The 72,089-nt window shown below is 40.3% G+C and overlaps 1 pseudogene; it reads right to left on the reverse strand.

The window, feature by feature from the left end:
• Positions 1-44,164: 44,164 nt before the first annotated feature.
• LOC137768295 (la-related protein 1B pseudogene) lies at positions 44,165-59,611 on the reverse strand (annotated as a pseudogene).
• Positions 59,612-72,089: the final 12,478 nt, after the last annotated feature.

The following is a 72,089-nucleotide window of genomic DNA, read 5'->3' on the forward strand; positions in this document are numbered from 1 at the left end:
ATGAAGCCCTCTAAGCAGCGGTCCCCAACCTCTTTGGCACCAGGGACCGGTTTCATGGAAGACAGTTTTTTCATGGACTGGGGAGGGGGGTGGGGATGGGATTGGTTCAGGCGGCAATGCAAGCGTTGTGGGGGGATGGTTCAGGCGGCAGTGCAAGCGATGCGGGGGGATGGTTCAGGCGGCAGTGCAAGCGATGGGGGTTGGTTCAGGCGGCGATGCGAGCGATGAAGGGGATGGTTCAGGCAGCAATGCAAGCGATGCGGGGGATGGTTCAGGCGGTAATGCAAGTGATGGGAGGGATGGTTCAGGCGGCAGTGCAAGCGATGGGGAGCGGCAGATGAAGCTTTGTTCGCTCGACTGCTGCTCACCTCCTGCTGTGCAGCCCGGTTCCTAACAGACCGCAGACCGGTACCAGTCCACAGCCCGGGGGTTGGAGACCCCTGCCTTTAAGCATCTTTTTCCCTAAGCCATCCAATCCAAATTTGAGCAACCAGACCGAGATGCACAGAGCTGTAGGTGCATTTGCCAATTTTGATCACTGGATGCTGTGATAGGAGTTGTTCCAAGCAGAGTCCCTAGAAAGATCTAAAGAGGAAATAAGGACCAGAGAGGAGGGATGTCAACTGCTGCATGGTGGTGGCAGATGTGCTTAGGGAGGGAACACCAGAAGCATTCTAAGCAAACAAATCACTCACCAAGGGGAAACAAGTCCAGAGAAAGATAAGTGCACCCCATTTGTGGCAAAATTAGGACAAGATGTCTGTCTCTGATGCTCGCTCTACTATGCTCTGCCGCTCGCTAGCAAAACCAAAACACAAAACAAGGCAACCCTTTATTTCCTCTCCACACATTTACTCTCATCATTACTGCTGGCCCATCTTGCCCTCCGTGTTTCTCCCTACCATCGGAATCCCCTCTGCCCACCAAGGACAGGGCCCGGCAAGCCTTTGCCCTTTGGTATTCTAGGCAGAGGAGAAACTTTACTAAATAGAACCCACTTGTTTGCTGACTCAGTGTCCCCACCAGCACCAACAGAGTAGGTCCTGGCCTCCCTCTTGAAGATCCCATCTACTCTAGTATATTCGAAGAGCATTCTCTCATGACAGCGACCTCATTCATCTTCAACCACAGTTGTGCCCCTAACGTTCACTCCATCTGTATCTTTATCCGCTGTCCCTCCACAGACCCCGTTCACTTTACTGCCAGTTCCTCTTGGACCTATAACATGAACTAGTGTTGTCATCATCCGGGCCTTTAACCCCTAACAGCACGGCTAGCCCCAAGCTTTAATGAGTAATAAGACTTTAATAAACATTCAGAAATAACAGACAGGAATTGCAACTCTGAGAGTTTGAAGTGGAAATGAGGAATCGTAACTTCACAGGTCAAAGCTCTCCGTGTACACCCTCTACTGGTCACCACCGGGCCCAGCTGCCGCCTGCTCCATCAGTCCTAGACTCTTTGCATTTCCTTCCATCAGAGACAGAGGGGAAAATAGGCCTCTGGTTCTTCTCTCCATGGAGTCTTTTCCTCATAATCCCAGTTTCAATGTTCCCCAAATCTTCCCTTATTTTCTATCCCCTTCCGCCTCTCCCAGCATGATTATTGAAATGTCCTCACCATTCAGGGAGGATTGGTCTTGCCTGAGGGTCCCTAACAAAACAGTGAACCAGAAAACAATAAATTAAACATCATCCTTTTCCAAAGTCTGAGTTAAATGGTCTAGAATGTTGCACAGAGGATGGCTTCAAACAAGCCAGTCAGATGGGCCTTGAGCTGGTGACCCCTCCATCAGCCAGAGTGAGGATAGGTTTCCAATGCCCCCGCTGCACCCAGCTTCCAGCCTCCGTGCCAGTAAGGACGTCCACACATTTTCCAAGAGAGGGGAACAATTTTCAGAGACTCTGAACATGAAATCTTCTTTAAAGATGAAACATTTTCCTATAGAAAACAATTGAGAGCTGCAGTTCCACACATGATGAAAACAGTTCCTTAGGTTATTGTGATGACACTGGAGCCACTTGGAAAGGTGGGGTCTGACTTTCTGCATTCTAGAATACTTGCTTTTCCTTTCAATAACCAAATATCCATCGTAGCGTCTTCCCAGAACAAAGGAATATTGACCCCAGAGGGGAATATTTGTCCCCCCCCCCCATTTTATAATACATCAAACAAGGAAAGCTTTGAAAGTACCGGTATATTTTTTTCCCCAAGATTTGAAAGATCCCAAAACAAATTCTTTGTTAGGGCTCAAGATCAAAGAGTTATGTTCCTTTCCCCTGGGAGTCTCTGCAAGAAGGATGTTTTTCCCAAGCCTATAGCCTAAGGTGAGGAGCCTGCATCAGATTCTGATAGTTGGATTGCAGAGATCGGTGGTGGGAAAGGCATGGTGAGCTCCAGGCAAAGTCTCAAATATGGGCATCCCTGCACCAGGTGCAATGACCATGGGACAGGGCCCCGACTCCAGTGCCACCTCCCCCAAGGGCTCTGGGAAGCGATCACCCCGAATCCCACCCCTTTTGCAGTCGTTGCCTATAGACATTCCCTCCAGAGCTCTGGGGGGATGGGGGGACCTCTCTGTATATCTGTGTCCACGTTCTCACTCTTCGGCTACAAAATCAGATATGGCAGGAACCACATTCCTGTCACCCCCTCTCTGTGCTGAGAATGTCACCTGCAGAGCCCTAGGATATTAAACTAGAAGGGGACATTAGAGTTCCTCAAATCCAACCTTGTGGTCCATTCAGATAAATGAATTGAGGTTCCGGAAGTAAACTTACATTGCCAAGGTTGCGTTGCTGATTTATCCCAGAGCTGGGACATAACCGCGAGGGTCCTGCCTTCTTGTCAGAGGTTCTTCTCCTACAGCCAGGTTTTTTGATGATGGCGATAGGATAAAAGATCAGGGGGAAATCCTACGGATTTTATCATTCGGAAAGAAGCCCCCTAAGCGTCTCCTGTGTTGTTGTACTAGGTGTGGGGAAGACAAATATCAGTAACATATGATTCTGCTCTTAAAGCGCTCGTGGTCTAGTCCTTGAGGAAGAAGGTGATGATGACTCAAAAAATAAAAGTGCTGTGACAAGACATCCCGGCACCAACGAGAAGCACCTTCCCAAGCTGAAAAGTACACTCCCATTCTGATTTTGACAACATCCAGAGAACTTAGGGCTTCCTGGCACACTTAAGGAATAATTCAGCTTTGGGGAAGTTGAAACACCACCTGCTTTTTTGGGTAACGTGGCAGTGATGGGCTGGGGGTTGGGGGGCGGGTCCCACTGCTCCCACTCCTTCAAGTGCTGAGTTAGTGTTTGTCCCAGCAGCCGTCAAGCGCACCAGGTGTGTTCAAGCCCAGTGACCTACACCCAGGCACTGTGCCAGCCTCGGGATGGACCTGCAGGTCTCCCCTTCTGCAAAGAACCTGTTTGTGCAGCTCCAGGTAGGGCAGCATCTCATAATAGCAGAAGCCAGGTGGTGCTTAGTAAGGTGACACTGCATTTTCGAGGCCCAGCCTCGGCACCAGGACACAGGCAGGTGAGGACTGCCTGAGCGCCTCTCCCGAAGGAGGGCCACAGGGCACTCTTTTTTTTAAATTCAAATATAGTTGATTTACAATATTGTGCCAATCTCTGCTGTACAGAAAGCAACTAGAGATTATCATACTAAGTGAAGTAAATCAGAAAGAGAAGGACAAATACCATATGATATCACAGGGCACTCTTAACCCAGGCTTCCTGGGAGGCATATTCTTGAGCTAAGGCCAGGCCAGTAGAGGAGCAGGAGTCTGGCCAGGGGAGTTCCAGGCCAAACCACAAGCCAGGTGCACCCTGCAGACAGGACTCCACCCACACACTCGGTCAGCCAACCTCAAAGCCGTTTAGCTGCTCAGGGAGCTCTTTTACCCTGAAATCAACTCCCTAAAGAGAGTCCCTGGGTGCCTATGTGTGGCACCCATTGAGACAGGTAATGGGAATGGGGGCCAACTGAGGGGAAAGGATACAAAAAGCACAGCACAGGGATGTTAAGAGCACAACTCCGGGGCCAGATTGCCTGGGTTCAAACCCTGGCTTCAATTCCTGCCCCTGTCAACTTATGTAGGTGGGTCAGTATCTGGGCTGTAGTCTTCTCATCTGTAAAATGGTGATAATAGAGGTAGCTACCTAATGGCATTGTTTTGAGTATTAAATGGATAAATACATGTAAAGTGCCTAGTCCATAATAAGTACTCAATAACATTAGCTATTATTAAAGTTTAAGACATAGTCCTTATTACCAAATTCCTTAAAATCTAATGGGAAAGATGAGAAAACCACCTGTGAAACAACAGCAAAAACATAAGACAGCATGTAATTCAGTTCTAAACTGTGTGGTTCAGACTCTACGATCAGTGAGAATTAGCACAGAATCCATTGTAGATTGTTTCTGGAGGAAGCCCACCTGTGAAAAGGGAGCAAATGGGGAAGCATTACGGCAGAGTGTGGACTTGAGGGACAGATAGCCCTGGGTTTGAAATCTGGTTCCACCAACTACCAGCTGTGAGATCTTGGGAAAGATGCTGTGATGGTTCATTTCTTGGGTCAACTTGACTGGACCACAGGGTGCCCAGATATTTGGTCAAAGATTATCCTGGGTGATTCTGTGAGAGTGTTTTTGGATGAGATTAACATTTAAAGCAGTTGACTGAGAAAAGCAGATTGCTCTCCCTAGTGTGGGTGGGCCTCATCCAATCAGTTGAAGTCCTAAATAGAACAAAAAGTCTGACTCTCCTCTTGGTAAGAGAGGCTTCTTCCACTTGACTGCCTTAGGCCTGGGGCATTAGCTTTTTTCCTGCCTTTAGGGTGAACTGAAACATTGGCTCTTCCTCGGTCTGGAGCCTGCCAGCCTTAGGACTGGAACGATCCCGTTGGCTCTCCCGTAAACCATGGATTTTGAGCGATTATGATTCAGACTCAGACTGGAACTAAACTGTTGGTTTCCTGGGTCTCCAGCTTGCCACCTGCAGATCTTGGGACTTCTCAGACTCCATAATCACATGAGCCAATATCTTTATAACAAATAATAAGCCTTCTCTTTCTCTCTCTCCTCTCTCCCTCTCTCTCTCTTTGGTTCTGTTTCTCTGGAGGACCCTGAACAATAAGATGCTAATTCTAAGCCTCAGTTTTCTCACCTGTAAAATGAGGATGAATAGTACCTACTCATAGAGCTGCTACAAAGATTCAGTGGATTCTTGCATCTGAGCATTGACATGGAGCCTGACACATTAGGGTTAATAAATGTTAAGTATCAATGCTCTCCAGCCAGAGACCACCAGGAACACTCCGATAGCTGAACAAGTTGGGTTCCTTACTCACTGCAGTGAAGGAGAAGACGCCACAGTGGACTGTGGACCACATCAGTAAGAGAGTGTTAGAAAAGGCACAGAAGACTTAAGTTTGTGTTCGATATTTTGGAGAGAGTTAAGAAAGTGAGGCTTTGCCCTGGATTGGATGATCTAGGAAGCTGGAATAATTCTATGGTTAGGGATCTGTAGTGGGTTGAATTGCAGTCCCCCAAAAGGTAAGTCCAATTCCTAATCCCCAGTATCTGTGAATGTTACCTTATTTGGGTAAAGGGTCTTTGCAGATATAATTTAAAAAAGGCTCTAGAGATGAGGTCATCTTGGATTAACCAGGTGGGCCCTAAATCCAGTGACAAGAATCCTTAAAGGAGAAAGGACACAGAGACAAAGAGGAGAAACATGGGGGAGAAGGCAATGTGACCACGGAGGCCGACATTGGAATGATGCGTCTACAAGCCAAAGAGCACCAAGGACTGAAGTATGCAATAGTTTTGTCTCCCCGATGCCAAAAGTGTGTTTCCCCTTTAGTACACACTTAGTCATTTGTTATCTCTTATTCTTAACTAATATTAAGAATAATGACTTGCTATAAGTTGCAAGTAAGAGAAAATTCAACTAAAAGTGACTTGAACAAGGAAATAAAAAATTCTTTCACATGACAAGAAGCACAGAGTTAGCCAAGTTCTAAGGTAGGTTAACTCAGCAGCTCATAATACGATGAACGACACAGATTTTTTTCTCTCTGTGAAAAAACGCCCGTCAGCGCACTGACTTTCCCTTTGGATTGGCTCCCTTCATGGTGGGAAAGATGGTGGCTGCAGGTATCACACCTTCACATAGAATCCGAACAACGGGACAGGAATGGAGAACACGTCTTCCTTGGAGGCCTATCAGAAAGATAGGAAACTTTTCCCAAAGTCCCACATCCGACTGCTGGCCCTCATGCACCAGAATTGTGTCACATACCCACTCTTGAACCAAATACTGACAAAAAGGATGAACTTTGATTCATTCACTTAATCAAGAGTCACCTCCTTGGGCCAAAGAACTGCCTGGTCTCCCAGTGAAGGAGATGATCACTAGCTATTGATAACATTAAAAAAAATCAGAGTCTCTTATCAAAGAAGTAAGGTGGGGAATGACACCTGGGTAGGCTACAAATAGAACCTAGCATACCTAGAGGTTTCCAGAAGAAAGCACAGGTCCAATAGTGCCTGCACACATGTCACAAAGCAATGTGACATAGGGCCCCCCTTGTGGAATTACCTGCTTCCAGCTTAACTCAGAAACAGACAGATTTCACCTGGAAGCTGCTTGCAAACCCAACACAAAGGATGCCAGAGATGAGACAAAACAAAACAACAATCTTCTTTTTTTTTTTTTTTTGTAGTGCAAGCTATAGAATGTGTTTCTGGAAGAAATATAAACTGGGCATTAAATAAACATGGATTATTTGAATTGTGTTTCCTTGAGGATTTAACATACAAGGCTGTAGCATTTTAACTTTCTTGTAGTGCATTATAGTTCATGTGCTTATTGTAGTGATATTTGATTGAAGTCTGATTTTTCCCAGGGTTCAAGGTACATACAATTTTGGAGGGAAATGAAAGAGTCATTGGAGGGAAAAAATGTCTTTGGCTCCTCCATAGCCAGGAAGTAAAAGGATTCCAAGAATTGATTTCATTAGGTATAGGGAGCTGAGAGCTGAAGATAGTGAAGGGGTTTTATTAGTTTTGGTAATGATCCTGGGTCTTCTTTCTCCATGCCAGACTTCTCCTAGTGATGCTAGAGATCACTAGCGTCTGACTGTGAGATCCTTTTCAATCTTGAATAGGTGTAAGTTACCTCTTATTTGAAGACTAGCTTTTGCAAGGGTGCTGAGTATGCCCAGAGCATCTACTCTGGGGTTCTTATCACCCAAAACGTTCTGCACTTACATAAACCACTCAACATGGCTGCAACCAGATTCTTAGAAGCATTACACGTATATGGGTCCTTGCACTTTGTTCCAGTTATCTATGCCACATAACAAACCATCCCCAAATGCAGTTGCTTAAAACATAATTTTATCTCACTCACAGTTGTGTGGGTCAGGAATTCAGGAAGGGCTCAGCGAGGTGCCTAGTCTGTGGTCCACACAGCATCAGCTGGGGCAGATAGGGCTGAAGGATCCACCTTCAATATGGCTTCCTACTCATGAGTCTGGCATCTTGGTGTGTGTGTCTCTTTCTCTCGCTCTCGCTCTCTCTCTCTCTCTCTCTCCCTCCACACAGTACCTCATCCTCTAGGGCCTCTCCATTTGGCTTTGGACTTCTCACAGAATGGCGGTCTGAATGTACTCCTATTTCTTAAATGCTGGCTGGCTTTCAAGAGGCAGGAAGCAGAAGCTGTCAGGCCAGTTAGGCGCTAAGCCCAGAAGTGGCACAGCATCATTTATGCTGTATTCTGTTGGTCAAAAGTAATCACTGGTCCCATCTAGATTCAAGGAAGTCGAGAGATAGAGTCCAAGTCTTGATGGGATTTGACAAGACAACACTGTATGAGAGCATTTAGAAGATATAGTTGTGGCCATCTTTAGAAAGTACAGTCTGCCACCTCCTCTTTGAAAAAAAAAAATTGTGACATTTCTCTCTTCCTTAACTTCATAGGGCTTTCTTGCGGTTAAACCACATGTGTTGCACTTATGAAAATCTCTAAATACACTGTGTCAGGTGTTACAAATAGTGGGTCCTCAGTAAGTCCCAACCAACTCAAAGGCTTGTAATCAAGTGATTAATTGATGAGTCAAAGAAGTTTTAATAATTGACTCTGATCCACACAATATTCTTCAGTCCTTCCCACCCTTGCTGTTAGTATATAGCAAAACTACACTGCAAAGGCCGTCATTCCTTTTAGGACAAGGTAACTGCCAAGATTTGTGGGAGTTCATGTTGAGTACAAAATCTAGTCAGGGGGATGGACATGAAAAGATCAAGGGGAGTGATAAGACAGAAGATAAGGAAGATGAGAGAAAGGAAGAGATAAGAGAGTTTCCAGCTCAATGAATAATATATATATAAAATTTACAAAACAATACCTACTTTTTACATGCAATGGAATCTGGTATTCTCTATTCTCTTCCATTACAAAAAATGAATGCTAATTACAACCCACTAGCTGGATTTCATGCCTGTGAGGCTTTCCCCTCCCTTTTCCCTGAGTTACCAGTGCCTTCATATTGTCTGAATTCTGGGAGTCCTAATGAGTCATAAAGTGGGAACATAAATTAAAGCTTTCTTAATTCACGCCCTTGTCATTTTGCGGACAAGGAAACTGAGGAACAAGAGATGAGGTGATTTGCCTTTGATTCCTTTTATCCCAAGAAGTTGTTTGGTAACAGCCATGCAAAGGCTGTAAAATAAAATCATATTCTCCTCTCCTTAGGCATTTGCCTTTTAAAGAGGTGACTTCTAGAGAAGAACAGCTTAAGCTCAAGAAAGCCTGCCAAAGGGTGGATTTCAGGCACAGCTGCATCTGAGTGAGGGAGCCAGACAAGGGAAAAACCTTGAACAGCATCTTCTCATCCCTCTCAGGCGGCACTGAACTGCCTGTCTGAATATAAGATCACTGCTCTCCCAAAATTGATATGCTGGTTACTTGTGGCCAATTTTTGTTTCCTTCTTGATGCTTGTGCCTAGTGTAAAAGCAGCTCTGTCTTTTGTCTTCTTGTGTTGTCAATAACTAGGAGCTGGAGTGATGCTCCAGAAGACAGGTCTTTTAGTCAGGAAAGGTTGCGTCCAAAAGTCAGGCAAGAGGCCGAATGGGTGAACGGTGACACAAATCCCACCCTTCGCTCTTCCGAAGTATAAGCATTTGAAGTGAGTCTACCCAACCCTTCGCTTCCTGCATGCAGATTCTGCCCACAGGGACCCCTCAAAATATAGTAAGATGTGACAGTGGGCACCAATCAGCAAATGAGATGGCAGGTCATGGGCAGCTTTGTGCAGACTGACCTTCTGATGATCTGATCTATAGCTTTTTCCACTCTTGAAGGCAACTTGGCACCTCAGTGAAATGTGAGAAGTGAACAGCTTTTATCAGAAAAATTTTGTTTGCATGCCTCCTCTGATTGATTGCACTGAAGCAAAACAAAAACAAAAAATAGAAACAAAACACAAAACCTCGACCCTTAAAGGAAGTGTGATTCCACCTCAAAGATACCTAACATACCTACCCTTTGGCAAAATGGTGAATTAAGTTTCTAGTGAAGGTTTGGGTCTGTTCTGAATTAGCTAGACCAGAAGACACCTTCACTCTAGGACAATTTCCTTTCTTTGGAAGAGACGTCACGGTACAACGAAAAGAGTTAGTGCTTTGCAGTAGTAGCAAGTCTGCATCTTCTTAGCCAAAATAAACTCTCAAAACCCAAGTTTCCTCATCTCTGTAATGGAGCAATAATCTCTACCTTTCAGGTTTATTATGAGAATTAGAGATAACGTATGCAAAGTGCCAAGGCCAGTACCTGATAAGAAGTAGTAGCAATCCTCATTATTAAGGTATTTAGAAATATCTTACCTGTTCAATAAGATTCCTTCCACTAAAACTGCAAGAAAAAGCTTCATAAAATGGAGAATTTGTTCTCTTGATATGAGGCTTAAATTCTGTCTCCCTTTTTCAGAGCACTATCAAAAATAGCATTATGCTGATAATTTTCGTAACATAAAAACACTCCAAATTTTAGATCATACAACACAATTGAGGAACCATCCAGTCTCAAAGCCAGTTATGTCTGAGTAAGAGAACTCAGAAAGTAGAGAGATTGTATATTTTATAGAACTGACTAGCTCTTTCCAGCCAGAGCTCGTATGCGATGCAAGTGTCCTATGATTATTCTAGCAGTTCAGAATGAAAATGAATAGAATGTTTAATGCCGAAAGTTTTGGTAAATTTTTAGTTTGTTTTTGCATTAGTCTACAGAGAAAGATATTTATTTTCCAGATGGAAAGCTGATCTTTATCTTTCTTGGCCCTGGGTTCTTTCTTCCTTTAGGAAATTCAGACCTGCTGTGCAACGGGGGTGGGCATGCTACACCCAGCTTCTCTTGGTTCTGGGCATCCGGAAAGGCTCTTGAGGGTAGTTCTAACCTTTATGAGCTGATGTAGAACTGAAGACCCTTCAGGAAACTCCTGGAGATTTGCAAGTTCTGAAGGTCCCATTGGCTCCAGAAAGGCCTAGACCTGAAGCTCCCCCAGGCATGCCCTGATGGAGTTGGAAACACAAGGGATATCTAAGCATTTGCCTTCCACTTGCATTCAACCTCGAATATTCCAGAGTCTCTCGAAGCCAGAGTAGAATTGGCCTCCCACTGCCTTGGCCTGCACACTGCCCTGTGTCCTAAGCGTGGTTCAGACCTGGCTGTCCAAATATCTCCGTACCTTTTTCTAGGCGATGGAGGACATGGCAAAGAGCCAAGCCTGGGTGAGCTGCCAGAGCTCTTGTTATGTAAGAAACCTGTTTGACTGGCTCATGCTAGAGTAGTGGTTTCAAAATGCTGTGTCATTCCCCTGTTATAAGTGACTTGTAATTTAGTGGTTTCTGAAAGTGAAATTAGAGTATGCAGAAGACACAGTCTCAGATCTGCAGAGGTCATTTTCTTGGTTTCTGATCAACATGCTCTGGAACCTTGTCTTACACAAAGTGGCTCCTCTGTCTCACCTTATGAGTGGCTGTAAGTGGCTGTCCTCAGGCTGGTTTACATTTCTCCATGGTGGACAGCGTGACCAGTAAACCCGAACTGCTAAATACAGCTCTTTTTTTTTTTCAGATCAACCTTTTCATAGGGATATAGCGAACTCCCCAAACTCATTGAACTAATTGGAGTGAGCAGTGAATGGATAATAGCTAACAATAGAAACTAACATTTATCGAGCACTGAATAGTGTCAGGCGCCATTCTAAGTGCTTTACATATTTATGCTCATTCAGCCTGGCAACCACTCATTAGACAGATATTATTACTACCCCCGTTTTAAGATGAGGGTGCCGAAGCGTGGAGTGGTTAAGTCAGGCATCCAAGATCATACAGCTGGGAAGTGGTCAGCTAGGAGTTGAACCCAAGAAGACTGTACTCAGAGTCTCTTAACCGTTACACCATACTGCCTATCCTAGAGTTAGGGACCTAGGATCCAGCCCCCAGTTCTTGATATGTTTGTGAGATCAACAACATAGGCAATCACCTAGTCATCCTAGCCAGAAACCTGAGAGTGGGACCAGATTCCACGCTCTCCTTCTCTCCCTCTCACCCTTCACAACCAATAAATCATCAAGCCCTGTTATTCTGGGTTCAAAAGGCACTTCCTATCAGTCCCCATCTAGTCACACATCATTACAATCCATCGTCCAAGCTCTTTTCTAATATTCATAGGGGTCAGGTTACTTCCTGTCTAATTAACTATAGAAGAAATTTGTCATTTTTGACTGAACCCCCTTCTGTGTTGAAGAAACTGCCATTGCTTGAGTCTTGATGAGGGGCCATTTACTTGTTCTCTTGGTTCCCCTGGATGCTAGGGCTTGGGTGCTAGACCTGGATTTGGCTAATCAGCTGCTTCTCCCTGAAACTGAGTTTAAATGGTACAAAGGAGTAGGGAATGTTTAGGATTTGTACGTGTGGTAGAAGTGGCAACCAGCCTCCAGGAGAGGTGGTGGTAGTACTTGTGTTAACATTATAAACAGATTCTGCTTATCTCAGCTGCCCAGCCTCCATTCCTATCCATTTCCTAAACCCAGTTCTCTGGTCTTCTCATGATCTGTAGGAGCTACCAAATATTCAACTAATATAGCATTTTTCCTTTTAAATTAACCAGACTGTGTTTCTGGGTTTTGCAACCAAGAACCCTGATGAAAGAACTTGGTTCCAGGAGTGGGTTGCAACCAACAAACATAGAATGTGAGACTGGTTCTCTGTCTTAGTTGTTGAAGACAACTACAGATCCCATCGCTAACCAGAGATGGTTTAACTGGCAGCCTAGGTCCTGTGGGAGAGGAGCTGCTAACTGAATTAATATCTGTGGTCACCAGGAGTCACGTATCCATTGAAGGCATGGCTTTGGGGAAACCAAATTGCTGCCACCATAAAATGGTTTAAAGGACATGAGAAATTTGAGGATGATGGAATCATTTAAGGACTGAGAAGCTTAAAGAAAGGGAATGACAAATGACTGAACTGTGGGCTCATGCCTTGAACTGAAACTAGGGACTTTCTGTGACTGTGCAAAAAGAAATTTTTATCCCTTGCAACTCTAGAGCAGAGGGAGCTGCAAACTAAAAGCATGATTTGATCCTCTGGATTGCCGAATTACCTTGCCATTTGAATGGCAAGATCTTGCCAGATCTTTTGTGTGAAATTTAGGGCATCAACTCTCATTTCTGTACCTGCAACACTTAGCAAAGAGCCTGGCCCTCACCCAGTAAATCCTTGTGAAATGAATTAATAGATGATCAAATTTTTTTTAAAAGGTACTGATGAACCTAGTGGCAGGGCAGGAATAAAGACGTAGACATACATCTACAAATGGAGTTGAGGACTCGGTGGGGAGGGGGAAGCTGGGGCAAAGTTAGAGTAGCATGGACATATATACACTACCGAATGTAAAATAGCTACCTGGTGGGAAGCAGCAGCATAGCACAGGGAGATCGGCTGGGTGCTTTGCGATGACCTAGAGACGTGGGACAGGGAGGGTGGGGAGGGAGGCTCAAGAAGGAGGAGATATGGGTATATATGTATACATATGACTGATTTACTTTGTTGTACAACAGAAACTAATACAGTATTTCGAAGCAATTATACTCCAATAAAGATCTATTAAAAAAAAAAGTATAAGAGCTTATGTTAACATTCTTCTTGCTTTTAAATTAGCAAAGCAGTAATGATGCAATGACTATTATGATCATGCACCGTATATTTTGCCTTCAGTGGCATTAAAAATTAGTGACTCTTCTGGTCCCATCACAGTTATCTCCAAAACAGAAAAAAAAAAAAAAATAGGGATGTGCCTTTTATTGTAGCCCCAAAGCAGAGCTCCATCCTGCTGCAATTGTCTCCTCGTTGAGAATTGTAAGCGTTTAGTAAACTGTCACAGAATGATTTGGCCATGACTTTTAAGAAATGAACGGTGAGGGCTGCAACATTTCAAAAGACAGTGAGGTCTTCCTGTGGCTACATACAGAGGATGGCTTAGTAATCCCCAGACAGAGGGGTGGTCTAGTCACGAGCTCTCAGAGTGTACGTCCTCCACGATCCAGATGGGCAAACAACAGAGGGAAGGTCAGTCAAAAGGGCAGACCCTCTCTTTCTTTTCATTGATGGAAAAATGAGCCCAGTCTCTTCACTGGAACCTCACTTCCTGGCTCCTGACAGGTGACAAGAGTTTATGTGGCCCCTTTCCAGACTTGGAGTATCTGGGCAGGCACACCTTGGACACGTGTTCTTACTCTGAATGCTGGTGAGGCTCTGACCCCTTGCCCTTACCAGGTTGCCGTAGCGTTACTCCAGACCCCTCACACTGTCAAAGTCCCTGTCCTGTCCTAATCTGCAAGTCTGGGCATCTCATTCAGAACACAGTTAGTAGGTGCTTTCCGTGCCAGGTCTGGATTTAAGTCCTAGACTGCCCATTTCCTAGCATGACCTAGTGTGACCATGGGCAAGTTACTTAGCTTTTCTGTTCCTCTGGTTCCTCAACCATAAAACAGACATAATGATACCTCCTGCTGGAAGTATGGTGAGAGTTCAATATTATAATTTATGGAAAGTATGTAGCACAGTGTCTGGTTCATGGTCAGACCTCACTGTTATGATTTTTGATACTGATAAGGTGGTTTGACTACCTTCCGTCTTTGTTTTCACACCTCCACACTCCTCAGACCTCCCCTGTATGCGGGAAGGCTGTGTGACCCTGAAGTTCTTCCATAGGGTGTGTGCTGTCAAGCTGGTGGATAGCAGAGACCTTCCCCCAGCCTGGGTTCTTTCCAGAAAACTGCAACTATTGTTCCTGAAGGATAGGAAAGGAGTCGGGTCATCTCTCTTTATAACAGGTCGACTCTCACCTGAACTGATTGAGCTCTGCTTCTCTTTGGTGCTTATTCCACTGGTTTTCCCAAAGACAGCTTTTCCTTTGAAGGTCTCTCCTTAAGGGCACATTAAATCCTGTGAATAATTGTTCCTTTCTTTGCTGTGGCTGCTGGAAAGAACAGGACCCTCTCTGACAAACAGAACTTAGGGGCTGTCTGCCTTTTGCTGAAAGATCTTACCCTTACATTGTTTCTGATTGAATGAGCAATTCCACTTCTAAAATTTATCCTACAGAAATATACACAAAACTGTAAAAATATACATGGGTAAGACTGTTTCATTAGAGCACAGAATGAGTTGGGAATTATTTCCTCTTTACTTTTCTGGAAGAGCTTGAGTACAATTGATATTATTTCTTCATTAAATATTTGATAGAATTAACCAGTGAAGACATGGGGTGCTGCAGTTTTCTTCGTTGGAATAGTTTAACTACAAGGTCAATTTCTTTGACGTAGATGGAGGTATTCAAGTTTTTCATTTCTTCTTAAGTGAACTTTGGTAGTTGTGTCTATCAAAGAACTTGTCTGTTTCATTTAAGTTGTCAAATGTATTGAGATAATGGATAATATTCCCTTTTTATCTTTTTGATAACTAGGATCTGTAGTTATGTTTCCACTTTCATCCCTGATGTTGGTGATTTGAATCTTCTCTTTTTCTTCTGATCAGTCTGTCTAGAAGTTTATCAACTTTATTGACCTTCTCTAAGAATATGCTTTTGGTTTCATTGATTATATCATATTATTTTTCTGTTTGCTAAGTCATTGATTAATGCTCTAATCATTTTTATTTCCTTTCTTCTGCTTACTTGAAGCTTAATCTGCTCCTCTTCTAATGTCTTAAGGTTCAAGCTGAAGTCAGTGATTTGATTCCTTTCTTCTTTTCTAAAATGGGTGTCTAGCCCTATAACTTTTACATTAAGTTCTGTTCAGATGCATCCCACAGATTTTGATATGTTGTATTTTCATCTTTATTCAGTTCAAAATACTTTGTAATTTCACTTTTGATCTCTCCTTTGTCCCATGAGTTATGTAGTAGTGTGTTAGTTTTTAATATTTGGGGCTTTTCCACATAGATTTCTAATGATTTCTAATTTAATTCCAGTGTGGTCAGAGTATATATTTAGTATAATTTGGATCATTTTAAACCTATGAAGCCCTTTTTTATGGCCTAGAACTTGTTCTACCTTGATAACTTTTTTGTGTGTGTACTTGAAAAGAATGTGTAATGTGTTGTTGTGGGTGACGGTTTATAAAAAGATCAGTTAGGTCAGTTGGGTGTTAGTGTTCTATCAGTTTTTTCAGGGGATTTTGAAATCTCTTGCTGTATTGTAAATTAGTCTGTTACTCCTTTCAGTTCTATAAGTTTTTGCTTTATGCATTTCTGAAGCTCTGTTTTAGGGTGCATAAGTATTTACAATTGTTATATCCTCTTGATGACCCTTTTATCATTAGGAAATGACCCTCTTTATCCTAGCACTATTCTTTTCTTTTTAAAATCGACTTTGTCTGCTGTTAATATAGCCATTCTAGCTTGAATTAAATTAATGTTAGTATGGTATATCTAATTCCATCCTTATACTTATAACCCATTTTATATTTTTATGCTTAACATGGGTTTCCTCTAGGCAGCATATGGATGGATCTTGCTTTCATATACAATCTGACAATCTCAGCCTTTTAATTAGTGTTTAGATCGTTTACATTTAATTTGGTTATTGATATGATTGGGTTTAAATCTATCATCTTGCTATTTATTTTTGATTTTCCCATCTGTTCTTTATCCCCTTTTCCAATTTTTCTGTATTCTTTTAGACTGAGTATTTTTATGAATCCATTCATCTCTGTTGTTGGTTTACTATCTATAATTACTTGTATTAATTTTTTGTTGTTGTTGTTTAAGGGTTTATAGTATCCATATTTAACTTCCTTCCACAGTCTACCTTCTAGTGATACTGTACCACTTCCCTCACAATATGAGAACCTTATAAGAGTTTCTATTTCTCCTCTCTTGGCTTTCTTGTTCTCGTCATACATTTACTTCTATGTGTTAGAAACCCTATGATCTATTTTTATTATTTTTGCTTTAAGCAGTCAGAATTCTCCCAGACAAATTTAAATAATGAAAAGTCTTTTCTATTTATTCACCTAGTTACCATTTCCAGTGTTCATGATTTATTGGTGTAGATCCAGATTTCTATTTGGCATTCTTGTCTTTCTGCCTGAAGGACTTCCTTTAAAATATCTTCTAGTGAAACACTGCTGGAGATAAATTCTTCCAGCTTTTCTATATCTGAAGCAAAGGCTTTATTTTACCTTTTTCATTTTTGAAAAATAGTTTTGCTGAGTACAGAAGTCTAGCTTGTCAAGGTTTTTCTTTCAGTACTTTAAAGGTACTGCTCTGTTGTCTACTCCCATGCATTATTTCCAAGGCATCTGCTGTCATTTTTTAATTTAATTTTATTTTATTTTATTTTATTTTATTTTATTTATTTATTTATTTATTTATTTATTTATTTATTTATGGCTGTGTTGGGTCTTCGTTTCTGTGCGAGGGCTTTCTCTAGTTGTGGCAAGTGGGGGCCACTCTTCATTGCGGTGCACGGGCCTCTCACTGTCGCGGCCTCTCTTGTTGCGGAGCACAGGCTCCAGACATGCAGGCCTAGCAATTGTGGCTCACGGGCCTAGTTGCTCCGTGGCATGTGAGATATTCCCAGACCAGGGCTCGAACCCGTGTCCCCTGCATTGGCAGGCAGATTCTCAACCACTGCACCACCAGGGAAGCCCGTCTGCTGTCATTTTTAACCTTGCTCCTCTCTCTATATATATATATGTCTTTTGCTCTGGATGGCTTTAAGATTTTCTCTTTATCACGGGATTTAATGATATAAGGTTAAAATGCCTTGGTGTAATTTTCATCATGTTTCTTATACTTGGGATCGTGGAGCTTTTTAGATCCATGAATTTATAGTATTTATCAAATTTTGAAAACGTTTAACAGTATTTCCTCAAATATGGTTTCCTCAGATTTTCTTTTCTGCTCTCCCTCCTAAATCTGGGGACTCCAATTACACTGATGTTAAGTCTACTGAAGTTGTCCCATTTCTCTGTTTATTCTTCTTTTCTTTGCATGTTTTATTTTGGATTGTTTATGAAGATTTGTTTTTTTGTTTTTTTATAAATTTATAATTTTATTTTTGGCTGTGTTGCTGCACGCGGGCTTTCTCTAGTTGCGGCGAGCAGGGGCTACTCTTCATTGCGGTGTGCAGGCTTCTCATTGTGGTGGCTTCTCTTGTTGCAGAGCACAGGCTCTAGGCGCACGGGCTTCAGTAGTTGTGGCTCGCAGGCTCAGTTGCTCCGAGGCATGTGGGATCTTCCCGGACCAGGGCTCAAACCCGTGTCCCCTGCAATGGCAGGCAGATTCTTAACCACTGTGCCAACAGGGAAGCCCTGTGAAGATTTGTTTTTAAACTTACTAGTCTTTTCCTCTGCAATGTCTGATCTGCTGTTAATTCCATCCTGTGCAATTTTAATCTCAATCATTGTAATTTTCATCCTTTGAAGCTACATTTGTATTTTTTTATGTCTTATTTAACGTGTTCAATCATTCCTCTAGATTTTTGAATTTATAGAATATAGCTATAATAGCTGTTTAAATATCCTTCTCTACCAATTCTATCATCTGTATCAATTCTAAGTTGATTTCAGTCCATTGAATTTTCTCATCATTATGGGTCATATTTTTCTGCTTCTTTTCATGCCTAGTGTAGCTGGCACAATTGCAAGATGACTCCAATGACCAACACCATTTTATAATCCCCTTGCCTGATGAAAGAATATCACTCTTGTGATTACATTACATATCGAAAGAGATGAAATTTAAGTCCCAAATCAATTGAATTAACCAAGAGATAAATTGTCTTTTGTGGGCCTGACCTATTTAGGTGTGCCCTTAGAAGGAATCTAGAGGGCACAGACAGAGGAAGTCAGAGAAGTGTGTTTCTGATGGCCTTGAAGAAGTTGAAATCTCCATGAATTCTATAGCTGCAAGGAAATGAATTCTGCCAATAGACAAATGAACATGAAAGAGGACCCTGAGCCCCACATGAGCCCACAGCCCTGGCCAACAAACTACTAATTTGTAAGATGGTGAGCAAAGAAGTCAACTGAGCCCTGCCCAAACTTCTGACCTACATTACTGTGAGGTAATAAATGGGTGTTGTCTTAAGCCAGAAAGTTTGCAGTCATTTGCTGTGCAGCAATAGAAAATTAATACACCTGCCAGGTAATGTTAATTTTAACTTGTTTAATCTGTATTCCTATAAATATTCTTGATCTTTGTTCTTAGACACAGTTTGGTTACTTGACAACAGTTTGATCCTTTCAGGGGTTGCTTTTAAGCTTTCTTAGGTGGAAGCAGAGCAGTGTTTAGTCCAGGACTGTTTTTTTTTCCTCACTTCTGAGGCAGATGTCTCCACTCTCCCAGCTCCAAGTCCTCAACTCAGGGAGCAGCTGGGTTCTTTCTGGCTTCCCTTTCACTGCACCATTGCCTAAAACTCTTTGACAGTTACCCGGGGTAATTGTATAGCTTATTTCATTTGTTTCCCATCTCTTAGAGGTGGGAACTGCCTTTTATTTTTTGATACCCAATATCTTGATGTTACATTATATTTTTTTCTAGCTTTTTACTTTTATTCAGGCATTATAAGTTTAGTAACTGCTCTAGGATTGCAATATACATCCCTAAGTTCTCATAGCCCACTTGCATTAATATGGTACCAGTCAAATAAAATACAGAAACCATGGAGCCATTTGTTCCATATGCCCTCCATGATTTATTATACATAACTATTATACATAATACATCTCCATTTGTTATAAATTACACAAGACACCATTCTATTTTTTTCTTTAGTTAGGTGATTCATATAAACCAATTAATAGGAAAAAAGCAAAGAAAAATTATTCTTTTACATTTACAGTTTTTATGTTATTCATTCTTTTTTTTTTTTTAAACATCTTTATTGGAGTATAATTGCTTTACAATGGTGTGTTAGTTTCTGCTTTATAACAAAGTGAATCAGTTATACATATACATATGTTCCCATATCTCTTCCCTCTTGCATCTCCCTCCCTCCCACCCTCCCTATCCCACCCCTCTAGGTGGTCACAAAGCACCGAGCTGATCTCCCTGTGCTATGCGGCTGCTTCCCACTAGCTATCTATTTTACATTTGGTAGTGTATATATGTCCATGATACTCTCTCACCCTGTCACATCTCACCCCTCCCCCTCCCCATATCCTCAAGTCCATTCTCTAGTAGGTCTGTGTCTTTATTCCCGTCTTGCCACTAGGTTCTTCATGACCTTTTTTTTTTTTTTTTTCCTTAGATGCCATATATATGTGTTAGCATACTGTATTTGTTTTTCTCTTTCTGACTTACTTCACTCTGTATGACAGACTCTAACTCCATCCACCTCATTACAAATACCTCCATTTCATTTCTTTTTATGGCTGAGTAATATTCCATTGTATATATATGCCACATCTTCTTTATCCATTCATCCGATGATGGACACTTAGGTTGCTTCCATGTCCTGGCTATTGTAAATAGAGCTGCAATGAACATTTTGGTACATGACTCTTTTTGAATTATGGTTTTCTCAGGGTATATGCCCAGTAGTGGGATTGCTGGATCATATGGTACTTCTATTTTTAGTTTTTTTAAGGAACCTCCATACTGTTCTCCATAGTGGCTGTATCCATTTACATTCCCACCAACAGTGCAAGAGTGTTCTCTTTTCTCCACACCCTCTCCAGCATTTATTGTTTCTAGATTTTTTGATGATAGCCATTCTGACCAGTGTGAGATGATACCTCACTGTAGTTTTGATTTGCATTTCTCTAATGATTAATGATGTTGAACATTCTTTCATGTGTCTGTTGGCCATCTGTATATCTTCTTTGGAGAAATGTCTATTTAGGTCTTCTGCCCATTTTTGGATTGGGTTGTTTGTTTTTTTGTTATTGAGATGCGTGAGCTGCTTGTAAATCTTGGAGATTAATCCTTTGTCAGTTGCTTCATTTGCAAATATTTTCTCCCATTCTGAGGGTTGTCTTTTCATCTTGTTTATGGTTTCCTTTGCTGTGCAAAAGCTTTTAAGTTTCATTAGGTCCCATTTGTTTATTTTTGTTTTTATTTCCATTTCTCTAGGAGGTGGGTCAAAAAGGATCTTGCTGTGATGTATGTCATAGAGTGTTCTGCCTATGTTTTCCTCTAAGAGTTTGATAGTGTCTGGCCTTACACTTAGGTCTTTAATCCATTTTGAGTTTATTTTTGTGTATGGTGTCAGGGAGTGTTCTAATTTCATACTTTTACATGTACCTGTCCAATTTTCCCAGCACCACTTATTGAAGAGCCTGTCTTTTCTCCACTGTATATGCTTGCCTCCTTTATCGAAGATAAGGTGACCATATGTGCATGGGTTTATCTCTGGGCTTTCTATCCTGTTCCATTGATCTGTATTTCTGTTTTTGTGCCAGTACCAAACTGTCTTGATTACTGTAGCTTTGTAATACAGTCTGAAGTCAGGGAGCCTGATTCTTCCAGCTCCATTTTTCGTTCTCAAGGTTGCTTTGGCTATTCGGGGTCTTTTGTGTCTCCATACAAATTGTGAAATTTTTTGTTCTAGTTCTGTGAAAAATGCCAGTGGTAGTTTGATAGGGATTGCATTGAATCTGTAGATTGCTTTGGGTAGTAGAGTCATTTTCACAATGTTGATTCTTCCAATCCAAGAACATGGTATATTTCTCCATCTATTTGTATCATCTTTAATTTCTTTCATCAGTGTCTTATACTTTTCTGCATACAGGTCTTTTGTCTCCTTAGGTAGGTTTATTCCTAGATATTTTATTCTTTTTGTTGCAATGGTAAACGGGAGTGTTTTCTTAATTTCACTTTCAGATTTTTCGTCATTAGTATATAGGAATGCAAGAGATTTCTGTGCATTAATTTTGTATCCTGCTACTTTACCAAATTCATTGATTAGCTCTAGTAGTTTTCTGGTAGCATCTTTAGGATTCTCTATGTATAGTATCATGTCATCTGCAAAGAGTGACAGCTTTACTTCTTCTTTTCCGATTTGGATTCCTTTTATTTCTTTGTCTTCTCTGATTGCTGTGGCTAACACTTCCAAAACTATGTTGAATAATAGTGGTGAGAGTGGGCAACCTTGTCTTGTTCCTGATCTTAGTGGAAATGGTTTCAGTTTTTCACCACTGAGGACAATGTTGGCTGTGGGTTTGTCATATATGGCCTTTATTATGTTGAGGAAAGTTCCCTCTATGCCTACTTTCTGCAGGGCTTTTATCATAAATGGGTGTTGAATTTTGTTGAAAGCTTTCTCTGCATCTATTGAGATGATCATATGGTTTTTCTCCTTCAATTTGTTAATATGATGTATCACGTTGATTGATTTGCGTATACTGAAGAATCCTTGCATTCCTGGAATAAACCCCACTTGATCATGGTGTATAATCCTTTTAACGTGCTGTTGGATTCTGTTTGCTAGTATTTTGTTGAGGATTTTTGCATCTATGTTCATCAGTGATATTGGCCTGTAGTTTTCTTTCTTTGTGACATCTTTGTCTGCTTTTGGTATCAGGGTGATGGTGGCCTCGTAGAATGAGTTTGGGAGTGTTCCTCCCTCTGCAATATTTTGGAAGAGTTTCAGAAGGATAGGTGTTAGCTCTTCTCTAAATGTTTGCTAGAATTCGCCTGTGAAGCCATCTGGTCCTGGGCTTTTGTTTGTTGGAAGGTTTTTAATCACAGTTTCAATTTCAGTGCTTGTGATTGGTCTGTTCATATTTTCTATTTCTTCCTGGTTCAGTCTCAGCAGGTTGTGCATTTCTAAGAATCTGTCCATTTCTTCCAGATTGTCCATTTTATTGGCATAGAGTTGCTTGTAGTAATCTCTCATGATCGTTTGTATTTCTGCAGTGTCAGTGGTTACTTCTCCTTTTTCATTTCTAATTCTATTGATTTGAGTCTTCTCCCTTTTTCTCTTGATGAGTCTGGCTAATGGTTTATCAATTTTGTTTATCTTCTCGAAAAACCAGCTTTTAGTTTCATTGATTTTTGCTATTGTTTCCTTCATTTCTTTTTCATTTATTTCTGATCTGATATTTATGATTTCTTTCCTTCTGCTAGCTTTGGGGTTTTTTTGCTCTTCTTTCTCTAATTGCTTTAGGTGCAAGGTTAGGTTGTTTATTCGAGATGTTTCCTGTTTCTTGAGGTAGGCTTGTATTGCTGTAAACTTCCCTCTTAGCACTGCTTTTGCTGCATCCCATAGGTTTTGGGTCGTCGTGTCTCCATTGTCATTTGTTTCTAGGTATTTTTTGATTTCCCCTTTGATTTCTTCAGTGATCACTTCGTTATTAAGTAATGTATTGTGTAGCCTCCATGTGTTTGTATTTTTTACAGATCTTTTCCTGTAATTGATATCTAGTCTCATAGCATTGTGGTTGGAAAAGATACTTGATACGATTTCAATTTTCTTAAATTTACCAAGGCTTGATTTGTGACCCAAGATATGATCTATCCTGGAGAATGTTCCATGAGCACTTGAGAAAAATGTGTATTCTGTTGTTTTTGGGTGGAATGTCCTATAAATGTCAATTAAGTCCATCTTGTTTAATGTATCATTTAAAGCTTGTGTTTCCTTATTTATTTTCATTTTGGATGATCTGTCCATTGGTGAAAGTGGGGTGTTAAAGTCCCCTACTATGATTGTGTTGCTGTCGATTTCCCCTTTTATGGCTGTTAGTATTTGCCTTATGTACTGAGGTGCTCCTATGTTGGGTGCATAAATATTTACAATTGTTATACCTTCCTCTTGGATCGATCCCTTGATCATTATATAGTGTCCTTCTTTGTCTCTTGAAATAGTCTTTATTTTAAAGTCTATTTTGTCTGATATGAGAATTGCTACTCCAGCTTTCTTTCGATTTCCATTTGCATGGAATATCTTTTTCCATCCCCTCACTTTCAGTCTGTATGTGTCTCTAGGTCTGAAGTGGGTCTCTTGTAGACAGCATATATATGGGTCTTGTTTTTGTATCCATTCAGCCAGTCTATGTCTTTTGGTGGGAGCATTTAATCCATTTACATTCAAGGTAATTATCGATATGTATGTTCCTATTCCCATTTTCTTAAATATTTTGGGTTTGTTATTGTAGGTCTTTTCCTTCTCTTGTGTTTCTTGCCTAGAGAAGTTCCTTTAGCGTTTGTTGTAAAGCTGGTTTGGTGCTGCTGAACTCTCTCAGCTTTTGCTTGTCTGTAAAGGTTTTAATTTCTCCATCACATCTGAATGAGATCCTTGCTGGGTAGAGTAACCTTGGTTGTAGGTTTTTCTCCTTCATCACTTTAAGTATATCCTGCCACTCCCTTCTGGCTTGCAGAGTTTCTGCTGAAAGATCAGCTGTTAACCTTATGGGGATTCCCTTGTGTGTTATTTGTTGTTTTTCCCTTGCTGCTTTTAATATGTTTTCTTTATATTTAATTTTTGATAGTTTGATTAATATGTGTCTTGGCGTGTTTCTCCTTGGATTCATCCTGTATGGGACTCTCTGTGCTTCCAGGACTTGATTAACTATTTCCTTTCCCATATTAGGGAAGTTTTCAACTATAATCTCTTCAAATATTTTCTCAGTCCCTTTCTTTTTCTCTTCTTCTTCTGGGACCCCTATAATTCGAATGTTGGTGCGTTTAATGTTGTCCCAGAGGTCTCTGAGACTGTCCTCAGTTCTTTTCATTCTTTTTTCTTTATCCTGCTCTGCAGTAGTTATTTCCACTATTTTATCTTCCAGGTCACTTATCCGTTCTTCTGCCTCAGTTATTCTGCTATTGATCCCGTCTAGAGTATTTTTAATTTCATTTATTGTGTTTTTCATCGTTGCTTGGTTCCTCTTTAGTTCTTCTACGTCCTTGTTAAATGTTTCTTGCATTTTGTCTATTCTATTTCCAAGATTCTGGATCATCTTTACTATCATTATTCTGAATTCTTTTTCAGGTAGACTGCCTATTTCCTCTTCATTTGTTAGGTCTGGTGTGTTTTGACCCTGCTCCTTCACCTGCTGTGTGTTTTTTTGTCTTCTCATTTTGCTTATCTTACTGTGTTTGGGGTCTCCTTTTCACAGGCTGCAGGTTCGTAGTTCCCGTTGTTTTTGGTATCTGTCCCCAGTGGCTAAGGTTGGTTCAGTGGGTTGTGAAGGCTTCCTGGTGGAGAGGACTAGTGCCTGAGTTCTGGTGGATGAGGCTGGATCTCGTCTTTCTGGTGGGCACGTCCACATCTGGTGGTGTGTTTTGGGGTGTCTGTGGCCTTATTATGATTTTAGGCAGCCTCTCTGCTAATGGATGTGGCTGTGTTCCTGTCTTGCTAGTTGTTTGGCATAGGGTGTCCAGCACTGTAGCTTGCTGGTCGTTGAATGAAGCTGGGTCTTGATGTTGAGATGGAGATCTCTGAGAGATTTTCGCCGTTTGGTATTACATGGAGCTGGGAGGTCTCTTGTGGGCCAGTGTCCTGAAGTTGGCTCTCCCACCTCAGAGGCACAGCCCTGATGCCTGGCTGGAGCACCAAGAGCCTTTCATCCACATGGCCAAGTACGTTGGGATTTTCTTGCCTTTTGGGAGGTCTGACGTCTTCTGCCAGCGTTCAGTGGGTGTTCTGTAGGAGCAGTTCCACGTGTAGATGTATTTCTACTGTATCTGTGGGAAGGAAGGTGATCTCCGCGTCTTACTCTTCCGCCATCTTGCCTCTTCTCCAAAGATGCTACTCTTATTCACATTACATTCTGTTATTCATTCTTTTGTGACTACCCTCAGCCTGAGGAACTTCCTTTAGCATGTTGAAGTCTGCTGGTGATGATACTTTTAGTCTTAGTTCATCTAAAAATATCTTTATTCTTGAAAGGATGTTTTCTCTGGTTATAGAATCTGAGCTGACAATTTTTTTTCTTTCAGCACTTTAGAGATATTGTTCCACTCTCTTCCATTCTTCATGGTTTCTGATGAAAACTTAGCCATTAATTAAATTATTGTTCCCTTGTAAAGAATGTGTTGTTTTTCTTTTGATGCTTTGAAGACTTGCTCTCCTATCTTTGGTTTTCACCACTTTGACCATGATATGCCTTGGTGTGGGATTGTTTATGCTTATTCCATTTATGCTTATTTATGCTTATTCCTCTGGGCATGTTCTATCTATAAATTTCTGTCTTTTATCAAACTAGGGGAAATTTTTTTGTCATTTTTATTGAACTTTTTTCTCTCTTCTTCTGGGATTCCTATTACACATATGTTGGAATACTTGATATTTATATAAAAGGTTCTGTTCTTTTTTTCCCAGTCTTTTTTCTTTCATTCTTCACATTGGAAAATTGCTATTGTTCTTTGAGTTCACTTATTCTGTCATCTCCATCAAGCTGTCAAGACCACTCAGTAAATTTTTTTTTCAAATATTGTATTTTTCAAAAAACACTGAATTTTTTCATTCAAATATTGTCCATTTGGTTTTTGGGTTTTGTTTTTCTTTTGCTTTTGAAATTTTCCATTTTTTTCATTTATTGAGCTCATACTTTGTTTTATCTCATTGAAAATCATTATAATATCTGTTTAAAAGTCTTTGTCTGCTCACCCTAATATCTAGTTCCTCTGAAGTTCTGATTCAGTTGATTTTCTTTTCTCTTGAGGATGTATTCCATTTTCTTGGTTAGTTTTGTTGGGAAATTTTGGATTTATCCTGGACTTTGTGAATGGTTGTGTAAATTCTTGATTTTGTTGTTTTTCTCTAATAAGTGGTTTTCTTTTGCTTATGCAACTCTGTTTCTTAAACAGCAACTCCAGTCTCAGTTGGGATCATCTATCTTTAGCTAAGATACCTTGAGTCTGTTTCATGCGTGTGTGGTTCAGGAATTAGTCAGAGAAACTTGTAGAATTTGGGAAAGTCCTCTCTATCTCTTTCTCTTCAGGGAATCTCCAACTCTCTCCATCATCTGTGGATTACCCTATCAGAGAGACCATGGATTTTCTCCTGACACCTTCACCAACATGTGCTGGCCATGCACCCAGGCTAAAAGCCACAGATACAAGGAGCTTACCATACAGCTCCCCTCCTCCTAGTACTTATTTCTCACCAGTTTCTGTCTGCTTCTCTTCTCCCTCCAGTGCCTTCAGGTCATTGCTTTTTGCTTTATGTCCAGGTTTTATAGTTGTTTACTGCAGGGGAGTTTTCCAAGAGGGTCTTATTCCATCATTACCTGAATCAGAAATCCCTCTCAGTTGCCTTTTAAATTCAAGCATCTTGTCATTTGAAGGCAAAACACTTTCTTACAGAAACTTGTTCAACTAGTTCACACGATGAAAAGCATCTGCTGAGAAGGCTGCTTTCTGCAGCCATTGTTCATCTTCAAAGCACTTAACAAAATCTGGCCAATTTATCTTGAAAGTACTTCTAAATTTCACCTATCAGCTCAAGAACTCTACTGAAAACTCTTCCTCTGGTAAGCCACTAAATTTCTATGTATAGCAGAATATGTGGTCTTTGTCCAGATTTTCCTACAGTTTCAAATATTCTCGAGTTAATTAGCCTTTATATATCAAAGCCATTTTGTAGCATCATCCAAAACTTTCTTTCATTTTATCTCTAAGAGTGTTTGACAGCAGTACTTCTCTGTGAAGAAGGCAGTGTGTTGTGACAATGCGAGGAAATTTTAACAAGATACCAAAGCACTCGTAAAACCACCCATTGAGGGGCTTCCCTGGTGGTGCAGTGGTTAGGAGTCCGCCTGCCAGTGCGGGGGACACGGGTTCGAGCCCTGGTCCAGGAAGATCCCACATGCCGCGGAGCAACTGAGCCCCTGTGCCACAACTACTGAAGCCCACGCGCCTAGAGCCTGTGCTCTGCAACAAGAGAAGCCACCACAATGAGAAGCCCGCGCACTGCAACAAAGAGGAGTCCCCACTTGCCACAAGCAGAGAAAGCCCACAGGCAGCAACGAAGACCCAATGCAGCCAAAAATACATAAATAAATAAATTTATTTGAAAAAGGAAAAGATCAAAACGAACCATTGACAAGTCTCCATCAGTTCAGAAATCAACACTGTTCTTCCAAGACAGACCTTTTGTTTATAGATATGAAGGCCAAATATTATCTATGTCCTGACCTTTGATTGTTATGGGCAATTCTTTGTGTTCTTGAATTTCAGTTATTTGCAAATCTTACCAATGTTGCAGTATCACATTTATTGGTGAAATCTGCGGACTCAGCCTAGATTAAGAAGCCATGTGGTCTTTCAGTTTGTTTCACGAAACCTCTTCAAGATCATGTAACATGTCATCAATACAGTCAGCCCTCCACATCTGTGGGTCCCACAGCCATGGATTCAACCAACCTCAAATCAAAAACATTTGGAAAAATTTCCAGACAGTTCCAAAAAGCATAACTTCAATTTGTCACATGCCAGTAACTATTTACATAGCATTAACATTGTGTTTATAACTACTAACATAGCATTTCCTTTATGTTAGGTATTATAAGTAATCTAAAGATGATTTAAAGTATTTGGAAGGTTGTGCCTAGGTTGTATGCAAATATTACACCATTTTATATAAGGGACTTGAGCATTTGTGGATATTGATATCCATGGGGAGGTCCTGGAACCAATCCCCCATGGATACCAAGGGACAACTGTACTTCAACTTACCACACTGTTTGACAGTGTGAGACCTTTTCAATTTCTCGTACTGCATTTTGTCCCAGCAATTTTCTTACAATAATTGTACCTGATCGTATTATTAGGGTCTCACCAACCACGTAACTTCCTGTTTGGGGCAATAAGTTCTGCTATGAAATAACTCGTTTTCTGGTCCTTTTTACTGAATGTGCCTGCTTTTAGCAAGACGTTTAATGTTGATTTTGAGATTCTAATCGTTGTTTAATCAGCACCTTTGCTTCTCAAATGGCTCTGACTTGTATTTAAGTGGTTTATTTCTTTTCAATTTTGTTGGAGCCGTTGCTACATTTGATATAGCAGGGGTTCGCAAACTACAGTCCAAGAGCCAAATCCCACTAGAGGCCAGTGTTTGTATGGCCCTCAGAGCTAAGACTGGTTCTTAAATTTTTAAAGAGTTGTAAACAAACAAAAACAAAGAAGAATATGTGACAGAGACTGTATGTGGCCTGCAAAGCCTAAAATATTTACTATCTTTAGTTGGGATCTGTTTTGAACCACAGTAAGAATATGGAACTCTTCCTTCCATTTCCTCTACTGACCAATGACATACACTTTTTAAGACAGTTGGGAGGGTTAGGAGTATTGCCTGTGCCAATGCAACAGAGTTTTTCTGTCTCACAGCAAATGAAAAGCATCACGGAAGTGAAAAGGGAATAAAGCCCGTGGATGGCCGAGTGGTCAGGCTTAGCCGAATTCTCATTAATGTCTCATTTGGATGAGCAGAGAGCTTTGTATAACCTTTGTGTGGTGCTTCTGTGGAGTCAGAATGAAAAACGCTATGATATCCAAGCAGAAGTCCCCTGACATCTGACATCACAAAAGGTGTCAATTGAGTGAAGAGTTGATAAAGCTAGAAAATAGCAAAGCGTTTCAAGGGTTGAAGATGTAAGGTTAAATTTTGGGATTCAGAGTTAGGAAATCCAGTTGATATTTGGGTTACATGGTTGAGGGTGCAGGAAGGAGATGACTGCCGAGAGCTGGCTCTTCCAGCTTATGATGCCTTTAACGTTCATTCTAGGTTGTTAAGCTAAGGCCAGGAGAATAAGAACGGAAGCAGGGATTCAGGGCAGTAAGTCTGCCTAGGTATGATAGATGTTCTTGGTGACCTACTTAGATCCCATTTACTGGGCAAATGCACAATTTCCCCAGCTGCTGCATCCTTCTTCAGAGAACTGCTGTGGTACCCCCGCTACCCAGAAATGACTGGGAGGTCACACGCTCGCTCAGGGTGATCCGCAGCCATTAGCTGAGGGATACAGGGATACAGCGCCCTCCCCCAGGCTCAGTGTTGGGCAATTCTGTGGTGCCGCTCTTGCTCCAGACCTTCCCGTGGGATCAGCCCGAGGCTAGACTTTAGCTGAAACCACACCTTACGCAGCTTCCTCCTCTGTGCTTTTATGCTGCCCTCACTCCCGTACACACTTCACCAGAGGTCACTCCCTCAGTAAATCCCTTGTGCACGAATCCCTCCTGAAGGCTCTGCTGTGAGGAAACCCAGCCTAAGAACCAGGTTTAAAGAAAGTACATATGCCGATAGCATCTATTGCTCTGCATTTTTCAGACACCGTGCTGGCCTCAGGTAGAGTGCAGGGGTAAGAACCCCAGCAGGAACTGATTTATACCATGAATATTAAACATTAGAGTCTCTTAACCCTAAGAGAAAAATTTAGGAGAATTAAGAGGATCTGGGGGCAAGTCCATAACAATTATAAAGACAAAGGGGGTGTGCAATGGTGATTATCTCCTACTTTTCAAGATTAGTTTCTGAAGGACTAGTACAGACCATTTTCAAACAAAATATTGATCTGTTTGTATTACTGGCCCTATGGGATAGTTTTATGGTTTTAGTATGTCTCAGTCCTATCCAGTTTTTTTTAGAGTGTTAAGGCACACTGTATACTAAAATAGATACTGACACCTATGTTTGATGCTTCTGTCATAAAAGAAAATACAAACAGGGCTATATAATGTCATCTGCCATGGGATACCCAAAGAGTTCCCAGGAAGCTTTAATGTAAAGATTAAAATGAATCTAAGAAATTAAAAATCAATTATACTTCAATTTTTAAAAACCTAGAAACTAACACAACATTGTAAATCAACTATACTTCAACTTAAAAAAAAAAAAAAAAAAACAAGAAATTCGCACATTGGGAGGATGTCTATTCCTGGAGGAGAATATATCAAATCTGAAACCATAGCTTTTTAATCCTCTGCCCAAGCCAATAGCCAAGGAAAAAGAATCAATAGATGAAGGATTTTTAAACTCTCTTGGAAAGAGCTTTGGGGGACATTCCTCTGTTAATTATTAACTTTGATAGCCTCCTCTTTGAGTGGCGTGCCATCATTGTTTTGTAATTTTTCTCATCATTTTTTTAACCAGATGGGAATTTCTTCATCTTTGGGCTCGAAGTCTAGCAAGTGTAGGCAATTGCCTCAAACCCCAAGACTGACCCACTCAACAGCTTTTCCCACCACCCACTGCTGGCAACTGGGCTGTCACTGGCCCTAGGGAAAAAAGAGAGGGTTCCACCAGTTGATAATACACACACACACACACACACACACACACACACGGGCACACACACACACACACACACACACACACACACACGATCATCAACAAGACAAAGCCAGCTGGGCTTCCAGTTCCATCATGTACCCATCTGCCATTTAATACTTATTCATCAGGTCTAACTTCAGCTACATAGAAATGCTAGAGAGGTACAGAATCAATCACAGTTGCCGGCCCCAAATTAAACACCTCCCGAGGAATGGCCTCAATCCTTACCACTTACTACTAGCTTTTTATATTTTCCTTTTGGTAAGAACACTGAAGTCAGTAAACTTGGGTCTGCAATTGCCACCAACTCTCTGTGAGCCAGGGCCCTTTACCTCTCTGTGCCTCAGTTTCCTCAGTTTCAAAAAAGAGAGATTGATTTTGATCACTGTTTCTGCATCAAGAAACAACAGTTTAGGGGTCCCATCCAAGATGGCGGCATAGGAAGACCCTGGACTCACCTCCTCCCACAGACACCCCAAATCTACACCTACATATAGAACAATTCCTCCTGAAAGAGAACTTAGGGCTGATTGAATAGCTTCTGCACAACCGACAATAGAGGAACCACAGAGAGATGGGTAGGGTAGACAGAGGCATGGTATCTAGGGGAACCCCACCCCCAACTTGGACGGGTATCACTGAGGGGCCCACGCACAGACTCACCCACCCTGAGGGCGAAAGCAAAATAACAGTAGTTTAAAGGGCACCTAGACTGTACGAGAAGGAAATACATCTGCCAACAGGGCAGGGAACTGCTGGAACTCTCTCCAGGAGTGGAATCTGTATATATATGGGATATAAAAAAACAAATCAAACAGAACAGAAACAGGCTGATAGATACAGAGAACAAATTGGTGATCACTGGTTGTGGAGGTGTGGTGGTGCAGGGAGGGATGGATAAAATAAGTGAAGAGGATTAAGAGCTACAGACTTCCAGTTATAAAATAAGTAAGTCATGAGGATATAATGTATAGCATAGGGAATATAGTTAATAATATTTTAATAACTTTGTACAGTGACAGATGGTAACTAGAATTATCTCAGTGATCATCTCATAAAGTATAAAAATATCAAATTACTTGTCGTATACCTAAAACTAATATTGTAAGTCAATTATGCTTCAATAAAAAGAAAGAAAGTAAGAAACACTGGTAGCGAGGAGATGACTTTCACACAAAAAGATTATATGATTATAAAAATCAGAGATCACCACAAACTATAGCCCCCTACTTGAGGAATTCCCAGTATATTGAGCATAATAAAGGCTTTCATCGATAAATAAATATGTTTGAAATTGTTGAAACAAAGAAGTGTTGACCGTGGAAACTTTTTGGGGGGAACACGTACTAAAAATTCCATGCAGTCTGTCTTTGGCAGAACTTATTCCTTTTCAACTTTCTGGGTCAGTGATTGTAGCTGGTCTGGTTAAACACCAGTCTGGTTGTTGCTATAAAGTTATTTTTTTAGACGTGATTAACATTTAAAGCAGGAGACCTTGAGTACAGCAGACTCCCTTCCGACAGTGCGGGTGAGCCTCATCCAGTCAGCTGAAGGCCATGAAAGAAAGGCTGAGCTTTCCAGAAGAAGGGATTTAGCGTCCAGACTGCCAGTTGAAACTTCTCTGAGTTTCCAGCCTGAGTGGCCTTCCCTGAATAGCTTGTACTTAAAATTGTATCAGCTCCTACCTGAATTTCCAGACTGCCAGCTTGCCCTATGGAGTTCAGACTTGCCAGCTCCCACAATTGTGTGAGCCAATTCCTTAAAGCCAACCATTCAATTTCAATCTTAGTCTCTCTCTCTCTCTTTTTCTCTCCATATTTATATATATGTATGTGTGTGTGTGTGTATATATATATATGGGGGGGGGCCTGTGTGTGTATATATATATATATATATGTACATATGTGTGTATATTTCTATGTACATATTCCTATTGGACCTGTCTCTCTGGAGAGCCCTAATATGGGGGCATTGTGTTTTGATTAAACGAAATATCTGTATATAGTTGTATAAATTTCCATTTTCTGATTTTTGTTTTCTCGTGTAATCTGAACCCTCGCCAAGAGTTTTTTAGAAAAGAAATAATTCGCTTCTGGAGGAAATGAGGAACAGTGTGATAGTGCAGAAAGAGTACCATATTAAAAGACAAGATAAAGACAAAATAATTAAAAGGTCAAGGGGGGATAGTGACCCCTTGATCATTCAGGGCCTTGATTGTGCCACCAACAGAAGTATTACAGTGGTGCCCTACTTGTCTGAGACAGTGACCTGTTGAAGTGATTTGTGTTGGTCCTTTCAAGTTCTGAAAGCTGTGTTTTTCTGACTTAATGGCTAGTGTGCTCAAGAAATTAAATCTGGATGGTCTCCTGACAAGCCTTTTAACAGCTCCACCGGGACCAGGTCTGTTTAAAGGAGAGGATTTCATTGTTAACCCGAGTTCCTGGCACAGCTTCTGGTTCTAGTTGGCCCTCACTGAATGCCTTTCCGTGCTAATGAACAGTTTATAAAAGCTACTTAATGGTGATCTTGGCTTCATATACTGTGTAGTTACTTTGGAATCCCTAGAGAACTCTTATTCTGGCATAGATATCCCATCTAAATAGTCTCTTGACAGAAGCAATTGTTACAAATAGGATGGAATCCTTTATGATTCCTAAATGAGCAAGATTTTTATCCTCTCAAGGACTCAATTTTCCCGTCTATGAAATACTGACAACAAGAATTTCTACGATTTAAAATTATTATAAATTTTGAATATAATAATGAATTTTAAGTCCTTAGCACAATGCTTGACACAACAGAAGTGCTCACGAGTTATTATGAACAGAATAAGCAACAGTTTCTTAGATTTTCATTACAGATTTTAACTGAATATAGTTGTGTTTGGAAATACATTGTTTGCCCTAAATATAAAGTAAAGCGATGTAATAACAGGTAGCCATGTATGAATCTCAGTCCAGAAATTCAAATGAGCACAAAATATACCTTCATTTTCTATATTGTTCCATTTAATTTCTCTTTCTGGCTTACATTCTGTAGGTTGGTGGAAACTTTCTCTTACCAATTTAGAGCCTCCATTTCCTAAGTTTTGTCTTAAGTTCCAGGGGCTTCCAATGGAGCCAAGGCATTGGGTGGGCTGACGGAGGTGGTGGCATCTTGCCCGCGAGTCCTATCTCCACACATGTCCACGGAGACACCTGTAGTTACGGTCGTGGGCATGGCCTTCACAGGTCAGGGTTGAGATGCCCCGTTCCTGTCCTCACAGGCCCCTTTAGGTCCAGCTGTCTTCTGTTCTACTTCCTGACATGAGTGTGGGCATTGGCATCTTTCTGCTCTTTCCTTGCCCCTCGGGGGCATGCAGATCTCAGCAAAGATGTCTATGGCTGCCTTTCTGCCCAGACACACCATTTCCACATTTTTCCTGGGGTCTTGCCACCTCGCAGGGACTCTGCCTGGTAAATAAAGTTTCCTCTGCTTCTGGATCCCTTGGGGTGAGGTGGGGTGTTCCTACTTAGCTTTGATAAATTTCCCCAGGAGCACTTAATATCACCTCCTTTATGGGTTCAGTTTTTTACATATGCAAGACGCGTAGCTTGTGTCGGAATACTGCTGAGGTTTTGCTTGAATAGGAGAGGGGAAATACTTAGATTAAAAAAAATTTAAAATCCCAAACAAGTGTTTTCCTGCCACATAAGCAACATGTCAATGACAGTCAACTGTAATTCAACATTTATGAAAGAAAAATTATTTCAGGTAAATATTTCAGTTAGAAACATGATCTGAGGAGGTCAGTTTTTGCAAGAGTATAAATTTCTAACTGGCAGAGGGGATAAAATGCTTTATGTAGGGGATGGTGCTAGATCTCAAAGCCTTACCCGGTAGAAAGCAGGGCTGGTTGGTGCTGTCACACCCCCTCAGTATTTGTTAGACTCTGGTTGCAAGTAACAGAAAGCCAGAAATAGCTTATACCAAAAGAAGGTTAAGATGTCTGCTGCAAAGCAAGGGCGGAAACAGCTGGAGCCAGGAACAAGAATGCTGTCCGTAGCTCTCCATCTCATCTGTTTCTTTCTTTCCTCTCTCTCTTCAGACCATCTACATCTATTTCTTCCATCCCTATAACAGCAAAAATAACCCACAGAATTTTACGTGTTACTGGTAGGTTCAGCAATCTGGAAAGAGACTGATGTGAGTCTCAAACCAAAGTCTAAATTCCCTGGGAAAAACGCTATTGACCCAAGCTGGATCTGGTGTCCACCTCTGGACCAATCAGTTGTAGCCAGTGCCTAAACTACATTTGAACTACCATGGCTACTCCGAAATCAACCATGTGGGTAAACAGGAAGAAGGGATAGCTTCTGGAAGGAGAAGGCAATACACAGAAAAGGAAGTGGGTGAGTTCTGGGCACACAAAATAATGGAATCCAGTCAATAACCCAGTGGTAAAATCCTTCCCTAAGTCCAACCTGCCTTCATATCCGCTGAAGGAATTTCTTCCATCCCTGGTGAGGACAAGTGTGGGGAGAAATGAAAAGTAGAAAGTGCTCCTCATGAGAAAGTTTAGGAGATCTGAATCACTGTTTGGTAGTGAACTTTTTAAAGAGTAACATTCTTTCCCATAGTAGAGGAGAGAGGGAAACAAGAAAGAGATAGATCCCACCAACTTGAGTAAGGGACAAGCTAAAATTTTTCTCTCTTGATATGTTGTCAGAAAAACCTTTCGCCATGGTGACTTTGAAGATTAATAACATTGGAGAGGGGGATGGAAAATAACTTGGAGAGTTCCTGACCCAGTACAGTAATATTTGCTTTATTGTTTCTTCATGAAAACACTGTTTGTTACATTGTGAGCTATGCTCCCTTGGGACAGAGGGATAAAGAATGCAATGGTAATGGGCCACTGCCTGCTCAGGGCTAATTGTACAAGTCAGAATATGGGAGATCAAAGCAGAAAGTCATAAAAGGGAAGACAGGGCTATGTTCCCCCCCCCCGCCCCCCCCCCACAAACACACAGACAACAATGTTAGTAATTACCCCATTCTTAGGAAAATGGAAATGAATTGAGATTTCATTGTTCATGCTTACACAAAAGATTAAGAAAAGATAGAGGAGAAACAAATAACTCTGGTTGCCTGTGGGAAAACTGGATGGCCAGTCTACAGTGGGGAGAGGGAGACTTTTCATTGTATACTCATATTTTTTACATTTTGACCCATATGATAATTAATAAAAAATAAAATGCATTAAAACATTTAAAATGGTAAAATCATTAATAGATAGCTGGAAAAAAGAATGAACGGGGAGGGCTTCCCTGGTGGCGCAGTGGTTAAGAATCTGCCTGCCAATGCAGGAGACACGGGTTCGAGTCCTGGTCCGGGAAGATCCCACATGCCGTGGAGCAACTAAGCCCGTGCGCCACAACTACTGAGCCTGTGCTCTAGAGCCTTTGAGCCACAGCTACTGAAGCCCGTGCGGCTGGAGCCTGTGCTCCACAACAAGAGAAGCCACCGCAATGAGAAGCCTGCGCACCACAATGAAGTGTAGCCCCCGCTCGCCGCAACTAGAGAAAAGCCCGCACGCAGCAATGAAGACCCAATGCAGCCAAAAATAAATAAATACATTTATTTAAAAAAAAAAAAAAGAATGAATGGGGAACAAGTTTCTGGCCAGACTTTATGTGTAAATTTTATAATAAAAAGTTTTATAATAAAAATGAGGTTATTTTCCTATAAGGGAAAAGAATCTGAAAAAGAATTTATATATATATATCTATATTTATGTAGATATATATACCTATATTACTGAATCATTGTGCTGTACACCTGAAACTAATAGTTGATATTGTAAATCAACTCTACTTCAATTTTTTAAAAAAGAGGTTATTTTGAAAATGCAGAATTTGAATATGAGGATAGTGCAAGTTGAAAGCATAGTCCAAATATATCTTTCCAGAAACACTTTGGTAGGCATGTTAATAGTCAGTTCTGTGTTAAGGGCAATAGAATATGAACAGAAGTGCTGCACCTGTATCCAGCAGAGCCTTTCAAGAACACTGCAAAGTTCAATCACTGTTCTTTTACTTCTGCAGTAAGATCAGTATGTCCAGAGAGGGTCCGTATCTTCCCCCCGGGGGCCTGGAATGGATGAAATAAGAATCAGAGGAGCAGGTGACCCACCAAGGACAAGTAGCCCAAGCAAGAAGGAAACCTATGTTTCTGAAAGCCGCGGAGCCACTGAGGGGCTGCTTGGTGCTATACAGCCGCTTAGCAACAGCTGACTAATAATACCCAAGACTGCTTTTCTCATGTGTTGACCAGCTCACAACCGGCTGATTGAATTCTCTAGGTCTGGACAAGTGTACTGCTGACATCTGAGAGTCCTACAGAACGGTTTTGACCTGGAACATTTCAGGGCAGGCGTTGCCAGTCAGCTGTGCTACAAAAGAACACGACTTCTGCCAAACATGTGGTTTTGTGCAAGCTGGTCTCCTGGTTGGGGCCCCAGAAAAGGTGAGTTTGCACGTTGTACTCCCTGACAACCGAGTGAACTGGCTTGTTGGATGGAGTTATTTAGGCCAATACATTTTGCTTTGTAGAGTTGCTGTCATCTATCCTTTGGATGCCAGTTTTCCAATTTTAGTTGTTTCTAGATGGCCTTTGTGTCTGTAGTGATAAAGCTATGCCTTTATATGGAAAAAAAAGTAGCTTCTGCCTTTCTCTTTGTAATGAGGACCATGTGAAAAGGAAAACGTCATTTCGAACGCCTCCCAGCTTCTGCACCCTGCCTGACTCCCATGTGGTCAGAACTGATGCCCGGTGAAGGGAGCCATTAGCCGTGTGGTCATCAAGACAGGCCTCTCGGGCTTCCCTGGTGGCACAGTGGTTAAGAATCTGCCTGCCAATGCAGGGGAACGGGTTTGAGCCCTGGACCGGGAAGATCCCACATGCCACGGAGCAACTAAGCCCGTGCGCCACAACTACTGAGCCTGCACTCTAGAGCCCGCATGCCACAACTACTGAAGCCCACACGCCTAGAGCCCATGCTCCGCAACAAGAGAAGCCACCGCAATGAGAAGCCTGTGCACCGCAATGAAGAGTAGCCCCTGCTCGCTGCAAATACAGAAAGCCCGTGCGTGGCAACAAAGACCCAACGCAGCCAAAAATAAATTTAAAAAATTTAAAAAAAAAAAGACAGGCCTCTCCATCCCCCCAACATGGAGAATCATGTTTGCCCATCCGTGCCACAGGCACAGAAACATACACTACAGAATCAAAGATTTACAGACAGCCTTACGCCAGAGCACACAGATGAACAAAACACAGGGGAATAAAATGTAAGTTTCTCCCACGGAAGGACATACTCTGTCAGGGCACGTAACAAATAGCCACGTTTTGGCACGGTGGCGCTAAAGCCTATTTATTTATGTTATTTGCTGTTTAAGATACTTATTTAAAAAGAAGAGCCTCAAAAATAATCAAAGCTCAGTCATTTCCTTACCAAAAAAGAGATCTGTTCCTTAACACTACCAATTTCAAAATGAGAACAAACTGCATTAGCATAGTTTGTTCTTTGGGGACTTTTTTATGATGCAAAAAACACTACTACGGTTTGTTTCCATTTCAGAAGCACAAACCCTACTGATCCTCTTTAATTTTCTCCTGATTTTTCATCCTCCTGTGTCAATCCTAATCACTTTATTTCCTTTTCATATTTGGCCCTTTCGGGGGGTCTTTCATTCTTGTGTGAGCTTTCTACAGCTTTTCTTTTTCCATGGATCAATCAAAGAAGGGAAGATTTATTTCCTTAATTTAGTAGATTTCTTTTAAGGTGGCAGGGAATGGTAGCTGTCTTAAAAGATGTAAAACATTCTTATGGCACAAGAAACATCACACAAGACACAGAAAACTGTGATCCGTGGGTGCAGTTATAGAGAGGTAGATTTCAGCACAATATAAAAGCAAATGTCTAACCCTCCGGTCTACCTAGGATTGACACGGCTGCCTCGAAAAGTGTGGAGTTCCTCCTTGCTCTATGAGTCACCACAGAGACTGGATGACCACTTCTCAGGAATAGGAAAAGGAAGGGTTGAGACTCAGAGGGTGGCCAGGGCAGGACCATTACATCATCTGTTGGGCCCAGTGCAACATGAAGATATAGGACTCCTTGTCCAGAAGTTATTAAGAATGTCAAGATGGCAGCAATAGAGCATTAAACTAAGTGTAAGGCCCTTCTGAGCACGGGGCCATGTGTGATTGCACACGTAACACCTCAAGAAGCTGGCCCTGGGTCCAAGAATTGATGATGAACTCAAGGAGGGCTAACAGTCCTTCCACAGCTGGGGAGGTATGAAAGTTGTACCAAAATCAAGTCTCCTCGACCACAGAACTTAGAGGAGGAAGACAGAGAAAGCCAGGGGTCCAGGAATTTTAAACCTGGACTCAGAGGCCATAGCCCTGATATCATGTGGAAAATGTGCACGTCTGTGCGTCTTCTCTGGGAAGAGCGTCCAGAACTCTTGTTTGATTATGAAAGAAGTCTGACAACCTCCCCACAAGAGTCAGGACCCTCTAACCCAACTCTCTCATATTGTCCATGAAGAAACTGACATTTAGAGGAGGCAAAATAACTTTTACCAAGTTGGAAAGCTAGTTCCTTTGGTATATTTTAGACTTCACATCTAAAGGGGATTTTTTTTTTTTTATTACTATGACTTAGTCGGTCAATTTAGTTGCAGGCTTTATCCATTTTATCCTTCTATTCTCCTATCCTTCTATTCTCATTCTTCAGCAATAATCTCATTCATATTTTATACAACATTGGCTCACGCTTTGTAACTTTAATTTTACGGCTTAAACTTCCAAAATACTTATACGATTTCTCAAAAAAGCATTGAAGATATGTTTTTGGAACTCTGAAGTTGGCAGTTGGCTCCAGTCATGGGATTAATAGAGTAAAACTTCGGTCATGGGCATTTTGAACTAAGAGAAGAAGCTGGCACCATTTCCCACCCTCTCTTATTACTCAAGCATGAGTGCAAAAATAAGTAAATAAACAATTTTCATCAGAAATACTAGCATATGTAAAAACAACAACAGATTTATGACATAAATGTTATTTTGACATTTCCTTTACCGAGTTTCTGTGTATATTGCCTTTAAAGCTCAACATGGTAAAACTTGGGTAATTACTTTCTCCACCCATCTTCCTCTTCCATCTCTTCTCTCTAGCATTTTCCTGGCTTGGCCACAGAATTATTTCCAGTTCACACTGGTCTCCTTAGGGTGCCTCAGCTCACTCAGGTCTTCAGTTCTATATTATATCTTTGTAATATAGTCTTTTGAAAAACTTCCCATTGAATCCTTACAAATACCCCACAAAGTGTGGCCAATGGTATTTTCAAAGACGGCCACACCAGTGTATCCCAACCACGTGCTCTTCTTACAGTTTGATGTTGCCACTCCTGTCTGTGTTTGCTCCTCTTTAATCTGGGTGGGCCTTGGACTATGGTGGACGCGACTCTGTATGGTGTATGAGGTTAGGCCATAAAAAATGTTAGAGCTTCTCCCCAGCTCTTTCTCCCTTGGGAGCCTTCTGCTGACATCTAAGAACTTCAGCTATCCTGAAGCTGCCATGCAGAGATCACATGGAGAGAGGGAGGGAGGGAGGGAACGAGAGACAGAAGGAGAGAGACAGGGGAAGAGAGGAGGGAGGGGGGAGGGAGAGAGAATTAGAGAGAGAGGGAGAGGGAGGCGGAGAGAATTAGAGAGAGAGAAAGGACCCCCAGCTTCTCTAGCCCCAACTGTTTGAGCCTTCCCAGACCAAGCACCAGACATGTAAGTGAACAAGCTTTTAAATAATTCCAGCCTTCAGTGTTCAGACCACCACAGCTGAATACCCAGTAGAGAAGAAATAAGCTACCACCTTCAATCCTTGCCCAGACTGTAGCAAAATAAATGTTTTCTTCTTTTAAACCATGAAATTTTCTTGTTTTAAACCATCCTGTTTGGGGGTAAATTGTTACACAGCCATAGAAACTAGCCAAGAGATGATTCTACTTTTAGGATTCATTTCGGTACCGTTGAAAAGTCAGTTTATACTTGTTTAAGCTTAAAAACATATGTATCAACTTATATAACTGAGAGGTCCAGGGCTGTTGCTTGATATGCTTTTAACAAGGGCCATATATGGTGTCCCCAAGGCCCAGACCCTCTGCATATCTCTACTGTGTCCATCCTACCCATGCTTTCAGGCTGTGAATGTGCAATAAGGGTTGAGCAGCTCCAGATATTTACACTGTCAGGTTCAGTTTAGCAGCAGCAAAGAGAACTCCACTTCAGTAGTTCAAACGAAGGTCATAAACTTAATCCCAGTGGCTAAATTTGATTTGTCCCCATCCCTAAACCATGGAATGTGCTGATTAGCCAGGCTTGAGGCACATATATGGAAAACCAGGAATTCATTCAAATACACCAGAAGTACAGGAATTGAGGAGGCTATTTCCCCCAAAGAAATCTCTGGATACATAGTCCGGGAATAATTGGGTATTTGTTTTTTACTAGCTAGTGTTCACTGACTCTAGCTAGTAAAAAACAAATACCCAATTATTCCTGGACTACGTATGAGAAAACAGATTTCAACAGTGTTCTTCAGCTGTAGCCCTACAGTTAGATGAATAACTTTGGCATTTGTTGCTCCATGATGAGCTGAGTCAGGATTTGCACACAGGTCTGCCTGATGCAGAACTTTCTTTGCCCCAAACAATGATGAAATAGCATTTCTACTCTCCTTTCTTTTCTTCTGATTTCTTGTACATCACAAAGAGTGAGTAAGAAAATTGAGAAATAAAATCTGTCTGTTGAGAATAGGAACGTTCTGTGACATCAGAGAGGTGGTTTTCAATTATACTGTTTACCTTCTCCTTAAGCTTCCTCCAGCTTTCTAGTGTAACGTCAAGCAATACTTCACTGTCAGCCTGCCGTCACTAGCATGGCTTGAGATTCTATGCAAGAAAATATCTTCAGAACTTGTTTTTAAAGAATTTTTTCTATACCAACAGAACAGCATGTTTTCTTTTTTTATAAAATCTTTATTGAGGTAAAATTCATATGTGATACAGTTCACCCATTTAAAGTGTACAATTGAATGGTTTTGTTACATAAACAGAACTATGCAACCATCACCACAATCAACTTTAGAACATTTTCATCACCATAAAAAGAAAGCTGGTGCCAATTAGCAGCTACTTACATTCCCCTCCCCTACTTCACCAGCCCTATGTCTCTACAGCTTTCCTTAATCTGGACATTTCATATAAATGGGATCATACAATTATGTAGTCTTTGCGACTGGCTTCATTCACTTAGCATAATGTCTTTTTGTTGCAGCATGTATGAGTACTTCATTTCTTTTTATTGCCAAATAATATTACATTATATGGATATACCACATTTTGTTTATCCATTTATCAGTTGATGAACACTTGAGTTCTTTTCACCTTTGCAATGCTTCTGTGAACATCCATGTACAAGTTTTTGTGTGAACATATGTTTTCATTTCTCTTGGACGTATACCTAAGATTGGAATTCCTGAATCACATGTCACATTTTGAGGATCTGCTAGACTGTTTTCCAAAGTGGTTGTACCATTTTACATTCCCATCAGCAGGGTATGAGGGTTCCATTTTCTCCCCATCCTCGCCAACACTTGTTACTGTCTGTCATTTTGATTATAGCCATCCTAGTGGGTGTGAGGTACTATCCCCTTGTGGTTTTTATTTGCATTTTCCTGGTGGCTGATGATGTCAAGTATCTTTTCATGTGCTATTGATCATTTGTCTATCTTCTTTTGAAAACTATCTTTTTATTCTTTGCCCATTTTTTAATGGGGTTGCAGTATTTGTCTTTTTATTATTGACTTGTAAGTGTTCTTTATGTATTCTAGGTACAAGTCCCTTATCAGATGTATGATTTACAAATACTTTCTCCCATTCTGTGAGTCAGCTTTTCACTTGCTTGATGGTGTCCTTTAAAATACAAAAGTTTTAATCTTTGATGAACTCCAATATACTATTTTTTCTTTTGTATTTTTTCTTGTGCTTTTGTTGTCATATAAGGAACAGTTGCCTAACCCAGGTTCACAAAGATTTATGCCTGTGTTTTCTTCTAAGAATTTTATAGTTCTAGGCTCTTACATTTAAGTGTTTAAAATGGGTTCCTGGACCCAAATCCAATGTGGGTGGCAGGGGGTAGGTCCCTACACACCAGCAAACAATTATCAGACACCAGCAGGGTGCCCAAGAGTTCACCTCAATTCTGATATTATCTACCCAGAGATAGCATCATATTCCACAGGTTGAGGGCTCAATTCTCTAAAATTGCCCCACCCATCCACTTCAGATGCCAGTTGTAAGCCCAGGTTATTTCTTGTATTTCTGATTGGCTGGCTATAAATCAGAGGTTCCTGCAACCTCCTCCTCCTCAAGTTCGATTAATTTGCTAGAGGGGCTCACAGAACTCTGAGAAACATTCTAACTTACTAGATCACTGGTTTATTATAAAAATATGTAACTCAGGAACACCCAGATGGAAAAGATGTGTAAGACAAGGTTACGTGGGAAGAGGCTTGGAGCTCCCATGTGCTCTCCAAGCGCACCACCCTCCTGGCACCTCCACGTGTTCACCAACCAGGGAGCTCTCCAAACCCTGTACTTTCTGGGTTTTAACAGAGGTTTCATTACATAGTTGTGATTGATTAAATCATTGACAATTGGTGATTGATTCAACATCAAGGTTCTTGCCCCTCCCAGAGGTCAGGGGGTGAGACTAAAAGTTTCAGCCCTCTAATCACATGGTTGATCAGCAAACAGGCCCCATCCTTAGGTCAAAAAGTCACTTCAGTAGCATAACAAAAGATACCTTTACTGTTCTCATCACTTTGGAAATTCTAAGGGTTTTAGGAGCTCTGCACCAGAAACAGGGTGAAGACTAGTATATATTTCTTACTATAAAACATAATATCACAGTGTTTCATCCATTTTGAGTTAATTTTTTGCGTATGGTATGAGGTAATGGTTCAATTTCATTCTTTCGCACATGGCCATCTGGATGTCCTGTCATCATTTGTTGAAAAGACTATTCCTTTCCCATTGAATGGTCTTGGCACCCTTTTCAAAAATCAGCTTACTGCATGGTTTATTTCTGGACTCTCAGTTCTATTCCATTGATCTAAATGTCTATCCTTATGCCAATACCACACTGTCTTGATTACTATAGCTTTGTGGTAAGTTTTACAAATTGGAAGTGTAATCCTTCAAATTTGTTCTTCTTTTCCAAGATTATTTTGGCTATTCTGGGTCCCTTGAATTTCTATATGAACTTTAGATCATCTTGTCAATTTCTTTATGACTGTCTTTATGTTTGTTTCCATCTATTTCCATGCATAAATCCTGTTCATTATAATAGAGAACACCATTGATAACATAAGCAAGTTCAGATGTAATTTTTGCCCTAGATTTGTGGTCGCCTGTTTGATCTCATCCAGGATGTTTTCTCAGGTAAAGTGGCGTCTCATTTATAATCAAAATCTTGTTTGGATCTTAGTCATCAATTTCACAGTCTGAATCATTATCAGACCAATCAGTAAATGTGTTTTTTCATCCTCCTATTTGTTGCATGTCTTCATCAAATAAAAAAAAAATCAAGTCTTGTTCTTCTGGAGGATGCAGTTGATTTAATACCTCATCAGGCACAGACATTGACTCCTTCAGTTTCATTGGAGATGCACAGCGTCCCTCTTTTTACTTCTATCCAAGGCTTTGAGTCTAAGTCAGCCAAACCAGAAGAAAATCTCTAGACATTGCTTGAAGATTAGTTGTTTCAGTATTTTTCTTTGGACTCAGTAAGACTTCCAATTCTTGAAGAATTTGGGGCAGACACTGTATATGAACCGGAGACTTGGTCTGATATGAACTCAAAACAGCAATTTTTTTAAGGTCTTCCATTCTTCCATCAAGAAATAAGTTTCTTGCAACATGTGAAACTACTCTTAATTAGAATAAAATGAATATCTGCTCAACCTTAACCCTTGCATTAAGCAAGTGATTATAACAGATGAAAAAGATTTTCATCCTTCCCATGTCACTAACATCTTCCCTCCAGAAGCGCTCCACTTATTGCTCACTAAACTGATGGCCCATTCATCAACTGACAGGATACCTACCGCCTTAAACAAATGTGTCTATTTCTGACTCAGGAAATGGAAGCTTCTAGAGTGGAGGATCTCAATTAGTGGCATGGCTGAAGAGTAGAAGTTCACTGCAGGAAAACCACATTTAAAGCATTGTCAAAACACCTGTGTATGCTCAGTATCTCCCGTGCTACCCCACTCCCGGAATATCAGGATAAGGGTAGAAGAAATAGGAAGGTGAGAAATATTTATCTGGGAAAATTTCACAGGTCAATCTGATAACCACTGTTCTACAGTCATGCAGAAAGAAACAAAAGTTTCATAAGCCAACAGGAGCCAATCCTCCATCCCTGGGGGAAGAAGAGAGAGGAAAAGGGGACTGGGCTTAAAATCAATACTTCGTTTAATTCAGACCATACAGAAAACGAGAATTAGAAATGGGCTACTCAGTCTTTTTTTAAGAGCTTCTTTATTTCTTTATTTTTATACAACTTTTATTTTTTATTAATTTTTTTGATTTTTTAAAAGTCTATTGAATTTGTTACAGTATTGCTTCTGTTTTATGTTTTGGTTTTTTTTTTTTTGGTTTCTTTTTTTCATTTTTTTTTTTCATTGCTTCTTACTGCTTTATTTATGTTTTGGTTTTTTGGCCACGAGACATGTGGGATCTTAGCTGCCTGACCAGGGATCAAACCCACAATCCCTGCATTGGAAGGCAAAGTCTTAACCATTGGACTGCCAGGGAAGTCCCTATACAACTTTTAAAGGTTACACTCCATTTACAGTTATTACAAAATATTGGCTATATTCCCCATGTTGTACAATACATCCTTGTAGCCTATCTTATATACCCAATAGTTTGTACCTCCCACTCCCCCACCCCTATATAGCTCCTCCCCTTTTCTTCCCATTAGTAACCGCTAGTTTGTCCTCTGTATCTGTGAGTCTGCTTCTTTTATGTTTTATTCACTAGTTTGTTGTATTTTTAGATTTTACATATAAGTGATATCATACAGTATTTGTCTTTCTCTGTCTGACTTATCTCACTTAGTACAATGCCCTCCAAGTCCATCAATGTTGCTGCACATGGCAAAATTTGATTCTTTTTTATGGCTGAGTAGTATTCCATTGTGTGTGTGTGTGTGTGTGTGTGTGTGTGTGTGTGTGTGTGTGTATATATATATATATATATATATATATATATATATATACACATATATACACCGCATCTTTATCCATTCATCCATTGATGGACACTTAGGTTGCTTCCATGTCTTGACAATTGTAAGTGATGCTGAACATTGGGGTGCAGGTAATCTTTTTAAATCAATTCTTGGGTTTTTTCAGATATATACCTAGGAGTGGAATTGCTGGGTCATATGGTAGTTGGGCTACTCAGTCCTGCCAACCAAAAGGGCAGAAGCAATGAAAGGACCATAAGAGTGGAGCAAAAAGTTTGAAAAAGATAAAGAAACATATATCAGAAAAAAATTGATGACATGCAAAATAAGAAGAATGGTAGAGCAGAGAGAAAAGAGTGAGCAAAGAGCTTGTCCTAGGGAGTCAGTCAGGATATGGGAATTTATGCAAGAGACCGCTGATTTAAAATGGAATTACAGACACAGAACCAGGGAAGAACCCTTGGGGAATGGCTCTAATTTTATTTTTGAGGAAGTGAACAAGGATTTGAGAAGAAGCAAAAAAGAATAAGTAGCAAATTTAAGGAACTTTTTTAAGAAGAGAAAATAAACTTTGGAGAAAGAAAAAAATGAAAGAATAGCATAAAATGTTCAGCATGAGAGACCCATTCAATTTAAGACATCTTATTTTCCAAGTATATGAGGCCAGCCTGTCTTTGACGGAGACTGTATAAAGTTAGATTTATAAACATCAGAGTTGTATCTGGCAGGGAGAATAAGAGTGAAATAAGGCAAGCAACCAATTAATTAGCCTCCAGTGCTCTTACATAGAATTTCAAGAATCTACCGGGTAAGCCACTTTTTAAGGAGATGCTGTAGGAGACTTTGTTAATATTTCCCTGAGGGAAGCGACAGATCAGTTAAGGAATACAGCCAGACCAAAGGCATTGCTGAATTTTTGTGTGTACTTTCAACTCAGATAAAATCATGAGTGCTGTGTTTCCAATTTTCTTATTAGGTACTATTTGCAATACTTAAAATTTTTCTTTTGCAGTTCCACAGATGTTCTGTTATGCAGTTAGCCAACAGGAAGTGATTTTCGTAACACGTTTTGTTTTTTACAACATCATTTTATTTTTTATTGACGTTTCAGTGAAATTATTCATCACTGTATTGATTGGTTCACCTAGAAACTAGGGAGATTGTGGTACTGAGGAGCTGGAGTGAGATGGTTCCAGGTCCAAACCCTACTCTATCACTTGCTAGATGTGTAATTCAGGACAAAATATCTCATCTCTCTGTTCTAAGGTAATCCCACCTCAAAGGAGTAAATTAAGCAATTTTTATAGAACATTCGTTACAATGCCTTGTACATAGTAAATGCTCAATAAATAGCCATTATTGTTATTATTATTATTTTTTGGAACAATCCTTGTCCTAAAAAAACACAAAGCCTATATTCAAAAGAAAAGGAAGGAAATAGACACTTAGTAGCATTAGGAAGAAGAAACGGGCTTAGTCTCTTATTTTAAAGTGGGGATAATAAAAATACCAAAGTGGCTGTGAACATTAAATGGAACAGCACATATGAAGTACCCCCACACAGTGATCAATCAGTGTACTTAATGACAAGCACCTGGTTGGTGCTGGCTAGAAACGGGCCTTTTCACTGCTCTAAGTTGAGAAGGGTGATTGTGCTATATCAATAACCAGCAGGGGAGCCTGGCCACACTGACACCAGGTCAAAAATGGTAATCTTACAATAGCACCATGACCATATCAAAGTACTGCAAAGCAAGCCCTATGCTAATGCAAAGATTTGTCATTATTAGAACGGAGATTCAGATCAAATATACATAATTGGAAAAAAAAAACCTTTTGAGTGAGTGGTTTTGCTTCCAAACAAAAAGATCTTGGAACCTTGAGATGGAAGAAGCGGGCACCGAGGAAGGAGAAAAGAACCCAGAATGGGGAGATTCGAAGTCCATGTTGTCTATTTCACAACTGAATCACAATTTACTTGAGCATTTGGAATCAAGGTGAGGACAAACAGTGTGGTTGCCTCCGGGCAGCTGAGTGAAGCAGACATGGAAGGGCTTTGGCACTGGGCAAGTGAGGGAAAGGAAGCCAAAATGGAAGTGGACCTGAAGGGGGATGGAGGAGAGGCAGTGCTCTTTACAACTGAGCTGACCTGAACATCAGGAGAGGTGTTTTCCTGAAAAACAGAAAATTTAACCATTAGTCGATGAGCTTTATGCCTGGATTTGGGCTTTTGTTGAGATGTGTTGGTATCACGTGGAAACATCTGACAAGTCCCTTCTCGTGACCCAACATGGGAAGCCAGATTGATTTGGAAGGTTATGCTGTGGTTTGGAGGCTATTTAAACTTTAGTATTTTGTTTTATCAGCATATAGAGCTCCAGACTGAAAGGTTTCTCAGTAAGTCCAACATAACCAGTCTTTCCATTGACATACGGACAGGAAGGGCCACTGCACGTGGGGGTGGAGGCTGTGCCTTGCCCACAGAAGGTCCCCAGAGGGGTGAGTGGGAATAGATCTAGCCTGATGTTTTCACCAAGATGCAGGACAGGAGCTTTTTAGTAACTCGTACAGTCGTTCTACGTGAGTTAACAGTGGGTATGGGAATTGATTTCTGTTGATTCCCTTAAGCCCAAGGTATGTTGTGTTTAGGAGCCGTTTGGACCTAACAAACAAACAAATGAACAATCAAACACTAGACTCATACTTGTCACAAGATGAGCACAGTATGAGAGGCTTATTTATGGACGTGGGACTGAAACTGACAGAGGGAAGGGGAGATTCATGTCTCTCCTTTCATCTCACACTTACGTCGTGGGCCTACAATCATCCCTGGGTGGAACGTAAATGGAATTCAAAGTATTGCCTCACTCTCTTTCTCTTGATGTTAGGATACTAGCAGATACTCTCAAAAGAGGTGATTGAAGAGAGTTTAATGAAGGGACCTTCTACAAAACTGTGGGCAGGGTTAAGGGAAACCAATAAAGGATGGTGATTCCCCACGGTTGGCAATCTGTAAGTCAGAAGCGACAAGGGAAGGAGTAGTTACCAGAATTTCCAGGGATGAGCTGCCCTTCAGGAGCCATGACCTTTTGTAGAGAAGAAACACAGTCACAACCAAGAGTGCATTTCTTCCTTATAGTGCCGTCGTAATAACCCCTATGCCACTCAAAGAAGAATGTTCTGGAGTCAAGGTCAAATGGATTCTTCTTTCTTCTTCCTTTCCACCAATTTTCGAAAAGCTTTACACATTTTAAAGGGCATATTGAACTCTGACTTTCTTTTATAGGTTTTTGTTTTTCTATTATTTCTGATTGCTTTTAATTTTTCTTGTAGAGAAGCAGTACCTCCCTTCTTCTCTATGTTATGAATGTATTCCAGCTTCTTACTCATGCTAACTATTACATGGAAGTCATTCCATTTTTATTCTTCTTAAAGAACACTGACTCTCCCTTTTAATTTGGATTATTGATTTCTAGGCCTGCTGAAGAATTGTTGTTCTGAGACTTATTTGTAAAAAATGATTATAAGAAGTGTAAGTAATTGTATTACTGGGTTAGTTTATCTTTTCTTTTATCCCACACTTTTTCCTAGTTTTTCACCCTTGATTAGATGAATAATATCACTTAGTGACATGCAAAAGAAGATATGAGTGACATCTGTTTTTTAAAGTGCTAGGTTTTGTTTTTACTTAATTCTAATTTATTTTATTTTTTTATTGAAGTATAGTTGATTTACAATGTTGTGCCAGTCTCTGCTGTACAACAAAGTGACCAGTTATACACATATAGACATTCTTTTTTTTATATTCTTTTCCATTATGGTTTATCACAGGATATTGAATATAGTTCCCTGTGCTATTCAGTAGGACCTTGTTTATCCATCCCATATGTAGTAGTTTGCATCTGCTAATCCCAAACTCCAAGTCCTTTCCTCCCTCACCCTCCTCCCCCTTGGCAACCACAAGTTTATTCTCTATGTCTGTGAGTCTGTTTCTGTTTTGTAGATAAGTTCATTTGTGCCATGTTTTAGATTCCACATATAAGTGATATATGGTATTTGTCTTTCTCTTTCTGACTTATTTCACTTAGTATGATAATCTCTAGTTGCATCCATGTCGCTGCAAATGGCATTATTTCATTCTTTTTTATGGCTGAGTGGTATTCTATTGTACATATGTAGCACATCTTCTGTATCCATTCATCCATCAATGGACATTTAGGTTATCTCCATGTTTTGGCTATTGTGAATAGTGCCGCTTTGAATATAGGGGTGCATGTATCTTTTTGAATTAGGGTTTTGTCCAGGTATATGCCCAAGAGTGGGATTGCTGGATCTTATGGTAATTCTATTTTTAGTTTTCTGAGGAATCTCCACAGTGTTTTCCATAGTGGCTGCACCAACTTACATTCCCACCAACAGTGTAGGAGGGGTCCCTTTTCTCCACACCCTCTCCAGCATTTGTTATTTGTAGACTTTTTAATGATGGCCATTCTGACTGGCGTGAGGCGGTACCTCATTGTAGTTATGATTTGCATTTCTCTAATAATGAGTGATGTTGAGCATCTTTTCATGTGCCTACTGGCCATATGTATGTCTTCTTTGGAGAAATGTCTATTAAGGTCTTCTGCCCATTTTTCGGTTGGGTTGTTTTTTTGTTGTTGAGTTGTATGAGCTGTTTGTATATTTTGGAGATGAACCTCTTGTCTGTCGCATCATTTGCAAATATTTCCTCCCATTCTGAAGGTTGTCTGTTCATTTCTTTTATGATTTCCTTTGCTATGCAAAAGCTTGTAAGTTTGATTAGGTCCCATTTGTTTATTTTTGCATTTATTTCTATCTACTTAATTCTAGAATGGCTTATCTGGTTAATGTGGAATGGGCTTTTATATTTCTTGCTGGCTGCTAACTGAGAGAATACCAACCTTCAGCTACAGGTTAGATCATCTTTAGATGTAATGTAATATGAAAACCAAGTCTTTAATCACCTTGAGATAAGATAAACTCTTGACTGTCATGTGTATTATTCCAACTGCTAACATGCTGTTGGTTTCACCATTTGGACCTATGCAAAAACCACTACCTGCAGGATAGCAGAGTGACATGAAGTATGGGGAGTGCCAGGGGAACCAGCACCAATGATGAAAAGTGAGAACTGCCTGTACCTCGTCTTCCCCACTTATCTGTGATTTCAATCAGGCTTTAGGCAAAACACTGAAGCCCACAAAGGGAGCTAGGGGAGATGTAAAACAATCTTGGCAAAGAGTCCTTGATATGAAGGACCTCATCCCCTAAAAAGCACATGCCACAAATGTACTTTAAAAAGAAAAAGGCTGTGTACGTAATGTTAGAATAATGATGTCAAGAGCAAATGACCTAAATGGTCCTGCTCTGTTTCATTATTATTCACTGAGCCAAAAACTGTCCACAAAAACCAAAGACATAATGGTCCTAAGCATTGAGAAGACATGAGACAGAGAGGTCAAAGACATTTCAAGGCCTCCAAGGTTCACCATGGTCTGGATCCCACACTCTCCCATCTGTTTTAGGGACCTTATGTTTTTTATTATTTCTATCCTCTCCAGAATCTTTAACTTCTGCATCCTTCTCTCTCTTCTGTCCATTTTCTCACACTAAAAATAAAAAATAAAAGCAGGAAAAGAAAAAGAAAAGAAAAGCAAAAAGAAGAGAAGAAAGGAAAAATAAACTATTTTAAATTCACTTCCCTTTTTGGAGATTCCCCTTCACCACTAAACTCAACGAGGAGATCATTTACATTTGCTGACATCGTTTCCTTACTTCCCACCAATTTCTCAACATATTTCCATCTGGATTCTTCTCTTACCAAAATATGAAACTATTTTAATAAAGATCACTAACACTAATAATTTTCTTGTCACCAGATTCGATCTATATTTTGGTCCTCATCTTCATTCAGTAGCCACACTGATGACCAACCCCTTCTTTAAACACTCTTATCCTTTGGCTTCCATGATACCATGCTCGTCCGGTTTTCCTCCTTCATTTGTGGCTGCTACTTCTTCAGCCTCTTTTTTGGTTCATCCTCTTTTACGCTGCCTGTAAGTTCCTCAAGGTTCAGTTGTAGGCTCTCTAGTCTACCTCCTTAGGCAATTGCAAACACACCCACAGCTTAAATACCATATATCTTAAATGTGCACCTATCTTGGACCTTTCCTTTGAGCTCGGGACCAAGATAGCTATTTGAAATATTTGTTGGCATGTCTCAGAGGCACTTCTCCCTCAAACACCCCAAATTAAACATATGGAAGTCTGGTTCAAGATGGTGTTGTAAGAAGATACTGAACTCACCTCTTGCCATTGACACACTGAATCTACAGCTATATATGAAACAGTTTCCTCTGGAGGCGGGGTGGGGGGGAACTGGCAGAGCAACTCCTTCACATTGGGCAAACGAGGGAAATCGCATCGAAGTGGGTAGGAGAGGTCGAGACACAGTCTCACCGTAAACCCCACCTCCCGGCACGGTGACCCACAATCAGAAGGGAACTCAAAACACAGAGCTTCTCCTTGAGAAGTGAAGGGTTTAAACCCCACATCAGGCACCCTAACTTTTAAGACCAGCACCTGAGATATGAGGCCGCAAAAACATTTGGCTATGAAGATCAGTGGGGCTCATGCCCACAAGACCCTTGAGACTCTGGTGAACTGCGATACAGCTCCTAATGGGCTCCCACACAGACCCACCCACCCCAGGGCCCAGTGCAGAAGCAGCCCTGTGAAAAGCGCCCAGGCTTTATGTGAAAGAGGCTCATTTGCTAATTTTAAAGTGTTGGTCTGAGGAAAAGGGGCCTGCTGCGATACTGTCTGGGGATGGAAGCTTGTGGGCACCATCTTCCTGCTCTCCCTCTGCCTTGCTAAACCTGGCAGGAACCATCTTCTTTTTTTTTTTTATTCCTTTTCTTTTCTTCTTTTTTTTTTCTATTTTTTCTTTTCTTTGTTTCTTTTCTTTTTCCTTTCTTTTTTTGGCAGGTGCCATCTTTGCACTCACCCTCTGCTTCACTTCAGCCAGTGGGAGCCATCTTCCTGCTTTCCCTCTCCCACACTCCACAGCCCTAGTATCTCCCAGAGGGGAGCTTCTACAAGCATCTGGTGCCCTGGTCTTTACATCTGGTGACCCAGCTTTGTGTCTGCCACCCAGGGACACTCCTTGACAACCTGGCTGTAGAGGCTGGGGGTGGGGCTTTCTTTGCTCATCCTAGAGCTTTGGCCTTAGGGGGAGGCTTAAGGTTTTGCACACATCTAGGGGCTACAGAGCTGCCCTCAGGGAACATAGGCTGGGAGACATCAACTTTCTGCTCTCCCTCTGTCTAACTACAGCTCACCAGTATCTCCCGGAAGGAGCTTATACACTTGTCTAGAGCCCCGATTTTCGTGACTGCTGCCCAGGGCACACCTCCAGATCACCTGGCTCTGATGACCAGTGGGGATTGTGCTGGCAGGCCCATAAGACTACATATATGTGCATTCCATAAAAGCTGCTTGAGTGTCTGGCTTCCAATAACCTGAATCTAGGTACTGACTGAGATCATCCCCTTTGGGACACCAACTGCTCTTGGTCCAACCTCAACTACTGAGAGTTATTGAAAATAAAATAGGCTGCTTAAACAATCACAAAAGTTTGAAAGACAACCAAGAACTAGGGCAGGATTGAATGATAAGGTTCATCTCCTACACAAGGCCAACTCTTCAAGACTGGGAGAGGTGGCTACTCCACCTAATGCACAGAAACCAACACAGAGGGTCATGCAAAATGAAGAAACAGAGGAAAATGTTCCAAATGAAAGAACAAGATAAAACCTCAGAAAATAGACCTTAATGAAATGAAGATAAATAATTTGCCTGATAAAGAGTTCAAGTAATGATCCTAAAGAAGCTTTCTGAACTCATGAGAAGAATGGATGAACACAGTAAGAACTTCAACAAACAGACAGAAAATAAAATATCAAACAGAAGTCACAGAGCTAAAGAAACACAATAACTGAATTCAAAAAAATACTAGAGGCATTCAACAACAGACTACATGAAGTGAAGAAAGGGTCAGTGAACCCGAAGACAGGGCAGAGGACCTCACCCAGTCAGAGCAGCAGAAAGAAAAAGGAATGAAGCAAAGTGAAAATAGCTTAAGGGACTTATGGGACATCAACAAGTGGACTAAAATTCACATTACAGGAGTCCCAGAAGGAAAAGAGAGAGAGAAGGGGGAGGAAAACATTACGAAGAAATAACAACGGAAAACTTCCTTAACCTGGGGAAGGAAATAGACAACCCAGATCCAGGAAGCCCAGAGAGTTCCAAATTGAGCACGTGCTATATCCCCACAACTTAGTTCATCTATGATCGTGTTTTTTATTTTAGTAAATGTCACCAAAATCCATTCAACTGAGCAAGCCAGAAGCTTGGGAATTGTCCTTGCCACCCACCACTTAGTCATCCCCTATATTCAAATTATCACAAAGAGTTGTTCATGTTGCCTTCTGAATATCCCTTTTTTTTTTTTTTGGCTGTGCAGCTTGCGAGATCTTAGTTCCCCAACCAAGAATCAAACTTGTGCCCCCTACGATGGAAGTGCAGAGTCCTAACCACTGGACTGCCAGGGAAATCCCCTGAATATCCTTGAATCAATCAAATTCCTTTAATCTCTCCTACCACCATAGTCCAATCTACCCCCAGCTCTCACCTGGACCACTATAACAGCCTCTTAACTGGTCACCTCATATCCTCCATCCAATTTTCTATTCTGTTGGCAAACTGATTGTTTAATTTAACCTAAATATGATCATGTCATATTTAAAAGATTCCAGTTGCTTAAAAGGTTCCAGTTACTCTAAAGATTAAGACCAAAATTCTCACATATATAATGTGACCCCTGCCCCTCATTTCCAGTCTCATTTTTCATTACTCTCCCTCATGGGTGTGACTATCAGACCCCTGGTCACTTTGGCCTTCCTCCGGTTCCCAGAATGTACCATCCTCAGTCCTGCCTCAAGGCATTTACATAGTGTTCTTTCTCCCCAACTTGACCTAGTTAATTCCTACTCCTCCTGCAGATTTCAATTCAAATACCACTTTCTCAGGGAAGCATGCTCAGAACTACCAGCCTGGGTCAGAACCATCTTTTAGACATTATTATGGCCTCCTGTCTTTTTTCTTTCACACCACTTACCCTGGTTCAATATTCAATTCAATATTTGATCAGTCTCTGTCTTCCCAACCAAACTGTAAACTCCATGAAATCAGAAACAGCATCAGTTTTTCCATCACCATTGTAGCTCCAGCACCTAGCACAGCAGTTGGCACAAAGTAGAGGCTGAATAACTAAGTCAGTAATGGTGTTTTACTGTGCAAGGCAGGCAATAAGAGGTAAAGAAAGATATTAATTCTATGCCTCATGTAATAAATGTAAAAGGACTCAGAGGAGGAAAAAATCAATATGAATAAAATTTCTAGTGACATATTTATGAACCTTTTAGGAACCAGACCAAAAGGTAGTTGGGAAAGGATAGATAACTCCATGCCATGTCCTCTGCAGTGCTGTCAGCTTTAACCTGAAAAGATAAACTTCCCAATAATAGATTCTATAAGAAAACTTTAAAAAATGAAACAAGAGAAGAATAGCAGTTTATATTAAAATGCTGTAGTTTCAACTGAATTGCCATTAGAGTTCTCTGTAAAATAGATCTACCCCCCTCCTATACTACCCAAATACCTAGAAAAAATATATTTAAAAAAATAATGAGTCACAAAATAAAAAGCATGTATGATCAAATTGACAGAGCGAGTACAAGGTAGAAAAGCATGGTCCATATCATGCACAAGAGAAGACTATTCCAGATATACAAACAATTTTAGAGATACTCTTAAGCCAGGGGTATAATTGCAGTTAAGGGCCACATAGTAAATGTTTTAGGCAGGGTGGGGAATAGAGTGAGGCTGGAGAAGTGGTAAGTGAGCAAAATTTAAGACGCTCATGCTCAGGGTCAAGCAAGTACAAGGTCAGCCTTAAAAAGGAGCACCTCCTTAATATTGCACCCAAAGCACCTCTCTTACCACACCTTAGTCCCAGCCCTGATTTTAGGTTTTGTGAGTCATGCAGTCTCTGTAACAATTTCTCAATTCTGCCATTGCAGGGTGAAAGCAGTCATGGATATGTGAATATGTGAACATGGCTGTGTTCCTATAAAACTTTATTGATAAGAACAGGTGGCAGGGTGACTTTGGCCTGAGGGCCATAGTTTGCTGACCCCTGCCCCAAGCTCAGGAGCCACAAATACAAGGAACACAACTGGGCAAGAATAAAAAAGACCACAGTAAATAGAGCTGGACCAGAGGAGACCCTCCCTTTCAGGGTGGTTTTCCCTACTCCATACTGAGCCGTGGGCAGCAGTGGCATTTCCCAAGTCCTGCAGAATTTGTGACATGTTCCAAAATGTCTTTTTTGTTTTCTCTCACATTTGAATGTGGTCACATTTGACTGACTATAGAGCTTTGGTGTAAAAATAATTCCCCCTCAGAACTAGAGACACTGTCTGTTGTCTTTCAGTATCTTGTATTGATGATGGAAAATTCATTGATATTCTGCCTCATATTTTTTTGTCAGTAACCTCTCTTTTTTCCTCTGGGAACTTTTAGGATTTTCTCTTGATCTTCAGAGGGAAGAGAAAAATCCACAAGAAAGAATAGTGAATGGGAAACGTAAAAAAAAAAATGTCAGGACAGGATCCAATAATATGAATGAATTAACTTCCTTCATCAACAAACAGAAAAAAATTATTTTTTAAAAAATCCAGTCATATGCTTTTCATAAGAGCCGTATCTAAAACAAAATGACCCCAAACAACTTGAAATAAAGTTTTCAAAAAAAGATATCCAGGGTAAATGCTAGTAAGAAGGAAGCAAATATGGTGATGTTAATTTCACATGCAGTAAATTTCAAGATGAAAAATTTTGAATTTGGAAAAAGAGGAATATTTTATATTGATGAAAAGAACTAGCTACAAAAACAGAACAGTCAAAACTTTTACCTGACATAACTTGGAAAGTATAAAATAAAAATATTAATACAAAAAGAATTTGACAAATGCCCAAACACAGTGGGAAACTCATATATAGCAGAAGTTGATAGATCAAGTAAACAGAACTTAAGAAAGAACAAAAAGAATTGGAATAATATAATTAACAAACTTGATCAAAAATATATTTTAACTCCCCTCAAAAAAAAAGAAAGCATGCACATTGTTTTCAAACACCAATGAAATAGCTACAAAAATTGAAGGTAAACCCAGTCAAAGAGAAATACCTCAAATTCCAAGAAATTCTTGAAAGCAGAAATCATAATCTTGATTCTCTGATATCAATGAAAAAAGTTAGAAATTAAAAAGATGACAAAAACGCTTATAATGTTTCTGAAAAACTCTTAAAGAGGAAATTAAAACTAAAATTAGAAACTGCTTCTAAATAAACTAAAAATGAGAAAAAAATTATCTAAAACTTAAGTAATATACCCAAAGTAATACTCAGGGGATAATGTATCAACTTAAATAATACATTAAAAATCAAGAACGATTAAAAATAAATTGACTCAAGACACTAGAAAAAGAAAAACAGAATAACTCAAAGAAAATAAAAGCAATTAACAAAGAACTAATATAAAACTTATTAAGTAGACAATGCAACTTGTTCAGTAAGATTACAAGTTATTTCCTTGAAAGAGCAATGAGATAGATCTTTGGCAAGTGTGGTGATGACAAGAGAGAAACACCAAATAAACCACATAAGGAAGGGAGACAGCTGTAGAGATGGAGGAGATTTGTTTTAACTTTTGGAGGTTATTGAAGACCAATATCTCTATGAAGTGAATGATCTTATTGGAAAACATACATAACAAAACTTTCAAAGGGAGACAGAGAGAGAAACTACATAGATGAAAAAAACAAAGTTAGAAGGTATCTAAAAATTTTATGCAAAAGAAATGCTCTGGGGAAAGCTGACAGTGGCAGCATAGTTTTAAATCTCCACAAATCCCTCCCAAGAAATAGAGCAACTAGGATAGAGTTGAAATCTGCAGGAGGAGTAGGAATTAACTAGGTAAACTTGGGGAGAAGAAAAAGGCATCTGGGGAAGAGGAATAATTTATGCAAATGCCCTGAGACAGGACAGATCGTGGCATATATTGGGAATTGAAAGAAAGCCAAAATGCCCTGTGTGATCCCCATCTCTTGAATGTGGGTGGGAACTGGGCTTGCTTCCACCTAATAGAACATGGCAAAGGTAACAAAGATGGGCCTGATTACATGTGCCTGATTTCATTCCATAAAACTGCAACCCATCTTTTTTTTTTTTTTTAATATTTATTTTTATTGATTGATTGATTGATTGCTATGTTGGGTCTTCGTTTCTGTGCTAGGGCTTTCTCTAGTTGCGGCAAGCGGGGGCCACTCTTCATCGCAATGCGCGGGCCTCTCACTATCGTGGCCTCTCTTGTTGCGGAGCACAGGCTCCAGACGCGCAGGCTCAGTAGCTGTGGCTCACGGGCCTAGTTGCTCCGCGGCATGTGGGATCTTCCCAGACCAGGGCTCGAACCAGTGTCCCCTGCATTGGCAGGCAGATTCTCAACCACTGCGCCACCAGGGAAGCCCCCTTTTTTTTTTTTTTAATTTATTTTATCTTTATTTTTGGCTGTGTTGGGTCTTTGTTGCTTTGCACGGGCTTTCTCTCGTTGCAGCTTAAGGAGCTAATTCGGTTCTCAAAACAAATTGTTTTCCCCAAAAGAATTGTATGATTTGTATGACAAGTATACCCTATAATTGTAAAATAACTTGTTATATTTCTGTTGTTTGACCTAATTTAACCAATTGTTTACTTAACAACTGATTTTGCAGAATCTACGTGGAAAAAAGATGCTCATTGAATAACTCACATGCAAAAAAATTTGTGTAAAGAATTTCTCTATGTGAATAAGTAACTTTGATTTTAAAAATTGTCCTAACTGGGAAAAAAAAAAGAAACTGAAATCCTCAGTTCAGCAGTCGGTCCAGGAAAATGGACAGCTGCCAACAGCCACATGAGCTTGAAAGCGGATCCTTCCTCACTTGAGACTCCTATGAGACTGAAACCCTGACCAGTTCCTTGATTACAGTATCATGAGACCACGAAGCTGAGAACCTGGCTATGCCATGTCCAGACTTCTAACCCACAAAATCTGTGAGCTAATAGACACGTGTTGTTTTCAGCTGCTCACTTGTGGTAATATCATTATGCGATACATAAATAAGTCATGACCAGAAGGCAAATCGTCACTCTCATGAGGGAGAGGACTGTGGAAGTGATGGTGTGTGACTGCCAAGGCTAGGTCTTAAAAGGCAACGCAGCTTTTCATCTCACTCACTAAAATACTCTCTCTGGAAGCCTTCGGCCACCATGTCGGCAGTGTGGTTGCCTTAAGGTTGACACATTGAGAGTTGTCCAACCTAGTGCATGTAAAGGAACCACATGAAAAGGCCCTGAGATACAGAAAAGTGAGAAAGCCCAGCCATCCTCAGTTGTGCCAGCCCTCCACTGGTCCAGCTCCAGCCTCCATCTGAGACCCTAAGCCGAGAGCACACAGCTAAGTCCTTCCTGAATTCCTGACCCACGGAAACTGAGAGAAAGAACATTTTTTTAAAGCTCGAGTGATTTTTTTTTTTATACAGCAATGGGATAACTAGAAGAGATAAAAATAATAAAACGTATTGGTCTAAGTTGGAGAATACTAGAAAATCAATTCATTATTTTGAAAACTGGTTAATAAAAAAGGCAGAATCAAGCATTTATTCTGCTTTTCTTATATAAGCTATATATCCAGATACCCAAATAGTTTATGATGGGCAGTTTCCCTCTATAGACGTATTTCTGCTAAGAGCTGAAAAAGAGTGATCGAATGAGTTAATAGAATGAATGACCCCCAAATGAATTAATAGATGTAAACGTTAAGCTTCCATGGCTGTCAACATCACAAAAGGAGTGAACACAAGACATATGTGCCTCCTGATGGAAGAACATACCACCTATGACATAGTCTTGCCAAGAGACTAAATAAAACATTTAAGGATCAAGCCTCTAGATTTAAAGGAACTACCAATTGACAGGAAATACAGAGTCTAGAGGAAGACGGGAACCTACATCACAGGGATGCATTCAGCAAAAGCCAGACCTGTGGTGTCCAGTACAGTTGCTACGAGTCATATGTGACACTTTGAGCAATTGAGTCCAAATTAAGAAGTGACATAAATGTAAAATACAACACTGGATTTGTGTCCCAAAAAATAATGTAAAATATCTCAATAATTTTTATATTGATTACATGTTGAAATGATAATATTTTGGACATACTAGATTAAATAAAATGTATTATTTAAATATATTTTACCTGTCCCTTTTTACATTTCTTATTGTGGCTACTGGAAAATTTAAAGTTACACATGTGGCTCTCATTTTATTTCTATTGGATAAAACTAATTCAGACCACAGGAAACTATATGGCAACCTAATTTCCTCAACAAGTAAGTTGAAAAGAATAAAATCTACAAAAGAAAAACAAGATTAAAACAGACTTTAAAAATATATCAGACAGGGTTTCCCTGGCAGTGCAGTTGTTAAGAATCCACCTGCCAATGCAGGGGACACAGGTTCGAGCCCTGGTCCGGGAAGATCCCCCATGCCGTGGAGCAACTAAGCCCCTGTGCCACAACTACTGAGCCTGCGGTCTAGAGCCTGAGAGCCACAACTACTGAGCCCGCGCGCCTAGAGCCCATGCTCCACAACAAGAGAAGCCACCGCAGTGAGAAGCCCACATGCCTCAGCAAACAGTAGCTCCCACTCACCGCAACTAGAGAAAGCCAGCATGCAACAGTGAAGACACAACACAGCCACAAATAAAAATAAATAAAATAAATTTTAAAAAATATATAACAATTGCAATATGTGGACCTTATTTGTTTTTTTAAATTTTTAATTTTATATTGGAGTATAGTTGATTAACAATGTTGTGTTAGTTACAGGTATATAGCAAAGTGATTCAGTTATACATATACATGTATTCTTTTTCAAATTCTTTTCCCATCTAGGTTATTACAGAATATTGAGCAGAGTTCCCTGTGCTATACAGTAGGTCCTTGTTGGTTATCTATTTTAAATATAGCAGTGTGTATATGTCGATCCCAAACTCCCAATTTATCCCTCCCCACCTCCTTTCCTCTTTGGTAACCATAAATTTGTTTTCTAAGTCTGTGAGTCTGTTTCTGTTTTGTAAATATGTTCACTTGTACCATTTTTTTTAGATTCCTCATATATGCGATATCATATGATGCATATCTTTCTCTGACTGACTGACTTCACTTAGTATGATAATCTCCAGGTCCATCAATGTTGCTGCAAATTATTTCATTCCTTTTAATGACTGAGTAATATTCCATTGTATATATATACCACATCTTCTTTACCCATTCATCTGTCAGTGGACATTTAGGTTGCTTCCATGTCTTGACTATTGTAAACAGCACTGCAGTGAACATAGGGCTATGTGTATCCTTTCGAACAATGGTTTTCTCTGGATATGTGCCCAGGAGTGGGATTGCTGGATCATACGGTAGCTCTATTCTTAGTTTTTAAAGGAACATTCATACTGTTTTCCATAGTGGCTGTACCAATTTACATTCCCACTAACAGTGTAGGAGGGTTCCCTTTTCTCCACACCCTCTCCCACATTTATTGTTTGTAGACTTTTTCTTGATGGCCATTCTGACTGGTGTGAGGTTATATCTCATTGTAGTTTTGATTTGCATTTCTCTAATAATTAGCAATGTTGAGCATCTTTTCATGTGCCTTTTGGCCATCTTATATCTTTTTTGGAGAAATGTCTATTTAGGTCTTCTGCCCATTTTTTGATTAGGTTGTTTTTTTTTTAATATTGAGCTGCATGAGCTGTTTGTAGATTTTGGAGATTAATCCCTTGTCGGTCACCTCATTTGCATATATTTTCTCCCATTCTGTGGGTTGTCTTCTCGTTTTGTTTTGCTTTCCTTTGCTGTGCAAAAGCTTTTGAGTTTAATTAGGTCCCATTTGCTTATTTTTGTTTTAATTTCCATTACTCTAGGAGACAGATTGAAAAAGATATTGCTGCGATTTATGTCAAAGAGTGTTCTTCCTATGTTTTCCTCTAAGAGTTTTAGAGTATCAGGTCTTACAGTTAGGTCTTTAATCCATCTTGAGTTTATTTTTGTGTATGGTGTTAGAGAATGTTCTAATTTCATTCTTTTACATGTCACTGTCCAGTTTTCCCAGCACCGCTTATTGAAGAGGCTGTCTTTCCTCCACTGTGTAGTCTCGCCTCCTTTGTCGTAGATTAATTGACCATAGGTGCATGGGTTTATTTCTGGGCTTTCTATCCTGCTCCATTGATCTATATTTCTGTTTTTGTGCCAGTACTATGCTGTTTTGATGACTGTAGTTTTTTAGTATAGATGTCGACCTTATTTGTGATTCAAACAGACAAATTGTAAAATGTCATTTAGGAGACAATTGGAAATTTGAGTACTGATTTGATTATATTAAGGGATATATTCAAATAGTCAAGGAATTATTGTTATTCAAAGAATAATATTCCTTGGAATATTCAGGGAATATATTCAAGGAATTGATATATTTTGTTTGATAAAGGTACTGTGGTATGTTTTCATAAAGAGTTTTTAATCTCTTAGCGATCCATATTGGAATATTTACACGTGAAATCATGTAGCATCTAGAATTTGCTTTGAAATAAAATTCAAGCATACCTCATTTTTTTGCCCTTTGCTTTATTGCACTTCACAAAACCTTTTACAAATCAAAGGTTCATGACAACCCTGTGTTGTCAAGTGATAATTAGCATTTTTTAGCAATTAAGTTTTTTTTAAATTAAAGTACATACATTGTTTTTTTTAGATATAATGCTAATGCATACTTGAGAAACTACTGTGTAGTGTAAACATAACTTTTATATGTATTGGAAAACCAAAATATTCATGTGACTTGCTTTATTGCAGTGGTCTGGAATGGAACCTACAGTATCCCTGAGGTATGCCTGTACTCGATTTAACAATTGACCGTCAGTTGACAATTGTTGAAGCTGGGTGATGGGAGCATCAAGTTGCATTATGTCATCCTCTCTATTTTTGTATATGTTTGAATTTCTCAATAATAGAAAAGTTATTTAAAAAGAAACAAACAATGAAAATGCACCAGGCCAAGTCCTTTCACAGAAGAATTCTAACAAGAAATTATTATGTTGTATGAATTTTCTAGAACATTGGAAAAGATGCAAAGCTTCTGAACTCATTCTTGGAGATTAGTATACCTCTAATATTAAAAGCAGACAAGGATATAGTATTAAAAAAGAAAAGAAAACTCTAGGCTAATATTCCTGAACATACCTGTGAAAGTCCCACGTATAAGAGTAACAAATTGAATATGGCAATATATTAAAGAATAATACAACATGAGCAAGGTAAGGTTTATTCTAGGTAAACAAGGTCAGTCCACTATTGGGTAATCACTCTGTGTAATTTACGGCACTGAAAGATTAAAGGAAAAAATAGTATTTTAGAAAAATCAATGCTTATTCATGTTTAAAAAACAGATTTATATCGATAGCAATCTAGAACATAAAAATCAACTTATACTTTTTACCCTAGATACTTCTGAATTCTATAAATGTTCTAGATAACTTATGTGTTCAGTACTTGTTTAATTTTAAAAAGTTTAAGTCATGTACAAAAGTTATATGATCAAATTTATGGCATAATTTTCCAGCTCTCCACTTTTATATTTCTAGCAGCACAGCCTTTGTTGCAAGATCAAAAATAATATAAACTTCTTCTAAGTGGGTAAAAATAAATAGGATAAATAAGTGTGATCTGTATAAATTTATTTCCTCTTTGATTTTGAACACATATCCATATACTAATTGGAATTCAAGGCGCCCATGGGGTATTTATTCCCTCCCAAATTATGTAAGTCATCACATTTCAGTAGATTCACACACATCATTAATTAGTTTGAATAATTTCATTGAGAAGAGCCTTGTGAATTCCTAGTAAATGTAATGATTCTGGCACACAGCTTTAAAGTCATTTTTTTTTTTTTAATTCATTAATTTTTGGCAACGTTGCGTCTTTGTTGCTTGCGCGCGGGCTTTTTCTAGTTGCGGCAAGCAGGGGTTACTCTTTGTTGCAGTGAACGGGCTCTAGACACGTGGGCTTCAGTAGCTGTGGCATGCGGGCTCCGTAGTTGTGGCTCATGGGCCCTAGAGCGCAGGCTCAGTAGTTGTGGCTCATGGGCTTAGTTGCTCCGTGCATGTGGGATCTTCCTAGACCAGGGCTCGAACCCGTATCCCCTGCATTGGTAGGCGGATTCTTAACCACTGTGCCACCAGGGAAGTCCCTAAAGTCATTCTTAAAACTTGAATGTTGTTGGCACATGAAGGACTACACTAGAATATCCAGAATGTGGGTGTAGAATAAGGAAAAAGTCATCATCTGAAAGTGAAAACAGAATGTAATCATAATACCAATAGCTGAAGAGACAGTTTACAGATGTGTTGTTGGTAGAGTTGGAAAATGACCAATCCCTGTGTCAAGAAGACATGGCTCAAATGCCACTAATGTAAAATGAAACTGTTCCTTCTCTCCAACTGCACTGTAGCTTGCCTGGCACGTTGAAATGGTACCTGTGGAATTTGTCACTGTTTTCCAATACTCTCCAAGAGGAGGCTGCTTTGATTCTAGAAGACCAAGAGCTCTAATCTGGATAAAAGTATCCCCAGAATAAAGAAAGCTAATTGCCCAGACTTAGATGACTTAATGGAAATATCTTTTGAGAGCATCTAACACTCTATGTCCTATTCTGTATCTGTCAAGCAAATTATTAACATGTAAACTGGTTTTAGAGGGAACTTGCTGTATAGATAACAGGATCCCATTGTTAAGTCAGGTTTATTTCACATGGCAATTTATTAAATTTTCCCTTGAGGAGACCAGTCTATTGTTTGTCAGTTTAGTTAGTGTTTCACAGTCCTCTATAGGTTGATCAGCTTTCAGCAACCTAATGGAACTACTTTTGGACTAGCTCTAGTACCATGGAGATACCCTTAAGCTATTTTTTTACATGAAGAACATAGTAGCTTCTCTTTTGCCTTTCTCTTCATTTGCAATAGATATTTATTATCAAAATAAGAAAATATCAGTAGTAAATATCCAACTTACTAATATTTATTTAGTGTTTGGACATTTTCTAAAAATGCATTTTATTTCTTTGTGTATCCCAATAAATGAACAACACCAAAAGAAGAAATTATAGATGAAATTTTGCAAGAATTGGAAAGAAATTGTTTCTTTTCAAAAAATGATTTGTCTATTCCCAACAGCTTGATTTGTGTAGACTTGGTCTCAAGTTACCCTGTGACTATAGAAACACAGGATCAGAACTCACTCTGGGGACAGGAAACCAGCACCAGGCAGAATGAAGCTGGGGAAACTGAGATCTACAAAGACTGGTCTAAAACAAATGGCCAGGAAACCCCAGAAATAAAACTGAAGAATGAATAGCGACACAATTTTTTCTAATTATGGAAGCATTTGGGGACCAGGTATCCATGTAGGCATCAGGACACAGGAAGGAGAAATCCAGATAGTAGTCAAAACTCAGTAGGCAAACAGGTCGTCTCATAATTGTCTAATAGAAATCTCAAGCTTTAACTGCCTAAATTGAACTCTTATTAATTTGATTCCCCTAAAATTTTTTCTGAAGTTGTCCACAACTCATATAATGGAACCACCCAGCAGTTAAAGCCAAAGCCTAAGAATCATCATCAATTCCACTCTTCACACAGCCCTCAACAATCTCCTGTTCTCTTGCACACACATCTTATGTCTCAACAAGGCCTGTTAACTCTACTTCCAGGTGTCTCAGATCTGTCCATTTCTTTCTCTTTCCACTCCTGCGATCTTAGTCCAAGCCACTTCCATTTCTCATGTGGACTACAGTGGTCATTTAGCTGGGTTCCTCACTTACTCTCTTACCCCTTACAGTCTGTTCTGCATACAGCAGCCATCCAATGCAAAGTTGATGAGCAGAGTTGAAATAGCCAATTCAGACCACGGGATCAAAGCCTCATGTCGAGGATGACAAAACAAGAAGACAGAGCGTGGATTTCTGAACCATTCTATCACCTCTGCACTGCTTATTCTCAGAAAAAGAAGTAAACTTAAATACTATTTAGGCCATTGTGTTTTTTTGTTTGTTTGTTTCTGTTACAGCCAACTAAGTCTAACTGCATCCTAATACAGATTTTATGTGGAATAATGTGCTCGACAAGGGACATGGATTTAAAAGAGGTGACGTCTGTCCAGTGTTTCTCTGCCTTCCATGGAGGACCCTGTAGACAGGGTACCATCAGCCCCCAGGGGGCTGCAGCCTGTGTATCCTGGGCCCTAAGAACAGCAGGTAAGCAGTGGTTCAGGGTGGGATGTCAGCAGAGCAAGGCTAAAGTACGGTTTCTGAAGAGATGTGAAATGACCTTCAGCAGGAGGGAAAACTAGTTCTTGGGTTTCCCCATAAGATTGTTTGCCCCTAGAAGGCAGAGATTCTATCAGATCATTCTCTGTAAGCCCACGAAGATCTTGAGTATAGTAAGTACTCAGGAAATTGAATAAAGGCCTTTCTAAGATGCAGCCATCCCTTTGAGCCCAGGCTGAGCTTGGCCTCCCTCTTTATCAGTGAAAATTATGAATATTTATATTAACTAAATCAATTACAATTCCTATGTTTACTATTCAACCTCTAGGCAAAAGGTATTGCCTTCTTTTGTTTATGTACCAGCTAGAATAGTACCACATGGAATGAAATGCTTAATAAATGCTTTGGAATGATAGTGATAACAATTTATTGAACAGAAGCTCTTCTTAATTTTTTAAAGTCTAAGCATTAATACATTTAAAAGCATCCAGATGGTGCCTGAAAACTATTATTGACAATATAAGAGCCAATACTGTATTAGATTCAGTATAATGATACAATGAGCACATAATGTAAGATTATAAAGTAATGAGAGTAGTTGAATAAATATATATGAGAGTAAGTCATTGTTTAGTGATTACACCTTAGAAATACTCATGATCACTCTGGAAAAAAGTATAAACATTTTTGCTAGCCAACACACATTTTTCTGAGCCTGCATAGGGAATAAATGTGGCTTTGCTTGCTTTAAAGTAGCAAAACTGGGGAGGGTGGGGGAAAGATGGGAGGATGGGTGGCAGAAACAGGACTGTAACCTACATATCCTGCTTGGGCTGCTTCTGAGTACCAGGAAGGCCACTAGGAGTTCCATTTACATTAAGATTGCCTCGGGCTGTTGGAAGAAATTATGACGAGAACTTTAGGAATGGTGAGATTATTACCCTCTAATAAGGAAGGAGACAGAAGAGGCCAAGTCTAGGTACAGATTCCTTCATGTAGAGAGAGAATGAACTCACTCTGAGACAGGAGACCCCTGAGGCACCTGGACTTCGAGCAGGTAGTGGTAAGGAGATTATTGTCATTACCCATGCAACAGTCATTTCTTTTTTTTAATTTTATAGGAGTATAGTTGATTTACAATGTTGTGTTAGTTTCAGTTGTACATCAGAGTGATTCAATTATACGTATAATACATATATCCACTCTTTTTGAGATTCTTTTCCCATATAGGTCATTACAGAGTATTGAGTAGAGTTCCCTGCACTATACAGTAGGTCCTTGTTGGTTTTCTGTCCTGTATATAGTAGTATGTGTATGTTAATCCCAAGCTCCTGATTTATCCCTGCCCCCCTCTACGTTTCCCCTTTGGTAACCATAAGTTTGTTTTCAATATCTATAAGTCTGTTTCTGTTTTGTAAATAAGTTCATTTGTATCATTTTTTAAATTAGATACCACATATGAATGATGTCATATTTGTCTTTCTCTGTCTGACTTACTTCACTTAGTATGATAATCTGTAGGTCCATCCATGTTGCTGGAAATGGCATTATTTTGTTCTTTTTTATGGCTGAGTAATATTCCGTTGTCTATATGTAATGCATCTTCTTTATCTACTCCTCTGTTGATGGACATTTAGGTTGCTTCCATGTCTTGGCTATTGTAAATAGTGCTGCTATGAACATTGGGGTGCATGTGTCTTTTCAAATTATGGTTTTCTCTGGATATATGCCCAGGAGTATGATTGCTGGATCATATGGTATTGATAGTTCCATTTCCAACCCCCTTCTTCCTTGATGGTGGAACTTTCCTCCTATTCCAGAAACTGAATATGCCAACATTCTCACCTTTGCATTCTCCCTTGCATCTAGGGCATGGGCATACATCCAACTCTGGGCAGCAGGGCCCAAGGAAAGTCTGTTGGGGGCTTCTGGGAAAGATTTTTCCATCTAATAAAAAGAGAGACGTGCACATGAAACAAAACCCCACTTTCTTTTCTTGCTTCTGCATGTTTTTGTGTGAAGTCATGATACCTGGAGCTGTGGCAATCATCTTGTGATGTGTGTGATAAAGACACTTCTTTAATAACATTGAGGATAACAGAGGGGGAAAAAAGAAAGAGGCAGGAATCTCGATATTTTTGCGTTACTGAACCCACCCTCGAAAAACCTACCCCAAGACTTCCTATTGTAGATGAAATTAAGCCCCCATTCCTTAAGCCACCTTTAATAGCAATAGTGTCACTCCTGCCACCGAAAGTATCGTATCTGAGAAAAGTGAGGGGAGTTCTGTTTATTGAAACAGGGTGGTACCATCCCAACACCCTCTAGGTAAGCCCTGGGAAAGTTGTCCCAAGTGTCTGAGATGAGAGGACAATGAAAGCCAGAATTCTTTTTAAAGGTGTATTACGAGCTCTAATCACTAGTGGGCCAAGAGCCTTCCCCAGCACTACCATTTTCAGAAGTACAAAGCCACTGCATGAGCACACTGCAGGCCTGTGGCTGCAGAAGGATGACAAGCAGGCTGGAAGAGGCTACCATGCATCAGAGCAAAGAGCAGAGAGAATGACCCCCAATCCAAGAGTGGCCAGTGCATTGAAATGAGTGTCTTAGAAACCTTGGGAAGGGAGGAGCTGTAATAATTTGGAAGGGGAAGAGAAGACTGTAGATACTAAACCATTTTGTTTGTTTCCCAGGTTCTTGATTATCCCACAAGGTTGGTGTGACTTGGAGAAACAAAAGGAAATCTAGAACAATGACTTCTTATACGAGTGTCTAATGTATCATAGGTGTGGCTCAGCAGAACAGAACACTTAAAAAGCCTTGGCAAGAGCCATGGGCTTTAATTAAATCGGATTATTTTAACTATATACTATATAGAGACATGCTGCTCAGTTTTCAGGGTAGCGCCCCTGTTCATTCTTACTGAGTCTGGATGAATTTATATGCAACTTAGAGTGTGAAATATCTCTGGGGAATTCAGCCCATGTGCCCAACTCCAGAATTCTAAATTTTAGAGCAGGCCACAATGAAAAATGGGGACAAGCCCTTTGGGACTGATAGTTGGCCCCAGGATTAACAGCCCTGGACAAAGATGGGATCCAAAATGTTCCCTAGCCTCTGATTAACAGGGGCTATAGGTGAATGGTAAATTCACCATTGGGAAAGAAAGAGGGAACTAGCCCAGGCTCAGATAAATTGTAGGGTAGATAACAGGTGGTCTCTTCCTGTTCTGTGGCAGATGGAACTGTGAAATAATAGGTTCAGACTTCCTTTGGAGAAAACACTCTCAACCTTATGTCACAGGCAGAAACAAGAGGGATAATGGGTAAATGAAGAAGAGATTATTTCTGTTTTTACTGGTGTTACTAGCCAACATCTGTGAAATATAACCATTGGGTCTTCCAGCTTATCTGGCCAAAGTGTCAGTGCCACACAGACTGAGGAAACAAAGTAGAAATGGGAGGTGCAGACCTCTTTTTCTGGAAAAGGAGAGAGACACTGTGATATCTGGAAAAGGAAATTGGTCTTTTGGTTTTGTTTGAAGATGGGAGAGATTGAATTATGTTTGTACACCAGGAAGAAGTCAGCAGAAAGGGGGCATTTGAAGGTTCAGAAGAGAGAAGGGTGATGACTAACAGGAATGGGACCTAAGGAGATGGCGGGGGGAGGGGACAGGAGGCGGATCCAGAGCACAGGTGAGGGAGACTAACCTGGGGCAGAGAGAAGGGCACCTATTTCCCTGAGCCTGGAGAAAGAAGAAAACGTGTGTAGAGGCTTATATCTGTCAGGATAAACCTAGTTATGCTGTGGTAACAACCTCCAAAATCATCACGGTTTACAACGAGAAAGGTTGATTTCTCACTCACATTACACGTCCAGTGCCTGTTGGCTCTGATTTGGTTCGGTGTCACCCACATTTCAGGATTTAGGCTCGTGGCTCAGCCCCTATTTGGAACCCTGCAGTCTTGGTGGCAGAAAGAAAAGAGAGAATGGCAACCACGCCTGAGTTAAAGCTCCTGCAGGGAAGTGATGCCTATCAGCTCAGTCCACATTTCATGGCTAAAGCAATTCCTGTGGTCATGCCTGAGTTTGATAGGACGACGCCGTGGAAGAGGGACTTTGAATACGGGTGAACAATGCAAAAGAGAGGGACTTTGAACATGGGCAAATGATATAATCTACCACAAGGTCCATCCTGCTTTTGTTGGTGATAGAAATAGCTCCATTCAGCCAGTAAATATTTACTAAACCCCTGCTGTGTGCCTTGCACTACACGTGGCTCTGAGAATAGACTTCTAAAAAAGACAGACTACTGCTCTCATAGCTATTATAGTTTAGGGAGTTCCTATTGATGACCTTGGTTTTTGTTACATAGGGGACTCTATCCTCTGCTAAGAGGAAGAGAGTTGTTTGAGGGTAAAGAGTTTGAGGAGAGAGGTAAACATTTCAAAAAACTGCTGAGCAAAATGGGAAAGACTGCTGAATGGGGGGAATAAAAGGACTGCCGGGCAGCACCGCATTGTCCTGCTGTGGATGACAGATTCATGGCTGTGTGACGTTTCCTACTGGTGCTCAGCAGCCTGGATACTCTAAGGGCAAAAAAGGTAAGGATCTGAGGGCCAACTAGGAAATAAGGGGGCCACAGATGATGCTGACACTAGAAGGAACAGGGCTAGGTCTAGATAAGGAGGAAAGTGAAGTCTTATGGGCAAATGCTGGGCAACAAAGTTCCAGGAGGAGAGTGAGTGAGTGAAGGAGAAAAGCAGGATATACTGACCAGAGAAAGCAAGGCTGCAATTTAAGGTTTCACAGGTGGAGCAGTTCTTGGTAGAGAAAAAGTCCAGGGTGTGGACGTTGGGTGGGAGGTGGTTGATCTTTATCCAGGCCTTGATTGTTCCTTACAAGTTGTTCCTGTATTTAAGGGTCATATGTATATGCAGTTTTATCTTGATTTTACAGTCCAATGCTGAATATACTGGGGATTATGAATTAGCTACCTGTACTGTTTTATTTCCCCCAACTCCAGATCCCAGTCACTTCATAGCTGCTTTGGAAAAGAATAGAGGACAAATGTGACATTTCTTTTTGAAGTCTTCATGCTTCTTTGTACATTACTATGTATATACTAGGTGTTTTTATATTCCTATTGAACTTAATTGTATTCCTTTTCCTGCTTCCTACTCAATAGCAAGAAACTCCTTTTGACATTGGGTTTCTATAAATGTTCAGCAACTTCAACAACTATCCTTTCTTGTTTTTTTTCTAAATTTTTCTTGGAGTATAGTTGATTTACAATGTTCTGTTAATTTCAGATGTACAGCAAAGTGAATCAGTTATACATATACATATATCCACTCTTTCTTAGATTCT

Source organism: Eschrichtius robustus, chromosome 8 (assembly GCF_028021215.1).
Source record: "Eschrichtius robustus isolate mEscRob2 chromosome 8, mEscRob2.pri, whole genome shotgun sequence".
NCBI classification, from domain to species: domain Eukaryota; kingdom Metazoa; phylum Chordata; class Mammalia; order Artiodactyla; family Eschrichtiidae; genus Eschrichtius; species Eschrichtius robustus.